Genomic DNA, 72,089 nt, shown 5'->3' with positions numbered 1-72,089 from the left:
ATAAGTACAAACGTCTCTGTACCGATCCAACAGATTCTACTAGACCCGCTCATGACATGTGAGACCTATACAACCTAGAGCTCTGATACCAACTTATCACGACCTTGAAGTGGGATTTTGGGTCGTGATAGCAAGGTCTAATGCTCATGTTCCATGGCCAACAATGAGAATAACAGTTTAATAATAGCATATATAAAGAAAAGCATCTCAAATAACAATAGGATCAGCTTAACACAATAGAAGGCAAACTAGACATACCTTTTAGATATAACTATCAATGCATCAATTTCTATAGAATTCACTTAAACATGTATTTAACAAGATAAAACGGTCATATCAAGTTCTAAACATCAAGTGGAGACATCAAATATCATTTATCAGGAAGAATAATACAACTATATGCCTGCGTGTCAGATATACATGCCAAATCAACAAAAAATCACTGTTTAAATATCAAGTGTATATAATCTCAACGCATTCATAATGTCTAGCACAAAGTACCCCTTAATCATACTCTAAGCATGCTCACTGTGCCTGGCTCAAAGTCCATGGACCCTCTCACACACACATACTCACTCTCAACACTGTACGGTACCTCAAACAAATCCCTTACCAAGCATATATATATGACCCTGTGTCTACGCCCACGGTTATTACCTGACTCTGGAGGGGCGGGTCCTTGCCCAAGCGTTGATCGGATCTAAGTCAACGATCAATATCACTTAGCCCAATATGGGGCATGGTGCACGCGTCATCTCATAATCAATACCACTCAGCCCACCATGGGGCCTGCCGCGCGCGTCACCTCATTATCAATATCAAATCGGCTTTATGGCCCAAGATCAGTCATCCGTCCGCTCAAGTCTCCATAAGCCAACATCTCAGAGAAACATAATTCAATATTCCACAAGAAATATACCAATATAATATAATTCAGCTCAAACTCATGTCACGTACAAGGACACCAACGACATGTAAGATAACATATCAAAAGTATACAGAGACAAAGGTATAACACGCGGATATAATATCAAGAGTGCAAAGTATGACTATGGCTAAGGCAAATAGCTCAACATAGAAAAAATAGCTCTATCATACCTCAACAAGAAGCAAATAGTCTAGACATGATTTCTAACATGAATGATAGCTCACGTAGTTATACAAATGGGGAAAACATGATATCAAAGAAGCATGATAGCAAAACAAAGCATATAATAGCCTAAGATGTACCCGGATCATGAATAACCATGGTACACGCATATACGCTCGGCATCTCGTATATACGTCACTCCCAACATATAACAAATATCATAGCCAATATAGTGACATTTAGAATTCACTTATTTATACCATTCCGCTACTTGAGATTTATTTTTTATTATTATTAAAGTTTATTTTCGTATATTTATTATTGTTTTCCCAGCAAGCAGTGTTAGGCGTCATTACGGCTCCGATGGATATTTTGGTCGTGATACCGATAAAGTCATCTACACACTCTAACTTTATGTATGACCACTTACCTCTCTATTATTGTTTGAAGTGAATTTGATACCTCCTTTAAAACACAGAACCATGTTTTTGGTGGGTTGTGTTTACACGTATGTCACGTGTCAAATGGTGTATTATTTCGTCTATTTTTTATTTTTTATTTTCACACTTTTTTCATTTCATCTTCCCCTGCTTCTTCCCATCATTAGTTTCTCCATCACATACATGAAAGACGTCCACTTTCATATACTTCCTAAACCCATAAACTATTTCTCTGAAAAATCAAAGTTGCCTTCCCCGTATTACTCCACTTTAACACCTCCCGCCTTAGCCATTTTTCCTTTCCAGAAATCTCACCATAGAGTATCCATGATAGCAAATACTTTTTTGTTAACTAAATTTTGTAAGCAGTCAGTCAAACGAATAGTAAATACATAATTTATCTTTATTTTTCACTTCTTTTATCAATTTGTTTACTTTATCACCTAAAAGAACAATGACCTATTATATCGAACACAAAAAATTAAATGGTCCAAGTAATTTGATCTTGGTAATGAACTTCTAATGAGAAGAGGAGAAATCTCAGATACGCAGTGGAGAGAAAACCCGTTTCGTCGAAAAAGAATGGCATCGGCAAACCCCAAGCTTTCCGATCAAATAAAAAAAAATTCTCTCAATCTCAATTCTTGATGCAATTTTTTTGGAAAATTAATGTTTCTATCAAATCCAAGATATTAAAGAGACAAAATTTGAGTTGTAAAATGGAGCTTGTTGAGATGGATGACTCTTGTAGAGGAAATGGATTGGAGGTGGAGTTCGATGAAAAAAAAAGAGAAAAAGAGAGAAAGAAAGAAACAACTTTAGCTGATTTTGACTCACTTGTCTAAACGTGACTAAGTTTCAAACAATGAGGAGGAAAAGGACCGCCGGAGCATGTGGTAATGGCTCACTGGTTTTGTTAAAATGAGGAAAGAGAAACAAAAAATGAAAAGGAAAAGAAAAGTGAATAAGAGAAGAGAAGGCAAATAGAAAAAAATATATTAACTATTACGAGTAATTAGTTATAATGTCTAATAGGAAATTGAGTTAAATTAGTTTTAAGCTACTTTTGGCCTTCACTCGAATCTAAGAATTAATAGCCTGTTTGGCCAAAACTAAAAATATTAACTTATTTCTAAAAGGTGCTTTTCAAAAAGTACTTTTAGAGAAAAGCAAATTGTGTTTGGTTAATCAATTTAAAATATATTTTTGAATAATAATTTGTGTTTGGCCAATTTTTTTAAAAAAGTACTTTTAAATATTAAATTACGAATAAGGACATGAGTTGTTTAATCACAAATATTTATTATTAAAGATAATAATTAAATCTTTTATTTTATTTAAGTAAAATATAAAATAAAATTTAACAGTACTTTATTTTGCTAAGGATATTTTTGGAAGTAAGCAAATTTAAAACTGTTTTTGCTTCTGGTTATGGGAAGAAATTACTTTTTTCTGTTTCTAAAAAATTATTTATACTTCTACCAAAAAGTATTTTTTTCTCAAAAAAATTTAGTCAAATATCTCAAGTTAAGAAAAAGAAGAAGCACTTTTTTGGAAAAAAATACTTTTGGTCTTTGGAAGAAGCTTTGGAGACAGTTAAGAATAAAGGTTGGGAGGTAGCCTTTAAAGTTAGAATATGTAAATAACTTTTTCGGACTTAATGGTGCAAACTTATGTCATTTCCTAATAACATTGATAAATAGATGACATTCTTTCCCTCTAAATTTAACATATTTAACTGGTGCCTATACTGCAACGGATGTAAGGAAGAAAACAAGCAAAAAGTAGCAGCAAATGGTCAGTCTCTCTGTCAGTAAACAATTTACAACAGTGAACAAACCGTCAAACCCACGCTGTCATACAGACTCACTGATCGGCTCTTTTTTTCTTCATTTGTGTTTACCCAAAAAACGGATAGAGTTGAATTTGTACGTAGTTCTAAGGTATGTGGTATAACTTGATACAAATCGTAAGAGTAAATAGAAATATCGAATATTGACTGTAAAGAATGAAAAATAAGCAAAGTTGAAAAGAGGATGATTTATGAATTAAGCAAGATAAATCAATCTATAAAGCTAAAAAAGGACAATTCTTCAGTATGAGAATGTATGATATCTGAGTTACAATGTATGCCAAACTTCCTCCTTTACAGAAATATAGTCATCTTTTTTATAGTGGGGGATCCTACTTTAGATATAATTAAAAATATATAGTGGGGAACCCATGATAAATCAGTTTTTCCCTAATTCCCGTAGAGATTCTCTCTCTTAGTGTGACTGTAACGGCTCTTGTCTATGAACTCGATCTTGATCGAACTCAACATTAGTCGGTATTGGTCGGTTTCCAGTTTTAGAGCTCGATGCGGGTTTGAGGTCGATGCCGACTCGGGGTCCGGTAATGACTTGGACTTGGTATCGGTTGGCCTCTGGCACTTAAGCTCGATTCCATCACATCTCATCATAGTTCGATTCGGACCCGAGCTCAATAATGACTTCGAACTCGGTATTTGACCTGTATTTGAAATTTGAAGCTCATTTGTGCCATCTTCGGATCCCATCTCGATATTATGAAGACTTTCTTCGGTCCATTATGATCCCATCTCGATTAATCGTACGAAGGCCGAAATCAGTTTCGACCATATACAGATAGTCCCCTCATTTCTCGGGAAGTATGTGGCAAGAAACGATATAATTTCCCAGCGGCTCGATTAGATACGCACTGACGTTTGTATCGAGCCCGACCATGACGTACGTGATAGTTGTCCCATCGATTTAGTTTACCAAGGTATTTAATGCATGTCAGACGATGGTCGAACACCGCTGATATTGAACCGCCATTGCTCAATCTATAAATAGCCCCTCCTTTTACCATTTATCAGTTTTACATCTTCAATCTCCAAATTTTTCAATTTCTTCTTTTGAGTTCATCTGTAAATCTGTGATTTCTTACTGCAAAATCTTTCTTCAAAAACACCAAATCTTTGTTACCTCCTTCTATTTTCGATCTTTAAATCCAAAATGGCGAAAACATCAAAAATTATTCCTCAAAAAGAAAATGCTTCTTCTTCACAGTCTGCCGCCGACAAAACACCGGTGGAGCCACGGCCTGAGGAGTGCGTTCTTGGGGCGTGTGTTCTTACCTCTAATTTTAAGGTCAACAAAGGCTCGTCGGTTCCCGGTCGATGTGAGCCAGTATCGAGGTATATGTGTTCGATAGCCGAGGGGTACCTCGAATAGATAAGAAAAGATTGCAATTGGGAGAAAAAAGAAGTAGTAATCCTGACTCCTGAAGAAGATATCACCACCCACGTGAAAGGGTTTTTAAGCGTGTATACTTACCCTTTCACGTTAGGTCCTCTCGACCCTGTTATTATTGATTTCTGCCGTTAATACCAAATAACCCTATGCCAGATCCATCCTTCTTTTGGGCGGATCGTTATTTTGATTTGTTTCTTTGTGAACAAAATCGAGGGGATGCCTTTCACCCTCGACCATCTCATTCGATTGTACTACCCTCGCCTCTTTCGAGGTGGGTTAATAAAACTTCGGCGTCGGGCTACCAAGGTTCTGTTCTCGAGCATAGACGAGGACAAGGATCGAGGCTGGATAGGCAGGTTCGTTCGAATGAAGACTTCGGACCTGATTCCGTCTAAAAAGATGTCATTTCTCGAGGAGTGGAACATAAAGCGTAAGTGTAATCCTGTTGTTATCTCCTACTATTTTGCCCCTTTATTTCTTTCTCACTGATATCCCCATTTTGTGATGCAGCGGTTCTTTGGATGCCCGGTGCAGTTCCTGACCTCAAGAACTGGGTACGGGGTCTAGATTCGACCTCTACATATGCCGAGCGCTCATGGCGTAATTTGTCAAAGGGCCGATGGGAGGCCAAAAATCATGGTAAGCCTCTTTCTCGTATCTTTGGTAATTCGAACGAGATTCTCTCCATATACTTAAATGAATTTTCTTGTATGTAGGCCTGGGCAAAGATGCGGTTTTGAGGCCCCCGTCCGTCAAGGAAGAGGCTTCGGCCACTGTTCCAAAATCGGTGAAGGATAATAAGCGAAAAAGGGCCTCCGCTTCCGAAGATCCAAAATCGAAGACGAGGATGGCTCGTAAGCCGAGGAAGAATACCATCCCTTTGACCATAGAATTAGTTCTGCGTCTAAGGGATGAAGACGAAGAAGAAGAAGAAGAAAACGACGGGTCTGTGCTGGTGGCCTGAGTGAAGAAAACCATCGATGCCCCAAAGGCAGCTGAATCGATGGTGATTTATAAAGCTCCGCCTCAGACTGAGGAGATATCGGAGGAAGGTTCGGGCAGAGTCCCCAAATCATTAGAGATCGAGGATGCTTCCTACCGAAGTCAACAAACGGTGGGTATATCAGAAGGGGTCGGTTCTGAAGCTCTCCGAACTGAGGAGAACGCCCCACGCGAGTCGTTTGGGGCAATAGTAATCAGAGACTCGCCCACTCTCCCCACCTTTTCTGAAGGGGCGATTCGGGAAGCCCAAGCTTTGGGGGCCCTCGAGATAAACCGATTTCATGAAGGGGAAGACCCCTTCTGTGATTTGTTTACTGGAGTCGAGGATGATGCTGGCCCTAGTGATGTGTCGGGTCTTTTCGGTGAAGTGCAGCAAGCTCTGAATCGGGTAAGCTTTAACTCCCTTCGTTGATATTGTTGAGGTTTTATTTTAAGATGTAATATTCTTAAAATGAGGGTGAATGGGAAATGGAGGGAAAATAAAATTTTGAGTAAAATTTTAAGTTTCCCCTCTTAACAATGAGACATTGTCCCATATTGGAAGTGGAAGACATTTTTGGTGGGTATATATATAATTGCTCTTCTTGTAGCTCTTAAAGAGTTAAGAAGAAAGCAAGCCTCGCGCCGTCGTCGTCGCTCGCTCGCTCGGCTCGGCTTCGGCTACGGCTACGGCTTCGGCTTCGGCTTCGGCTTCGGCTTCGGCTTCGGCTTCGGATTCGGATTCGGATTTGGATTTGGATTTGGATTTGGTCAAATGATCGATTGATTGATTAATTTTTTGGACCAAATTTATTTGTTAATAGTAAATATTAACGTAAGATTATCCGTATTTGTAAACGGATATTTTCCAATCCGTGTATTGATAATTTGGCAGCCGGATAATGGTCTTCCCACCATGAAGTGCTTGCTCCACAAATATGAAGTGCTTGCTCCATAAAAATGTAATGCTTGATCCACCATGAAGGGTGGACGTTTGGTCTTGCACTCCTTCTTGGCTGCTATATATATGAGCAGCAAATGTTGAAGAAAGATACCAAAAACTCAACATACAATTCGCTCAACAAATTGGCTATACATTGCATTCCTTCCTCTCAGAACTTCCATACGTTTTTCTGAGTATATACTCCTTCGTTCTGCATTGTTTTTAACTTCAAACAAAGCAACTGTAAGTGTGATTTGCTACCGAACTTTGTGTTCGCCGAAACACTGGGGTTTGAAGTACCGCTACACCAGTGTGTTATTCGTTCTATCCTGGGAGGAAATAATCCATTACCTTGGGTACTAGGAGGGGATTAAATTCCTTAAGGAAACACTGTGAATTCAGTGGGCTCGAATTTATTATTATTGTTTCATTACGTTAACTTATATTTTGCAGAATTAATATTTACAAATACAGCAATATTGACCGGGAATAACAATCTTAAGGAATTTAATATTTATTTCTGTACTTGTGTTATTCTTATTATTCTGCAAACTAAAACCTTTGTGGTTTGTGTACTCCCGTTTTGGAGAGTTAAGCCTTCGTGGCGTTTTGTTGGATATTAAAATCTACGTGATTTTTACTCCAGTTTGAAAACGTGTATTAAACGTTTGTTTGTGTCATTCTTTTCTGAAAAAGATGATGACTGAAAACGAAAACCAAGCTGTTCCGATGGCGACTGCCAACGCAACGACAAGCCGAACACCGGCGTTGGCACCGGCAGAAAAACCCAAAAAATTTTCCGGGATTGATTTCAAACGCTGGCAGCAGAAGATGTTCTTCTACTTAACTACGTTATGTCTACAGAAGTTCATCAAGGAAGATGTTCCTGATCTGCCGGATAAAACTCCAGATAATGAACGCTTTCTCGTGATTGAAGCGTGGAAGCATTCTGATTTTTTATGCAAGAATTATATTCTTAGCGGACTGGATGATAATCTGTATAATGTATACAGTAGCATGGAGACATCCAAAGAATTGTGGAATGCGCTTGAAAAGAAATATAAGACTGAAGATGCCGGGATGAAGAAATTCGTTGCCGCAAAATTTCTGGACTACAAAATGATAGATAGCAAGTCTGTTATTACTCAAGTCCAGGAATTGCAAGTGATTATTCATGATCTACTTGCTGAAGGTCTTGTAATCAACGAAGCATTCCAAGTAGCAGCAATGATTGAGAAGTTGCCTCCGTTGTGGAAGGACTTCAAAAATTATTTGAAACACAAACGAAAGGAAATGTCCCTTGAAGATCTCATTGTTCGGTTGAGAATCGAAGAGGACAATAAAGCTGCTGAAAGGAGAGGCCGTGGAAATTCAACAATAATGGGAGCAAATATTGTTGAAGCTAACAAAAAGAGGAAGAAGGCTTCTGGTCCGAAATACAACCCAAGCAAGAAGCGGTTCAGTGGAAACTGCTACAACTGTGGAAAAACCGGACACAAATCTACGGAGTGTCGTGCTCCGAAGAAAGACAAGAAAAGGGGTCAAGCAAACATGGTAGTAAACCATGATGATGTTGATAACTTGTGTGCCATGCTCTCTGAATGTAACTTGGTGGGAAATCCTAAACTGTGGTGGTTTGATTCAGGAGCCACTCGCCATGTTTGTGCAGTTAGAGAGGCTTTTGCTACCTATGCTCTTGCTGAACCCGGAGAGACAGTTTATATGGGAAATGCTTCAACAGCAAAAGTTGAAGGATATGGGAAGGTATTTCTAAAAATGACTTCTGGCAAGGTCATGACTTTGAACAATGTCCTTCATGTTCCCGAAATGAGAAAGAATTTAGTCTCTACTGGACTTCTTGTTAAGCACGGTTTTAAGTGCGTTTTTGTATCCAACAAGGTTGTAATTAGTAAGAATGAAATATTTGTGGGAAAAGGTTACCTCACCGAGGGCCTTTTCAACCTAAATGTAATGGTTGTTGAAAATAATAATAATATTTCAGCTTCTTCTTACTTACTTGAGTCAAATGATTTATGGCATGTACGTTTGGGTCATGTCAATTATAAAACCTTGCGGAAAATGATTAACTTGGAAGTACTGCCCAAGTTTGAATGCGAAAAATCAAAATGTCAAATATGTGTGGAATCTAAGTATGTTAAACATCCTTATAAGTCAGTTGAAAGGAATTCAAATCCTTTAGACTTAATTCACACAGATATTTGTGACATGAAGTCAATACCATCTCGCGGTGGAAAGAAGTATTTCATAACTTTTATTGACGATGGTACTCGATATTGCTATGTTTACTTACTGAATAGTAAAGATGAAGCAATAGACGCATTCAGGCAATACAAAAATGAAGTTGAAACGCAACTTAACAAGAAAGTAAAAATGATAAGAAGTGATAGGGGTGGTGAATATGAATCTCCTTTTGAAGAAATATGTTTAGAATATGGAATTATTCATCAAACAACAGCCCCTTACACGCCCCAATCTAATGGGATTGCGGAAAGAAAGAATCGCACATTAAAGGAGATGATGAATGCGTTGTTGATAAGTTCTGGTTTGCCACAGAACTTGTGGGGGAAGCCATTCTTACGGCTAATCGAATATTAAATCGAGTGCCCCATAGCAAAACACAATCCATTCCTTATGAACAATGGAAAGGAAGGAAGCCCAACTTGAATTATTTTAAAGTGTGGGGGTGTTTGGCAAAAGTGCAAGTTCCTAAACCCAAAAGGGTAAAGATAGGACCGAAAACCGTTGATTGTGTTTTCATAGGATATGCGACAAATAGTAAAGCATATCGATTTCTGGTTCATAAATCAGAAAATCCCGACATTCATAATAATACGGTTATAGAATCAGATAATGCTGAGTTTTTTGAAAATATATATCCGTATAAAAAGGAATGTGAGTCGTTTGGTGAAGGATCTAAACGACCTCGGGAAGAAACAAAAGAAAGTACATGTAATCAGGAGAATCCAAGACGTAGTAAACGTCAAAGAACGTCTACTTCATTTGGACCAGATTTTGTGACTTTCTTATTGGAGAATGAGCCTCAAACATTTAAAGAAGCTATGACTTCTTCGGAATCATTGTTTTGGAAAGAGGCAGTCAATAGTGAAATAGAATCCATATTGAACAACCATACATGGGAATTGGTTGATCTTCCTCCTGGAAATAAACCTTTGGGTTCTAAATGGATTTTTAAGAGAAAAATCAAAGATGATGGCACTATTGATAAATTCAAGGCAAGGCTCGTAGTCAAAGGGTATAGACAACGAGAAGGTCTAGACTACTTTGATACATACTCTCCAGTTACAAGAATTACGTCCATACGGATGTTAGTAGCATTAGCTGCAGTGTATGGTCTTGAAATTCATCAAATGGATGTTAAGACGGCCTTCTTAAATGGAGAGTTGGAGGAAGAAATTTACATGGAACAACCTGAAGGGTTTGTGGTTCCAGGTAAAGAAAAGAAGGTATGTAGACTTGTTAAGTCTCTTTACGGACTAAAACAAGCACCCAAACAATGGCATGCGAAATTTGACCAAACAATGTTGTCAAATGGTTTTAAGATAAATGAATGTGATAAATGCGTGTACATTAAAAATGTTCCAAATCACATAGTCATTGTTTGCCTATATGTGGATGATATGTTGATAATGAGTAATGACATTGCCAACATAAATGCTACTAAGCGTATGCTCAATAGCAAGTTTGATATGAAAGACTTGGGAGTTGCTGATTTAATTCTGGGAATTAAGATCAATAAGACTCCTCAAGGTCTGGCATTGTCACAATCTCATTATATTAAGACAGTACTTGAAAAATTCAAGCACTTGGGCTTTAAAGTTGCAAAGACTCCAATTGACGTGAATCTTGCATTAGCAAAGAACAAAGGCCAAAGCATATCACAATTGAATTATGCTCGTGTATTGGGATGCTTAATGTATATCATGAATTGTACACGACCAGACATAGCTTGTGCTATAAGTAAACTGAGTCGATATACGAGCAATCCAGGCCAATCTCATTGGATGGCAATGAAACGAGTTTTGGGATATTTAGAACATACCCAGAACTTTGAATTGCACTACAGTAATTTCCCTGCGGTGATTGAGGGATACTGTGATGCAAATTGGATCACCGGTTCAACTGATTCTAAGTCCACGAGTGGATATGTATTCACTATTGGTGGAGGAGCGGTATCTTGGAAGTCGTCCAAACAAACATGTATTGCCCGCTCTACAATGGAGGCTGAATTCATAGCCTTAGATAAAGCCGGTGAAGAAGCTGAATGGCTCCGGAATTTCTTGGAAGACATTCCATTTTGGCCCAAACCGTTGGCACCAATATGCATACATTGTGATAGTCAAGCGGCAATTGTAAGGGCTGGGAGCGTCATGTATAACGGTAAATCTCGTCATATACGACGAAGACATAAAACCGTTAGGCAATTACTCTCTAGAGGAATTATCACAATTGACTATGTAAAGTCAAGTGATAATGTGTCGGATCCACTTACAAAAGGCCTAACTAGAGAGGTAGTTGAGAAATCATCAAGGGGAATGGGGCTATGGCCGAGAACAAGTCATTGTGGCGGTAACTCTACCTAGAAGACTGGAGATCCCAAGATCTAGGGTCAAAGAGATCAAACAAAGTCATTAATGACGGTTCAACATTGTCAAATAAAATTTTAGTCCATTCTCGTGATGAGACAATGTTCAGTACCAAGGATAAAGCATTAAGGCTTTTTAATGATTTCTAAATTTGATACGGGGTATATCAAATAGTGTATCTACAGGATGACACGTTTAGGAATCACCTATTTAAGTGTGAAGTGTGAGCCGCTTCAAGGAGAACTTTGTAAGGCCAGTTCTCTACGCACTTATGAAACCAGGCGGTGTTCATGGCTGAAACGAACACAACAATGAGAACCAAAGACGGTTAAGGGTTGATTGTGTGACTTATGGTTGTCTAGGTATACACCAAAGATCGACGGTTCAAAGATATCAAATCTACCGATTGACCGAGTATATCCGACATAAGTTTACTACGGAAAGTTCAAAGGGAAACCTACTTATCCAGATGCAATTAATCCTTGCTTGTAAATCACACAGTTTTTTCATGCATACTTCCGTGATATAGCCATTCCCCATTCATGTGGGGGATTGTTGAGGTTTTATTTTAAGATGTAATATTCTTAAAATGAGGGTGAATGGGAAATGGAGGGAAAATGAAATTTTGAGTAAAATTTTAAGTTTCCCCCTCTTAACAATGAGACATTGTCCCATATTGGAAGTGGAAGACATTTTTGGTGGGTATATATATAATTGCTCTTCTTGTAGCTCTTAAAGAGTTAAGAAGAAAGCAAGCCTCGCGCCGTCGTCGTCGCTCGCTCGCTCGGCTCGGCTTCGGCTACGGCTACGGCTACGGCTTCGGATTCGGATTCGGATTTGGATTTGGATTTGGATTTGGTCAAATGATCGATTGATTGATTAATTTTTTGGACCAAATTTATTTGTTAATAGTAAATATTAACGTAAGATTATCCGTATTTGTAAACGGATATTTTCCAATCCGTGTATTGATAATTTGGCAGCCGGATAATGGTCTTCCCACCATGAAGTGCTTGCTCCACAAATATGAAGTGCTTGCTCCACAAATATGTAATGCTTGATCCACCATGAAGGGTGGACGTTTGGTCTTGCACTCCTTCTTGGCTGCTATATATATGAGCAGCAAATGTTGAAGAAAGATACCAAAAACTCAACATACAATTCGCTCAACAAATTGGCTATACATTGCATTCCTTCCTCTCAGAACTTCCATACGTTTTTCTGAGTATATACTCCTTCGTTCTGCATTGTTTTTAACTTCAAACAAAGCAACTGTAAGTGTGATTTGCTACCGAACTTTGTGTTCGCTGAAACACTGGGGTTTGAAGTACCGCTACACCAGTGTGTTATTCGTTCTATCCTGGGAGGAAATAATCCATTACCTTGGGTACTAGGAGGGGATTAAATTCCTTAAGGAAACACTGTGAATTCAGTGGGCTCGAATTTATTATTATTGTTTCATTACGTTAACTTATATTTTGCAGAATTAATATTTACAAATATAGCAATATTGACCGGGAATAACAGATATTACTTTTATGTTTGCTATTCTTCTCTAACTTTTTTTCTTCTTTCTTACGTAGGCCGTAACAGTTCATTGAGAAGCATGTTCTCGGTCTCGAGCTGAGCTGCGTCGGTTCGAGGCCGACCTCCGACGGGTCACGGAGGAGAGGAACACCCTTAGACTCCTCTTCGGGCAAAGGGAAGAAGAAATCAAAGACCTCCGAGCTGAGTTGGCCAAGGCTCGTCAAGACCAGACCGACCTGACCGAGCAGGTAATAATAATCTTAAAAACCCATGGGCTCAATCCTGGAATGGTGGTTAATATTTCGATCTCACAGCTGCAGCAGAAGCTTGAGGTGATTGGGAAGCTTCATGAGGAGGTCGATATGATAAGGGCGGAGTCCTTGGGATGGAAAGATGGTATGGACCGTCTTGTCGCAAAAAAAGAAACTACTCAAGCCCAATTATCATCGGCCGAAAACCAACTTCAAGGCATGAAGGAGAAGAGCTTGGTTCAATCAAGAAAAATAGAGGAGCTTGAGGCTCGGTCGGCCTCCGAACTTGCCAAGGCCAAATCTGAAGCTGAAAAAGCAAAGGCTAATGCGGATGGATTCGTGGCCGTCTATCGGGCCGATGCTGAAACTACTCAGGTACAGGCAAGAGAGGCAGCCGAAACCGCTAACACTTGAGCACATTGGGTTGCTGAACTTGCTAAATGCCGATCTCGGAGGGAGACCCTCGGGGAGATCCATGCTCGAGGTTTCGATCTCGCTGAAGAGATAAAAAGGGCTAAAGAGCTCGAAGCCGATGTTGAAGCCTTGGCTTCCGATGATGATGATGATGATGATGGGAGCCAGAGTGGGTCCGAGAGCGGGGAGGAGCCCGATGGAAAAGAGACCGCCCCTGGAGATAACCAAGAAACTTAGCCCTTAGTTTCCATTTTGGTTTTTGTTTAGGGTCCTGTTCGGGCGTTGTAAACATTCTTGTATAAATATATAAATAAAGATCTTTTCTTTTCCTGACTTGCCTCTATTTTATTCTCTGCCTTGTGAAGATTTTGTTTTATTCATGCCTTATAAAGGTTTTCATAAGGCTTTAGGCAATTTGATTGAATTTGGATCTTGTAGCCTTTATAACCGAGTGAGTGCTTGCTCATACTCAAAATAAGGTAGCATGTAGGCTTAGTAGTCGAGTGAGTGATTGCTCGAACTCGAAGTAATATAGCCTGTAGGCTTAATAGTCGAGTGAGTGATTGTTCGAACTCGAAGTAAGGTAGGCCGTAGGCTTTATAGTCAAGTGAGTGATTGTTCGAACTCGAAGTAAGGTAGCCCATAGGCTTTATAATCGAGTGAGTGATTGTTCGAACTCGAAGTAAGGTAGCCCGTAGGCTTTATAGTTGAGTGAGTGCTTTGCTCGAACTCGAAGTAAGGTAGCCCGTAGGCTTTATAGTCAAGCAAGTGCTTTGCTCGAACTCGAAGTAAGGTAGCCCGTAGGCTTTATAGTCGAGTGAGTGCTTGCTCGAACTCGAAATAATGTAGCCCATAGGCTTATTAGTCGAGTGAGTAATTCGAACTCGAAGTAATGTAGCTCGTATGCTTAATGGTTGAGTGAGTGATTGCTCGAACTCAAAATAAGAGTAGCCCATGGGCTTAGTAGTCGAGTGAGTGATTCGAACTCAAAGTAATGTAGCTCATAGGCTTTATAGTCAAGTGAGTGCTTTGCTCGAACTTGAAGTAAGGTAGCATGTAGGCTTTATAGTCGAGCCAGTGCTTTGCTCGAACTTGAAGTAAGGTAGCATGTAGGTTTTATAGTCGAGCGAGTGCTTTGCTCGAACTCGAAGTAAGGTAGCCCGTAGGCTTTATAGTAGAGTGAGTGCTTGCTTGAACTCAAAATGAAGTAGCCCGTAGGTTTTATAGTCGAGTGAGTGCTTTGCTCGAACTCAAAGTAAGGTAGCATGTAGGCTTTATAGTCGAGCGAGTGCTTTGCTCGAACTCGAAGTAAGGTAGCCCGTAGGCTTTATAGTAGAGTAAGTGATTGTTCGAACTCGAAGTAAGGTGGCCCGTAGGCTTTATAGTCGAGTGAGTGCTTTGCTCGAACTCGAAGTAAGGTAGCCCGTAGGCTTAATAGTCGAGCGAGTGCTTTGCTCGAACACGAAGTAAAGTAGCCCGTAGGCTTTATAGTCGAGTGAGTGCTTGCTCGAACTCAAAATGATGTAGCCCGTAGGCTTATTAGTCGAGTGAGTGATTCGAACTCGAAGTAATGTAGCATGTATGCTTAATGGTTGAGTGAGTAATTGCTCGAACTGAAAATAAGAGTAGCCTGTGGGCTTAGTAGTCGAGTGAGTGATTCGAACTCGAAGTAATGTAGCCCATAGGCTTTATAGTCGAGTGAGTGCTTTTCTCGAACTTGAAGTAAGGTAGCATGTAGGCTTTATAGTCGAGCGAGTGCTTTGCTCGAACTCAAAGTAAGGTAGCCCGTAGGCTTTATAGTAGAGTGAGTGCTTGCTCGAACTCGAAATGATGTAGCCCGTAGGTTTTATAGTCGAGTGAGTGCTTTGCTCGAACTCGAAGAAAGGTAGCCCGTAGGCTTAATGGTCGAGCGAATGATTGCTCAAACTCGAAATAAGAGTAGCCCGTAGGCTTAGTAGTCGAGTGAGTGCTTGCTCGAACTCGAAATGATATAGCCCGTAGGCTTATTAGTCGAGTGAGTGATTCGAACTCGAAGTAATGTAGCCCGTATGCTTAATGGTTGAGTGAGTGATTGCTCGAACTCAAAATAAGAGTAGCCCGTGGGCTTTGTAGTCGAGTGAGTGATTCGAACTCGAAGTAATGTAGCCCATAGGCTTTATAGTCGAGTGAGTGCTTTGCTCGAACTCGAAGTAAGGTAGCATGTAGGCTTTATAGTCGAGCGAGTGCTTTGCTCGAACTCGAAGTAAGGTAGCCCGTAGGCTTTATAGTAGAGTGAGTGATTGTTCGAACTCGAAGTAAGGTAGCCCGTAAGCTTTATAGTCGAGTGAGTGCTTTGCTCGAACTCGAAGTAAGGTAGCCCGTAGGCTTTATAGTCGAGCGAGTGCTTTGTTCGAACTCGAAGTAAGGTAGCCCGTAGGATTTATAGTCGAGTGAGTGCTTGCTCGAACTCAAAATGATGTAGCCCTTAGGCTTATTAGTCGAGTGAGTGATTCGAACTCGAAGTAATGTAGCATGTATGCTTAATGGTTGAGTGAGTAATTGCTCGAACTGAAAATAAGAGTAGCCTGTGGGCTTAGTAGTCGAGTGAGTGATTCGAACTCGAAGTAATGTAGCCCATAGGCTTTATAGTCGAGTGAGTGCTTTTCTCGAACTCGAAGAAAGGTAGCCCGTAGGCTTGATGGTCGAGCGAGTGATTGCTCGAACTCGAAATAAGAGTAGCTCGTAGGCTTAGTAGTCGAGTGAGTGCTTGCTCGAACTCGAAATGATGTAGCCCATAGGCTTATTAGTCGAGTGAGTGATTCGAACTCGAAGTAATATAGCCCGTATGCTTAATGGTTGAGTGAGTGATTGCTCGAACTCAAAATAAGAGTAGCCCGTGGGCTTTGTAGTCGAGTGAGTGATTCGAACTCGAAGTAATGTAGCCCATAGGCTTTATAGTCGAGTGAGTGCTTTGCTCGAACTCGAAGTAAGGTAGCATGTAGGCTTTATAGTTGAGCGAGTGCTTTGCTCGAACTCGAAGTAAGGTAGCCCGTAGGCTTTATAGTAGAATGAGTGATTGTTCGAACTCGAAGTAAGGTAGCCCGTAAGCTTTATAGTCGAGTGAGTGCTTTGCTCGAACTCGAAGTAAGGTAGCCCATAGGCTTTATAGTCGAGCGAGTGCTTTGCTCGAATTCGAAGTAAGGTAACCCGTAGGCTTTATAGTCGAGTGAGTGCTTGCTCGAACTCAAAATGATGTAGCCCGTAGGCTTATTAGTCGAGTGAGTGATTCGAACTCGAAGTAATGTAGCATGTATGCTTAATGGTTGAGTGAGTGATTGCTCGAACTGAAAATAAGAGTAGCCCGTGGGCTTAGTAGTCGAGTGAGTGATTCGAACTCGAAGTAATGTAGCCCATATGCTTTATAGTCGAGTGAGTGCTTTGCTCGAACTTGAAGTAAGGTAGCATGTAGGCTTTATAGTCGAGCGATTGCTTTGCTCGAACTCGAAGTAAGGTAGCCCGTAGGCTTTATAGTAGAGTGAGTGCTTGCTTGAACTCGAAATGATGTAGCCCGTAGGTTTTATAGTTGAGTGAGTGCTTTGCTCGAACTCGAAGAAAGGTAGCCCGTAGGCTTAATGGTCGAGCGAGTGATTGCTCGAACTCGAAATAAGAGTAGCCCGTAGGCTTAGTAGTCGAGTGAGTGTTTGCTCGAACTCGAAATGATATAGCCCGTAGGCTTATTAGTCGAGTGAGTGATTCGAACTCGAAGTAATGTAGCCCGTATGCTTAATGGTTAAGTGAGTGATTGCTCGAACTCAAAATAAGAGTAGCCCGTGGGCTTTGTAGTCGAGTGAGTGATTCGAACTCGAAGTAATGTAGCCCATAGGCTTTATAGTCGAGTGAGCGCTTTGCTCGAACTCGAAGTAAGGTAGCATGTTGGCTTTATAGTCGAGCGAGTGCTTTGCTCGAACTCGAAGTAAGGTAGCCCGTAGGCTTTATAGTAGAGTGAGTGATTGTTCGAACTCGAAGTAAGGTAGCCCGTAGGCTTTATATTCTAGTGAGTGCTTTGCTCGAACTCGAAGTAAGGTAGCCCGTAGGCTTTATAGTCGAGCGAGTGCTTTGCTCGAACTCGAAGTAAAGTAGCCCGTAGGCTTTATAGTCGAGTGAGTGCTTGCTCGAACTCAAAATGATGTAGCCCGTAGGCTTATTAGTCGAGTGAGTGATTCGAACTCGAAGTAATGTAGCCCGTAGGCTTAATGGTCGAGTGAGTGCTTGTTCGAACTCGAAGTGATATAGCCCGTAGGCTTATTAGTCTAGTGAGTGATTCACACTCGAAGTAATGTAGCCCGTAGGCTTAATAGTCGAGTGAGTGCTTGCTCGAACTCAAAGTGATATAGCCCGTAGGCTTATTAGTCGAGTGAGTGATTCGAACTCGAAGTAATGTAGCCCGTAGGCTTAGTAGTCGAGGGAGTGCTTGCTCGAACTCGAAGTGATGTAGCCCGTAGGCTTATTAGTCGAGTGAGTGCTTGCTCGAACTCGAAGTGACGTAGCCCGTAGGCTTAGTAGTCGAATGAGTGATTGCTCGAACTCGAAATAAGAGTAGCCCGTAGGCTTAGTGGTCGAGTGAGTGCTTGCTCGAACTCGAAATAGGGTAGCCCTTGGGCTTCGTAGATAGTCCCCGAGTGAGAATGGTTGCTCGAACTCGAGTCGGTGTAGCCCTTGGGCTTTATAGTCGAGTTAGTGTTTCTCGAACTCGTTGATTTTTTGGTTGGCAGTCCCCAATTTATGGGGTAATGGTCGGTCCTTAAGCTTGTTTGCATAATAGATCTCAAAATAGAGGAATTTTTCTTAGATATAAGATATCGGTAAAGAAGAAATTTTTCTTTGTAAGTCATTATACATGTGTTCATGTTTTGTGTCAGGGCTCGGTCCAACTACATGGGCATGACCCGTTTGACCATTTGGCCCTTTTAAAATTTCATGTCGAGACCCTGTTGCCATGAAATAACGAAGTAACTTCCTTTGCACCGTACTTGATAATCATCGTTGATATATTCAATGACAATGGTATGCTCCCCAGTATTCGAGGTTGATTGTAAGGAGGCGTCGGATACTGTTGAATTGTTCCAGGTTAGCACGATCAATGGTTGCTTCATTAAAAAACCTTGCTGAAAAACCCATTTGGGACAAAATCAGTCTAAGGAAAAAAGAGTGTAACGCGTGCTTTCAGACCTAAGGCTTCGTGTTGAATAATCCATCTTTGTTCCTGATCGAATTCATTAATCCTCGTCTTTGGTCGAACACCTGCAAGGGTTAGTTTCGAAATATAATTTAACAGGGAGTCGTACTTTAGCAGTAGTATCATTTTAGCCGTTTATCACACCGAGCTTGTAGGATTTCTACTATACGGCCGGTATCGGTCTCTAATCGACCTCTGTTCTCGGTTGGTAGCCCTTTTAATAACGTACCCAGAGCCCAACTGTCTGTCTTCGACTCTTATTTTGGACTGATATCGATTGTGAACATCAGCCCAAGTAATAGCTAGGTACTCGATCAGGTTATGCTACAGCCGCCGTGAAGCCATCGAGCTTCGTTCATTTATACCTTGGGTGAAAGCTTGAATAGCCCAATCATCTGTGACTGGTGGTAGATCCATTCGTTCCATTTGAAAACGAGATACGAATTCTCTTAGCATCTCGTTATCCTTTTGTCTTATCTTGAATAGGTCCGACTTCCTGGTCTCGACTTTTATGGCCTCAGCGTGTACTTTTACGAAAGAATCTGCAAGCATAGCAAAAGAATTGATAGAGTTAGACGGTAAATTATGATACCATATCATTGCTCCCTTTGTCAGGGTTTCACCGAATTTTTTCAATAATACAGATTCGATCTCATCGTCCTCTAGATCGTTCCCTTTGATGGCACATGTGTAAGAGGTGACATGTTCGTTGGGATCGGTCGTTCCATTATATTTAGGAATATTGGGCATGCGAAACTTCTTTGGAATCGGTTTAGGAGCTGCGCTTGAGGGGAAAGGCTTTTGTGTAAATTTTTTGGAATCTAAGCCCATCAGTATCGGTGGTGCCCCCGGGATCTGATCGATCCTGGAGTTATATGTTTTCACTTTTTTATCGTTTGCTTCAATCCGTTTTGTGAGTTCCTCAAGTATCTTAGCAATTTCGGAATTAGTCCCCGGCTCTTGCTCATTTGACCTTACTATAGCTGGTTCCATTCTGTGGGCAATTTCTCGGGGTGGACTGGGATCCGGCCTACTTGGTATCTGGGTTTGACTCTACAACTGAGCTATTGCTGCCTGTTGAGCTTGCAACATTTCGAAAATCATACGCAAGCTGACACCGTTTTCCTCGACGTTATGGGTATCTCGAGCTACAGATCGAGTGCCACCATGAATGCTATTTTCAGGTTCAGAATGTAGGTTTGCCTCAATGACCACATGCGAATTAATGTCTAATGGCACTTCGACTCGAGCTCCATCAGCGTCGACAAGCGGCCTTTCGGTCCTGGGCGTCAAGTTGTTGATCTCACCTTAAAGACCAGCTTCGTTGTCGATAGGTAAGGCCATTTGATTGATAGCTCGTCGTTGCTAATCCGAAATCAAAGACACTTCCGAAAACAAGTGTTAAATGGTGTATTTTTGCAAATTCGTATCAAATAATCACTATTATCCTTAGCCCCACGGTGGGCGCCAAACTATTTACCCAAAAAATGAATAGAGTTGAATTTGTATGTAGTTCTAAGGGTATGTGGTATAACTTGACACAAATCGTAAGAGTAAATAGAAATATCGAATATTAATTATAAAGAATGAAAAATAAGCAAAGTTGAAAAGAGGATGATTTATGGATTAAGAAAGATGAATCAATCTATGAAGCTAAAAAAGGACAATTCTTCAGTATGGGAGTGTATGATATTTGAGTTACAATGTATGCCAAACTTCCTCCTTTACAGAAATATAGTCATTCCCTTTATAGTGGGGGATCCTACTTTAGATATAATTAAAAATACATAGTGGGAAACCCATGATAAATCAGTTTTTTTCTAATTCCCGCCGAGATTCTCTCTCTTAGTGCGATTGCAACGGCTCTTGTCTATGAGCTCGATCTTGATCAGACTCAACATTGGTCGGTATTGGTCGGTTTTCAGTTTTAGAGCTCGATGCGGGTTTAAGGTCGATGCCGACTCGGGGTCTGGTAATGACTTGGGCTCGGTATCGGTTGGCCTCTGGCCCTTAAGCTCGATTCCATCACATCTCATCATAGTTCGATTCGGACCCGAGCTCGATAATGACTTCGAACTCGGTATTTGACCTGCACCTGAAATTTGAAGCTCGTTTGTGCCATCTTCGGATCACATCTCGATATTATGAAGGCTTTCTTCGGTCCATTATGATCCCATCTCGATCAGTCGTACGAATACCGAAATCAGTTTCGACCATATACAATTTGGTAAAGCTAGAATTCTCCAAAACTTGCTGGTTTAGCAAGTTTTCCCTTCATTTCTTTGTTGAGAAAACTATTCCTATGTTGGCTTAGGTAAGCAAAATTATTTCCTCATCTCTATCTTAGCAAAGTGGGTTTCTTATTCCCAATTGGTTTTGTGACTCATTACAAACTTGTATTTAGTTTTATAACCACATCTCTTTTTTTATACATGAAAGACTTATTTTTACACATAAGAGATCTTTCTTTTATACGTAAGAGATTTAAAAAAGATATTTTTTAAAATTCAACATTGTAAAATGCCACGAAGGCCTAAAACCTCGTTCTTTGTGCTAGTATTAAGGCCTTCCAAAATAAGGGAAAATTTTCTGGGGGATTGGGGCCATTTTTCATATATTTTCTATTCTTGATTTTCTTGCTTTCTCGCTTTCTTTCAGTCGTAAACGATGTCGTTTGATTTCATTTGTAGTAATAGTAGTATTAGCACGGACAAGTTTCTCTTCCACTTTCGGTGTTTGATTCCAATGAAACCCTAGATGGGGGACCATACTAAAGATTAACTAATACTTCCGTTTCAGTTTATGTGAATCTATTTTCTTTTTGGTCAGTTTCAAAAAGAATAATTCCTTTCTAAATTTAGAAATAATTTTACTTAAGCTTACAATTCTACCCTTAATGAGAAGCTTTTATAACCACACAAATTCTCTGGGCCCCTTTTTGAATTATTTAGAATCACAAATTTTAAAAATATTTATTTTTTCTTAAATTCCGTACCCACCCAAATAGGTTCACATAACTAGGAAGGAAGGGAATAGTAACTACCCTTGTGGTCAAAATCTATAATTGCACCAGAAACTTGTACTCTTCCTGTTTGAATCACGTGACGACCATCATTGAATAAACAAAATTAAATCTGCTTTATATCAGCATCAGCATAAATTGTTCATTATTATCCTTTCAGGCGCTGATGGAAACTTAATCATTCAATATTTATTTGTTTTTGAGAAACAGTGACTGAAAACGATGTCGTAGTGTTAATAAATTGTATACAACATAACCACATTGTGTAACCCATATCAGATATTTGTGGTCTCTGACTGAATTTTATACAAGTCTTTTTCGAGCAGTTCTATATCTTTTGTCTCTTAGTCAACCATAGTTTTAAATTCTTGTCTGCTACTGGGAAATCAAGCAGCTTGGTAAAAGTACTTTTATCTGGAGTTGATGATTATTGATTCTTTGTGCGTCATACTGTGTATTTTGATTATATATTGTCTTAATTTGCTTCTGCTTGCTTTGGGTATAGAACTGGAAAGAAGTTCGATTAGAAAGAAGACGGTTTTTGCAATTAGTGAGTTACAGCTATGGAGTACAACATCAAGTTTGTGAACAAGCTTAGTTGCATCATGGGATGATGAGCCTCTGTGTAAGGTTTCTTCTTCTTTGTGTTTAATCCTATTCGATTTTTCTTTTATCGTTTTGCTTCTTCATTCTTGTTCTCCCTATTTTCTGATGAAGCTGGTTATTTGCCCCTTTTTGGTGAAATTATGTACTAGTCCGACTAGGAATATGTTGTGGGGTTATGCAGATCTGTTTCCCGGTTTCTTGTGCATGCTGAAATTTTAGTGGAGCCGTGTTGTTGTTTCTTTTTACAATATGGAGTGGAATGTAAAATGGGAGTGGGGAGACCTGATGATGTTTGGTTCGGAGGCCTGTGGAAGTCCGAAAGAACTGCAATTAACAGATTGGGGAGTTGATGAAGAGGGAGAACTTGATCGCAGATCCTTCAATCTGTCAGGGTTTGGCAGTAGTGTTGGTGGTTATGGCTCTGACATGGGGCGTAGTTCTTCAATCAAGAGCTCAATATCAGCTTCTACCGACTCTTCACCAAACGAGACGCTGAAAGCATCCAGCTTCACTTTTGAAGCTTCTAATGGCTCTCAAGGGAATCTTGGTAAGGATGTGGAACAGTGCAGAGATGAGCTATCTAGATGTTCGCCACCCATGGAGGCTTTGATAGGCTATGATGGACCATTGACTGGTCTGAAACTTGGTAAGCGAACAGTTGAAAGCAACAGTGGTGGAAGCAGTGTTAAGCTCCCGTCCTCCTCCTCAATCCCTGTATCATCTGTTAGTGCAGCAAAGAAAAAAAAATCATCTAGTCAGAATGCACTAATTCCGCGCTGTCTGGTTGAGGGCTGCAATCTTGATCTGTCTTCAGCTAAAGAATATCACCGAAAGCATCGTGTTTGTCACAGTCATTCCAAATGCCCAAAGGTCATCATAGGAGGTGCCGAGCGGCGCTTTTGTCAGCAGTGTAGCAGGTAAAACTTGTAGTTAGATGTTTGGCTTCCAAATTTTTGTTAATAATAACGTGTTCTTCTGGATGTATAGCTCCTACGGTGTTTTGGGGGGGGGGGGAGGGGGTTAATAATCAAGGCGGATGGAACCATAATTAAACATCTTCAGTTTCTTCTTTCCCCACTGAAGGTTCCATAGCTTGTCTGATTTTGATGAAAAGAAGCGAAGCTGTCGCAGGAGGCTTTCTGATCACAATGCACGCCGCCGCAAGCCACAGCAGGAAACTATCCAATTTAACTCGACTAGGCTTTCTTCATGGTTCTATGGTATGGTGCCTATGTTAAGATTGGGCTTCTTCTGAACTATAACATGATCATTCATATGAAACGCTTCAGCAAGAGCTACAAAGAAGAATAATATAACAAGGACAGGAATGTGTGGCTAATTGTCAATATTTCTATTAGAAATTACTTTTCTGGAAAACAACCAATTTTTGTGGCATTGTTTTGCATAATCCATACATTTTAAGACATCAGATATCAGTTTTATTCAATTAAATGATGCATACCTGTAAGAATATTTGCGCTCCGACAATTGTCTTTTGGAAAGTAAGCCCACGAGGTTCTGCATGTGAAATGAGATATGCTGCTTATGTCGATCAATGCTTCTACTGACTTCGGAATATGGCTTTTACTTTAAGTCTTCTATAAGTATCATACCGTCGTGTTTCCTTGCTCATGCTCTGCCAGTGGAGGTTTATCCAACTTTTAGTTCACCTCATCTTACATTTTCCAAGTTCTGTTGTCTTATTATCCCTTTCTTGTTGTGGTGCTGGAGATTGTGGTTGGGATATCAGTAGGGAGCTAACTGAAACCTTTTATTTTCAGGTCTCTACCTTATCATCTAACTGAAAGACACTTCTTACATTGTTTTGTTTTGTGCTTAGCCACTAAGTATCATTGTATGTGCTTCTACATTTACAGATAATAGCAAATCGATGAATTTTGTATTCAACAATGGCCTCCTTCTCCAATCTAAAACTACTGCAGATTCTACCCGGGGAACCTCTGAAGTTCCCAAGTTCACAATAACAAGAGGGTTAACTTCAAAGCCTTACAAAGCTGGCAGTATTAATGTGCAGTCACTTGTGGGGGAAATCAAGCTTCCAGGGGCAACTAAAATGCAGACCGATGCATCCAAGGGCACCACCACCGAGGTCTTCAGCCAAGGTTTGTTTCACGACCAAGGAACCCCGCACTATAATTGTTTCTGTTTGTAGTTCTCCTATATTATGCACGAAATTCCATCATTAATCTTTTCTTTTCTTGACCTAATAGAAAGATCTCTGCTTTTGTGTTGGATATTGCTGCTTTTGTGTTGGATATTACTTCTATTAATGCTTTTGATAAAGGAGCATATTGTGGGGTTCTACAATAATCGTTTTAGTGAATCTGAACATTGAAGGCCAAAGTGGAATGCGGATGATTTAAATAAACTATCAGAGGAGGAAAAAGAATGGATTCAGAGGCCTGTCACAATGGAAGAGGTGGAAAGGGTTATAAAGCTGTTTAAAGGAGATTAGGCACCAGGTCCAGATGGTTTCAATCTACATTTCTTTCAAAAGTGTTGGAGTATAGTCAGGGGTGATGTGTGGAATACTATAGATTTGTTCTTTCAGGAAGCAAATTTTACTAAAAGCTTGAATGCAACTTTCATTGCTTTGATACCAAAAAAGAGGGAGGCAATAGAAATAAAGGATTTCAAACCAATCAGCTTATTGGGGTCTGTATACAAAATCATTGCTAAAGTGCTAGCAGAAAGACTCAAGCTGGTGATAGGGAATTTGATATCAGATAATCAAAATGCATTCATAAGAGGGAGACAGATTGTTGATGAATCAATGGTTGCAAATGAATGTGTGGAATATTTTCTCAAAACTAAAAGACAAGGGGTGTTATGCAAATTAGATCTTGAGAAGGCATATGACCATGTTAACTGGGCATGCCTACTAGATATCATGAGACAAATGAACTTTGGGGAAAAGTGGATAAGTTGGATTGACTATTGCATCTCCACAGTAAGATTCTCAGTTATTATCAATGGGAATCCTCAAGGTTTCTTTAAATCTATTAGGGGGATAAAACAGGGGGTCCTTTATCTCCATATTTTTTGTGTTGGTATTGGAAATTCTCAGTAATATGCTGAAAAGAGCAGAGCTAATGGGCTGGCTCAGAGGTTTGAATATCAGAAGAAGGGGTGATGTTAGCTGTGATATTACACATATCCTCTATGCAGATGATACCTTGATGATTTGTGGAGCAGAGAAAGAACAAATTTTGTACCAAAGGGGAGGGGGTTCTTTTAGCCTTTGAAGCTGTGTCAGGATTAAAGGTGAATCTAGCAAAGAGTCGTTTGTTCAGCATTAACGCAGATCACTACATAGAGGAATTAGCAGATGTAATGGGATGTAAGGTGGAGAATTTACCTACAGTTTATTTGGGACTTCCCCTCGGTGCTAAGAAAAATGAACAATGGACATGTTGCCGAGTTTTACTCCACAAATGGCTGGCAATTAAACTTCAGAAGAGGATTTAATGACTGAGAGATGGAAGAAGTGGGATAGATACTCCAATTGTTGAACACAACAGTGATAGAGCAAAACAAGGAGGATCAATTGGTATGGACAGCAAGTAGTGAAATGCAATACTCTGTTAAAAGCTGATGTAACCTTCTCCAGAAACAATCTGATTCTTATGATTCTAATTGGCCTTGGAAATGTTATGGAGAACCAGAGCGCCTACCAAAGTGGCTTGTCTTGGGTGGGTTGCCATCAGAGAAGCTTGTCTTGCGCAAGATAATCTACAAAAAAGAGGATTTAGTCTAAGTAACAGGTGCTATTTATGTGAAGAAGAGTTGGAAATTGTTAACCACCTGTTTATCCACTGTAAAATTGCTAAACAGTGCTGGGAGCTTTTCTTGAATCTGTGTGGTGTTTCTTAGACTATGCCTTTAGACATAAAATCATTATTATTTAGCTGGCAAGGACAGAAGATAATAAGAAGTAAGAAGCAGCTTTGGAGAACCATTCCTTTATGCATCTTCTGGACCATTTGAGAAGAAAGAAACAGTGCTTGCTTTGAGAATAGGAGGATTCATATCTCTAGAATTAAAAATAATTGTATGCAATTCTTTTTTGGTGTAAACGGTGTTTAGCTGAGAGTGCGGATCAGTATTTAGAGTTTTTGGATTTGCTAGGAAACTTGTAACTGAAGTTCTGCTGTTGCAGGTGTTTGACTGCTCTTGATGTAACCTTTGTACCATCTTGGTACCTTTATTAATAAAATCTTTACCTTATCAAAAAAAATAAAAAATTACTGCTAGCTCTCTCTAAAGATTTCTATCAAGTTATTGGATAATTACTAATGGCTTTTTGTGGCTGCAATAGTATCTACGTATAGCTTCTGATATTTGCATTATAACCACATGGCTTGCAAGAGTACTAAACCTTCCTGGTGAACCTATTGGATAAATTTCATATTCTGAATGTTCCTTTTGTGACACTGACCTATATCTGATGAGTGACAAGAAGCACCTTATTGAAAGCTTTACTTTTATGCCATAGGAAACCCTTGTTTGTGGGGGCTATTGTAAAAAATAAAAAAAAGCCTTGTTTGTTTGGGTACAAAGATTGGTTCTGCAAATGGTAGAAATGATTGGTGTTACCTGATTTGGGATTGTCTATCCTTAGTTTCTTTTAAAGGCCTAATGCTAGGCTCACGAGGGTTCAAGTTCATAAGATATGTTCAATTGCAAATTAGCCAAGTTTTATTTCTGAGACCTAAAATAATGGTTGAAGCTGAATATAGACCGTCTTAACCAGTTTGTTGGTGGGTGATCAACTGGTTCGTAACACCTAACTTGGATGTATCAAAAACTAATAAAAGTTTGTAGTGGTTGTGGATCATTAATTATTTTCTCTCTTCTTGCACACGTAGTATCTAGGAAAATTGAAAGATTTAGGTGAAAACATAAACTTGTTACCGCCTCAAGGTTCACAACTGAAAGAGGGTGAGATAATAAGTTTCAAACTCGGGTGCGGGTATCCAGTATGGGTGCGGATCTAGAGGTGGGATTCTTCATCACATAAATTTTAGGATTTTGGGATATGGTTCGGATTGTGGATACAAGTGCTGGAATATGGCCAATAAATGTAGTACGACACATAATTATATATTTCGATTAATTAAAGTTATTGAGCTAAAATTGAATATCCAATCAATCTTTATTTCTTGATCAAAGCAAAGCACCCAAGGTACGTTGAGTCATGCTCTTTTTTATTTTTACGAAATGCGAGCTGTCTAAGCACAAAGCCAAACAAGTCCAGATTAAGTCAAGTTTTCGCTCCTATTTTTTGATATTTTAGCCTAACTCATTGATTAAGAATTAAGAGACTTAGTGAATTTAGTACCAAAATAGCCCTCTTGGCGAGAAGTCAAGAAATCCACACAAAAAAAGAAGAAGAATCTAATTAGGCTAATTTAGGGGATAGAGAATATGAGATAGGGAATATAGATTCTTTTGCATCTCGATTCAGTTTTGCTCTGGTGTGGATCCCGCACCCATGCCCAAATCATGTCGGATCGACACGGGTGCAGCCGGGATTTTGAAAGGTCTAAGCAACATAGGTGAGAATGGTTAAGTTGGTTCCCTCACGCTTCACATTGTAAGCAATGTTGAAAAGAAGTGAAGTGTTCAGTAGCATGTGTTATATAAGTAATATGCACTAAGCATGCCAAAAATTAGGGGTTGCAAAGGTTTATTTCTTTACTTTATAGCTATGAGTAAACTTGTCAAGTTTATTTGAAAATACTTGGTATCTAGTGCTGGTACACCCCAAGAGGGTAGCCCGACAGTCAAAGAGCTAGTCAGCTAGAGTGACAATTTTGAAACAAAAGCATACTAGGTGAATTTGTCCCATTTGTCTAAACTCTGGTGGACAAAGTTATTGATTGCATGTGTTGGTGGAGAGTTGCAGGTGCTCTGTGGATTAGTCGAGGTGTGGGCAAGTTGTCTGAATACCACTAGCAAAGAAAGGTTATCTAGTGCTGACACTTTTCATTTGGTGGAATGTAAAGACTCCATCAGGTACTCTTAGAATATATATTTTCTTTCATCGGCCGAGGAAACCATGTGCAGGCGGCTAGAAATTTAGTACATTAAGAAGTAGAACATAGTTTTCTTCTTGGATCTGATTGAGAACTCTTGGGCAAGCCAGAGAAATGCTGGGAAAAAATTTGAGTTACGCTTTATGTTGACTAGCTTAATTGTAGGAAACTTAATTTTAGGAGATTTGATTATGTTGACTAGCTTGATTGTAGGAAACTTAATTTTAGGAGATTCTATTCTATTCTAGGAGATTTTATTCTAATTGATTTGTGTAATAACTGTAATTGATTTTCTTTCCTAAATTAGCCATAGGAACCTCTGTATTAATACTAGTGCTTATTGGATGTAAAAGCATACTGAAATACAAGAAGTTTCATTCTTCTTCTTGAAATCTACACTTTATTTGACGGGAGTCTGGAGATGCGTGATGGGAGATGCTTGTGTGTTTGATTTCTTATGCAATTTGCCTCCAGCATTGATAGGTTTCTGATCAGAGTAAAGAAGACGTAACTGAATTGTTGGTTTTCCTCTCGTAGATGGTATAAAAACATTTAGTTTATATAACATGTAAACTAATTACAAGGCTGCTGGTAGCAGAAGAATTTTCTGCCCTTTGTAGGTATAATAGGAATCACTTGTTTGAATCCAATTTAGTTTGTTTTCTTTCATGATTAGCCAAATTGTGTTTGTGGAAGGCTTCTAAGGAGAAATTAAGAGAGAAGAATGTAGAAAATGCTATGCTTGTCACCCTGAATCGTGAAAGATGCTATAAAGTTTGAGGGGAAGCAGTCTTTAATCAGTTTTCTGAGAGTTCTCTTAATTTCACACGTGTTCCCGGAAGTAACTGGAAATGCTAGATAATTAGATTCACCAAATTGTTTAAGAATACACAATATGTCATTACTTTTATTTGAAAAAGTATATTATTATTGTGATTGTTTGATTATTAATCTAAACTCTTTGGTTTCTCTATCAGGTGTGAAGGAGAACATGTTGTCTCTCAATATGGGTGCGGAACCAGAATTACCTCGTGCTCTCTCTCTTCTGTCAAATAAATCTTCATCCGAGCCTGAATCTACTTCAATTGGCCACCCCACACATGTAAATTCAATTGGCCACCCCACACATGTAAACCAGATCAGCATAACGGAGCAGCAGGTGATTCTTGAGAATTCGCCACTTGGGTCCACTGAACACTGGCAGGCCGAGCAATATCTACTCAATCCACGCATCCATGCTTTGGTTGCTAATGGTCATAGTGGTGGTAGCTTTCAGCTTTCCAAAGATCCATTTGACAACTTCTATTTCAATGGATTGAGCTGACACGGGGTATACTATTCAACGAACCCCTCAACGTCAGGATTGGATTTCAGTTTTTGCTGGCTTTGCATCTCCATTTAAGCAGTTGTTAAACTGGGACCAACCAGATGGTTCATAAGTAGGGTATTGGAAGCACTCTGTCATTCTAAAGTGGCAGAACAGATGTACATGGAGTTCCGGACATTGAACATCCCATCTTGGGAAAAAAACTTTTGATTGAAAATGTGCAGTAAAATCTTTGATAAGAAAAACTTAAATCAACAACAGGAGTTTCGAAGAATTGTCATGTTTTCTTGTTTCTGCACTGACATGATGTTACCACACAGATTTGATGTCTGGTATCTAAAATGCCAGACAGTCAGATTTATCTAAAATCGTTCTGAATTGTGGACGTAGGATTCGGTTGAATCTGGTTTTACCTTCACCTTGAATTTCTGGGTGGAAATGACTCATGTGTCAAGACAAATGAACTTGCATAAACGGCGAGAGCCTTAGCAAATTGTGATACTGACGTATCCGTCATTTCTTATTTTAAAAGCTCATTTCTGCTCAGCGGAGATCGTAGTAATTTTCTTTTTGTGTAGATGTATTGGCATTAAGTAATCAGTAGTCTTCATTTCTCTATGCTAGTGGATGTTTGTCCCTAAGCTTATGCTTTTCTTTTCCTAGATTTGTCTAGATCTACATAGGGGATCAAGAAATGAAAAAGAGGAAGGGAATAGTGAGAATTGAACTCATACTTATTGTTCTCTGACTTTCACGAGTACCTAGACTATAAAACTTACCCTTCAAATATTTTGGATCAATTTCAATTTCGTTTGTTGAACTTTATATACAAGTTTTTTTAAAGGATGCAGAGCAAACCAGGGACAATAAAAATAGGAAATTTTACCTCCTATAGCAAACCTTTACACCTTATTTATTATAAATAAATACCTTTTTAAAAATTTATTTTCTATAGCTACCTTTTAGGTTTTATAATAAATTATGTATTTATGGTTACTTCCTACTGTTAAGTCATTAAATACGTTGTGAAATAATTTTCTCTCTCCTACTTTCTTTTCTCTCTCTCAATAACAGAGGTATTGTATACAATTTTGCTAAACCCACATCTCTCTCCACTATCTCTCTCCCAATCCAGTATCTTCCCCACGAATACAACCACCATTATCAACTGATTCATCTCCATTCTCTCTCTCAATTTTCAAAATTGATTGCTCAAAAAAGTTATGGTAAGTGTTAAACTTGTTAGATTTTCGCTGGCACCTCTATTCTTCTGTATCTCTGTACTATTTTTTATAGAAATAATCACCATTGTTATGCTTTTATAGAAAACTTGAAATTTCTTCTCCAATGGCTGATTCAACTCCTTACAAGAGGGTTATCCGAGGTATACCGACCAAAGCACTCAATTTCGAAGGATCATCTTTCGATTTGCAAACCACTCAAGCGGAACATGTATTTGCAGGTTCAGCAGCAAATACAGTTGCGAAAAAGAGAATAAAAATACGCAATGACACATCGAAACAAGCCCAATTTGAGAAATTTTCGAAAGAATCAACACTTCATGATGCGGAAAAGAGAAGAAAACTTATGGATGACGATTCAGGGGTTAAGGGAAAAAAGGTCGATACAGGAATTAGCTCGGAAACACTGAGCGAAAAGGTAACCGTAGATGTATTTATATGTATTTTAGTCCTCATACATTGATTATTACCATATACACTGTTTTTCTATTCTTTGTATTTTGATGTATTTATATGTATTCAATAGTGCCAACACTGATAAATACTTATTACAGTGACTTTCACTGTTGTATTTAAATGTATTTAGATGTATGGTGTTCTAGCTTTAGTGATGTATTCCAACTAAGTGTTCTCATCATCATTCTCAAGCCAACTGTATTCTGCTGTATTTAGAACAATAGTCATTGTCATATCTCTCATTTTTTGTAGTAATTATCAATACATTATGTTTGTAAATCATGAATGTGTTATGTATTCCAAATATATGTATTCATCTGTATTTTCAATCATTTATTTTATCTTTTTAATTTTTGTTGTATGCAGGAAATAAAACTTTTTGTTAAACACCCGCCTGTTGTATCATCACATATCAGTTCCTACACTAACACAAACATAGTCTCCGACCTCAAAGAGAAGCTTACACCAGAGCAGTACAAATTATTTTGTAATACTTGTTTTGGAAGTTTCATCGAAATGAAGCACTGTGAGGTTCAACATCAATTATTCAGGTGCTTCATGGTTCTACAGCTGGAAGAAAGCCATGATGATTCATTTTCAATAAATATGAATGGTACAAAATTATGCTTCTCAATCAGGGAGTTTCCGATAGTCACTTGTCTCAATTATGTTAGTGATGCTGAAGATTTTTGGTTTAACACAAAGAAGCCTAATAGGATTGTGGATACATACTTTGGCGGTGCAAAGAATGTCAAGAAGAAAGATTTGGTGAAGTGCTTTGATGACAAAAATTGGGGTTATGTCTTTCAATCTTATGTCGTGAGGTATGTGACCTATGTTAGGTCCATAAGATACCACAGCTTTTGGTGTTCTATGATTCACCTCCGAATAATGAGATAACGATGGGGATGCTATTAAGATAGCTTTGTTGTATTTCATTCGTACTTTCATATTATCCTCCGAGAAGAAATGCACAATCATCCCAAGACTACATTTTGACTTGGTCGAGAGTGGGAGATATTCTGATTATCCATGGGGTAAGGATGCATTCCAGGCCCTTATCAGATCTATAAGCAAGAAGATGAATTCTCAGAAGAAATACTACAGGATAGCTGGGATTCCTTTTGCTATGCAAGTATGGTTTTATGAGTGCTGTTCAAAGATTGACCCCAAAATTACACTTCGAGTTGATAACCGGATGCCCAGAATACTCAATTGGAAATCTAGAGTCAACCAGCTAACTTATGCTTACTTGGTGAACAACATGTTCAACGACCAAGGAAACGTGGTAAGTTACTATTATTTAATTGTCTGTTATTTTAGTCAACATATATTTCTGTTAGTAAATTTTTTTTTTAAAATTGTTAATCAAATACATTTGCATACATCATTCATCAATGCCCCTGTTTTCATAATTAAATCGAATACAGAAGAATACATAATACAATATTGAAACTAAAAATTAAATACAGTTGCATTCATAATACATTTATGTCCTGTTTTCATAAGCAAGCTGAATACAGTTGAATACATGACACAATATTGAAATTAAAAATTAAATACAGTTGCATACATCATACAACTGTATCACAGTTTTCCTGTTTTACTGGAATACATTAGAATATATAATACAGTTTACAGCTCACATTGAGTGTGTTCCAGTTTTTAGATGAAATACAGCAACATTCAACCTACCGCTACAGAGCTTGCTGTTATTCAGGTTCCTCCGGATGGCGTTGATGTAGAGAAAAGTCCTATTCCTTCAGACAACAATGATGATGATTCTGATGACTTTAGTCCAACACCGCCTCTTCAACCTAAGAAAAAATTTGATGCAAGCGTTGGTCCATCTTCATCACCGCCCCACAAAAAGCACAAACATCAGTTAAGTGATCCCTCAACTACAGATAGTCCAATCCCACATGTGCTTGCAATACCTCAAACCAAGTTTCCTCCTACTGATAAGATTGAATTCAAGAAAACTGTATTGAGTTCTAAGAAGCCGGCATATTCTAAATCTGATAATTTGTATGATTTGAGGCAGGATCTAAATTCATTCAAGGATTATGTAAGTATTGTTAAAACATATTCAACTTTACCGTTCGTGTATTAACTTTCATATATGTTTCTAACCCATCTATAATTATTTTTGTATTCATTAGGTGATGGGTGAGTTCACTTCTCTACGAACATTGATCAACGAAAATTTCAAAAAGCTCTTTGAAAATGCAAAAGCCAATCAGAATACAGAAAGGATTTACCAAAGAAAAAAATATACTGGGAGACATGATGGTGGTATTCAAATGTCAACCGAGGCCAACTTGCATAATAATCCCAAATGCTAAACACAACATGATATACCTGTTGGGGAGAATTCAGAGGTTAACATTTTTTAACCTCTCTAGTATATATGCAAGTCTGTATATGTTTTGTGTAAATATAATCTGAATACACTAATATACATGTGAATACAGTATTATATGTATAACAATACATGTTACATAATACACTTATATACATGTGCATATAGTATCACATGTTTTATGATTTACTAAATACATATTGCAAAACAACATTCATAATTTTTCAGTTTAATCATGTATACAACAACATAAATGAGTCACAATACAAAATACATCAAAATACATTATTCAGAATACATTATTCATAATACATTATCATTCATTTTATTCAAGTGTACATCAAAATACATTAATCAGAATACATTCCAATACATGGAAATACATTAACAGAATCATCATCTATACGCCTACTATGAAATTTTTTTTTTTTTTTTTTTTACTAATATGACAAATACATTCTTGTAAAACATGTGCTATATTAATACATTATATTGGGTATTATAAGGTTATGGAAAAGAAGCTGAAAACCGATATTCTTGCCGATGAATTCCCACAATCTAATGAGGTAAATCCTGTATGTGGTGACATATTAGTTGCATCTACTGATGTTAATCCTGTATGTGGTGAAGTAAGAAAGGAAGGGCCTACTCCACCGGAGGTGCCGTTTGTCATACCACCTGAAACTGACGAGGATGTATCCAGAGAAATACATGTATCACAATTTGAGTTGGCGGATGAGTACCTTCCAAGTCAAATTTCAGACGCTCGAATTGTGATACATCAAGCAGCAAAAGTTGTTGATTCAACTCTTTTACCCTCTCATAGGACTCGACGTCCAAGTCGATGGTATTCTTCGCCTTACGAGTCAAACTTCGACTCGGCCGGTTAGTAAATACATATAAAAAAAACTACGTTTTATAAAGTTTTGATATATTTTCTCATGATAACTATAATTAGATGTAGCTACTAATGATGACGATGAACTATAGGTACCTCAGTAAAGTTGATTGCCACATATGACAAGAAACACCCTTTTGAAAATGATTTAATATCGGGGCCACATCATACGTTAGTCATTCAAGAATTTGAAAAATGGGTTCGTGATGGTCTTTTGGCTAAACATGATTAAAAGTGAGTTAATTTCATCGATCTACAATGTATGTATTTTATCAATTATTATGTGAATGTAATATTTTTCTCCAAATCATTGTAGAAAGGATAAAGAAGACCATTACAAGAAACACAAGTCAACACTGCCTATACGGTTGGATTTTGGAGTTCATGAAGTCACTTCAAAAAATTGGTTTTATCTTCTCTCATTTGACGGTCAACTATGGAATGACGATGTAAGATATAACACTTGTACATTCAGTTTATTTCATATTTTGATACATAGTTTGTCAATACATTGTGTTTCACTGTTTTGTTATTCTAATATAAGGTCTGTATTCATGTTATTCATGTATCTGAACACAATGTATTCATATGTATTCGATATTAACAGAAATACATTGACATACTGTATTCAATGTATGTTAGTGTATTCTATGCTTTCATTGAATTCACTGTATTTTGATGTATGCACTATAATCAATGATAACATTTTATCTCAAACTTCATTGTTTTTCAATGTTATTTCTAGCAATTTGTTATATGTAGTATGCATTCATCAATATGTATATAAGTGTATACACTAATTACTGCAGCACTTTTTAACGGTATGTATTAACTTGTATGCACAGTTAAACAAGTACATGTATTCAACATTTACTGACGATATTTATTCAATTTTATATACAACATATTGATGTTATATTCTACTACCTGAGAAAGAAGGGCAATTATAACCATACTACCAACTTCAAATATACAACTGTTGATTGTATATTCAAGACAAGAGTTGCTGAAATATTCGACAAGTATAATGATACAGATAGTAATGCAAGTGTAGCCACGAAATAAGATGTTGTATGTGAATACATAAGGGGGCTACATATTGCTAGCTAATATACCATGGCATACGGTTGACAATGTCTTGATACCAGTTAACTTGAAGGACAAACTTCATTGGATATTGGCAGTTGTCTCATTTAAGGAGAGATGTATCAACGTATATGACTCCTACCGATCAGCATGCCATGATGCTTATGTGCGTACTGAGATAGATAAGCTTCCTAAGCTTGTACCTATGTACCTATCGATCAGTGGTTTCTACAGAGATAAGCAAGGAATAGATTGGTCTCGTGAACCAGTATACAATGACAAGACACAAACTGATTCCTTTGCAGTTGTTTTTATTTCGAATGTGCCTCAACAAACGGCTGAGAGCATGTATGAATTCATTCCTTTTTGTATTCTTGTATCATTTATAATACTAATAATATGAGTTTTATTTAATTGTGTCAATCTACATTTTCATGGATTGTGGGTTGCATGTCGCGGCATATGCAGAGTATTTGAGCACTTATGGATTGGTTCCACAAACAACATTTGATGCCAATTTACTCCGTCAAAGATATGATGCCCTTCTTTGGGACTATGCTATGCGGAAGATAGATGCCGATGCCATAAGCGACAATGAAGCACGTAAAGATTGTTAGACGAATGACAGATTCAGATACTTCTATGAAGATAGTTTTCGGTGAATATAGTTTTTGAAGATAGTTTTCTGTGAAGATAATTTTTTGAATATTATTTTGGTAAAGATGGTATTCTGTTAAGAACAACTCATGTATTCACTTTATGCACTGTATTCAAAATATTTATTCAGCAGTTTATAATTTCAAAACTTCACTTGGTTTCACTGTTTTGTGCAGCAGTATATATTTAATAGTTTGTATTCATATGTATTCAGCAGATGTATATATGTATTCAACATGATATATGCAGTATGTATTCATATGTATTCAAAGTATATAAGCAATATGTATTCAGCAGTTTACTAAAAATAATCCTTTAGTAAACTATGGAATATAGTCATCAGATGTATATAATATTCAAAGTAGTTATTCATGCAATGGAAGTCACATTGATCTTCGACTGATTTTCAAACAAATACCATCTTTCTTTTTTCTTTCACCAGATTAGAATATGTACACATCATTTTTTATTTTTAAAAGAATATGAAGAAACGAACTGACAAGTTTTTAGTGTTACAAAGAAGCAAAAATCAGAACTAGGAAAGATTGATGCCACTGATGATAGATGAACAAATTCATACCATAGATGATATAAGAGAGTTTTCTTGCATCAACAAGAGTCATTGATAGTTCTCCAGCAAAGTCCTTGTTTCCTTCTTGCATTTCTCCAGCCTTCACTTCATTTTGAGCAAACTTAAAAAATATGGAATATAATATACAGTATGTATTCATATGTATTATACTATATATTAAGCATTATGTATTCATATGTATTCAGCAGATTGTAGTGTATATATAACTGCAGTTTGTATTCATATGTATTCAGCATATTGTTTATATGTATTCAGATATATTTGTAGTATGTATTCATATGTATTCCACTGTATATTAAGCACTATGTATTCATATGTATTCAACAGATTGTATTGTATATGTACATCAGTTTGTATTCGACTGTATTCAAATATATCTACATAATGTATTCATATATATTCCATTATATATTAAGCATTATGTATTCATATGTATTTAGCAGATTGTAATGTACATATAATGCAGTTTGTATTAATATGTATTCAGCAGATTGTATATATGTATTCAGATATAACTGCACCTGTATGTATTCATATTTATTCAAAAAATAAATGCAGTATGTATTTAGCAGTTTACTAAATAATATTTTTACTAACTGTACTAAAAATATTCATCACGCAATAATCCAATACACCAATAAATCAATATGTATTATTCAAATTGTCACAGGAATCTATGACACATCGTTATTGCAGTAATACAAATCAGAATATGAACTAATTCCTACGTGGAGCATTTCTACAAGTACGCTTATTATGTTCTCCCTGCCCACATATACTACACGAATGTTGATTTTTCTTCTGCAACAATTCACTGAACGGCTTATCGTGCTTCTTCTTTGGCCTTCCAGGAGATCTTTTCCATTTGGGTGGTAAGACAACTTTCTCTGATATATGTGCTGGTATATTCATTTCGGTCAGGCAGCGGATACACGGGCACCTCGTATGTCATTACAACAGACTTTGGTTTGTAATAGTCAGAGCAATAATCTTCTGGCATTAGAAACTTGCTCTTCAAGACAGCCCAAGCGTGTGGGCATGGTAATTCGTCAACTTGGAACCGCCCACAACTGTACTTTTTCTCTAGGAGGCAAACGGTATAATGCCTTCCTTCATCGTTCACCATAAGTAAGTATTCAGTCGATGGTACAACCTACATTTAAATATAGAACTATAAGTTTTAAACATTTTTAAAAAGTCATATATATCTCAAAGAATAGACATATTAAATACAGTATAGATATATACAAAAAAATTTTTAAATATCCAGTAGTAAACTTTTATTTAACTTTCAGAAATCTAAATATAATATATATTTGTATGAAATACAAACATATATGTATGTATAAAATACAATGACATACAGTGATATACAATAAAATATATTGAATACAGTGGAATACAGTCTATATTTAGGTTGGTAGACTATTAAAGATGATTACATTTAACTGATGAATACAGTGATATACATTAACATATAGTCTATTTGCTTAGGAAATGCATCTAATTAAAAACAAAACCACTGAATTCAACCAATGAAATGCAAATGTATAAACAAGTAATGTATACATATAATGATCAATTTTTAAAACATTTCATAAAACAGAAAATATGCACAACTGCTATAATACAATGAACATGCCGTATGTGAATAGTAGAAATTGTATCAGAAATAAATACATGTTATACCAGAGCTAAATACATGATACACAGACTTAAAGCAAAAAAAAAAAACCTTACAGTCATACGTGTAGACATTTCCTCATTCAAAGTAAGCATCTCCTGGTATTTTTTTTTCAAGCGTTGTGTACATGTGTGAAGCTTCTTTCCGATTGCTGCAATTCCTATGTCCAAACATCTTCCTAACTTCTTCGAGGAAGTCGTATGTTGGCAATTCTCTTGCTGATACAAGTGCAGCATTGATTGATTCAACAATATTTGACGTCATGGTCCATCCCCGGTTAACAGGTGCATACAACTTAGCCCACTTTTCGTATCCAGCTAATTCTAAGTATTCTTTCACCCGAATATCTACCTTCTTCACCTTCTCCATTAGACTATCAAATTCATCCTATGTGTATTCTTTTGCCATCGAGAAGTATATCTCGCTCAACTTTGAATGACTCTTTTTGAATTTCTTATATACGTTGTTCCATAGATGCCATATACAAGTAAAATATGATACCGTTGGATACACTCTCAATACAGATTTGATGATGCTCTTATTCCTATCTGAAATGATGCACATGTTTTCCCTCTCACCATATGCTTTCTTGAATTGCTCAAAGAACCACGACCAAGCAGCATCGTTCTCTGAATCAACAACACCATATGCTAGTGGCATTATATGACCTGTAAATACAATTGCATACATATTAAAAAAATGTATTCAATCTGTATTAGGCAGTAAACTTAACAAATTTTATTATAATCCATATATATATATATATATATATATATATATATATATATATATATATATATATATTTAACATACTCACCTGCACCATCCAACGTGCTGGCCGAGACGAATGTCCCTGTGTATGCTAATTTTAGGTGGCTGCCATCCACAATCACAATGGCTCTACAATGATCGAACCCCTTTATAAAAGCATACAAAGATATATATACATACATGAACTCATTTTTTGGTGATTTTACCATTCTAATGTGCGAACCGGGATATGTCATATCCATTGTATATAAGTACCCTGGTAATTTATTGTATGAATCAGCCGGTTCACCTCTAAAAAAATTTATTGCTTTTTCTTTAGCCCGCCACGCCAACATGTAACTAACATCTACACCAAAATCTGATTTCACATCATCAATTATATCCTTTGGGGTGTATTTCCTCTTATGATTAGTAAGCTTGGACCTAATCATACCATCGATAAGACTACTACTTGCTTGACGTTGCTCATACACCTTATCCTTCAACGGACATGTATGCTTATCATTGAACTCTCTCACTTTGAACATTTGTGATTTGTTAATGCTAGAAGCCTTAAATCTCCATTCATAATCCTCTAACATACATAATAATGTATAGCTGCAAATACATTTACGTAATACATACGATCAGTATACATGATTACATAATATATTCATATACATGTGAATACAATGTTACATATATAAATATTATTGCAAAATACACATATATACATATGAATATAGTGTTAAATATGTATATATCCTATAATTGTTTCAGAAAACTCAATTACATAAACACTAATAAAAGAGATATAGAACGAAGGAAATAATATATTATGAAATAAATATATTATACATGATGTATTTTTAAAAATTCTGCCATGAATACATTATACAAAAATTCAGAATACATAACCATACAATTGAATATAACATGTTGTTCAACAAGTTGTAACTAAGAACACTCAAATCTGATAGCACTAGACCTATCAGCCCGGAATTGAAACCTTTCAGCTATTGCATAATGCTCCATCACCTCTTTCAATGTAGCCTTATCCTTATATACTTGTCCAGCCATAACCTCTCTTTGATTAGTTTTTGAAATAATCAAATCAGTGTCCAATTCGAACACCCTCAATTGGTTCGCCTGAATTAACAGACTCAAGAGCAAGTGTATTATTTATATCAAATTTACACCTTTGATTTGCTTCGTCTATTTGCACTAGGTCGCCTTGAATTAAACTACCTCCAGCTACAACTTCTTTGTCCATTGTTGTTATACACAAAGGATACATCCCGAATTCTCTGTTCTCTTTTTTCAGCTCTACATACACCATGTAACCCATGTCGTTATGTATTTCCATTGGCGTGCAATTTTCTTCCACTTTGTATTCAATTTTAATTGACTTTGAGCTCAAATCTATGGCGAGTTGCTTCGAAATTAAAGCAACCAAATCATTGTACGACGCATACTCCTTTATCAGTATCCCCTCAATCGAATAATCGACGTAGTTATTCTTACTGTTCCACTTGCCAGAATGACGCAGTAGCACCGTTAAACTTGCCATATGTAAAATCGAATTATACCGATTTCTGTATATAATTGTACGAATTTCGAATTTTATTTAGTAAACAGAACTTCCACGAACAATAGCAACAAAGAAAGGAAGGATTGAATCTCTAGAGATTGCTCTGTTTTGGGGTATTTTTCGGCTGGGATTATTTTCTATAACTGGAAATACAAATTTTGCGTGTTATAATTGAGTTAGTTGAGTTATATTAGGAGTCTATCGCGTTAATTGATTCACTTACCATTTTTAAACAGCTGAAAGGACCTTTTTTTTACGCAAATTTACGTTCCTGTATTCACGAATACAGCTCGCGAATACAGTCGAATACAATCTCTGCTTAGCTGGACTCCCCTGTTTTTCGCCGAGTTTTTCTACCGTATTCATGAATACAGTAGCTTAAATACATCGAATACACTCTATAACAACTGAAAATATAGCTATAGGAAGTAATTTAGTAAATAGTAGCTATAGCAAGCTAATAACCACTAAACAATAGTGGTTTGTGAAATATTCTCATAAAAATAAGGAACCAGGTTTTCAGCAACTCCACCCCCCCCCCCCCCCAGCGACGAATTGACGGAGTACGGAATTGAGTTCAAATGGATGGGGCTTCAGTAGAATCAGCTAGTCAAACTGCAGAGGCGGATTCGGGATTTCAATAGGATGGGTGCACTATTGTGAAGAGGTGGATCTAGAATTTACATTTGACGGGTTTAACTTTAGTCTCTTATCATGAACCCACTAATAATAATTGCACCATAAGAGTTTTTGAGCATAGGTCCACGCACATATATTTAAGTAATTTTGAAGAAATATAACATTGTTATACGTGGCTTAGGGAAGGGAGTATGGGTTCACGTGAACCCATATCCCTCAACTTGGATACGCCTCTGAGTCAAAAGAATTAAAATAATCCTGTTTTCATCGTGATAAATGTACATTAAAGGTTAGAACTGGATCAACTAAAACTCACAATTTTTTAGTTTATTGATTTATTTTTATCATTGAGAAAGATTCTAGACTTTGATAAAAAGTTATTATTAACTGCAAATGTCAAATTTATTCCTTCTACTTTTCAGATATAGTAAAACGTGGTGTACTTGTAAAGACGTAGCATATGTTGGTATTGGTGGTTCAAAAGGCACATGTTGCGCACCTTATTAGTACAAGGTGCACGTCAAAAGCCGAGGTGCATGTCAGAGGTTCAAGCCTGGCGAGGTCGAATGTCTTGTCTATTGAGGTCTCATCCAGTACAGATTAAAGGAAAAAAAATACAAGAATTATTCTCCATACTCGTCCCGAAAAACCAGTTACATACTCTAATTTTACGGGCAATTTCTCCCCCCACCCCCCCCCCCCCCCCCAAAAAAAAATCTTGTTTGCAATGAGACTAATCCCTCTCCAATGCTGACGTGACAAATACTAATTTGGTAAAGATGTATATGAACTTCCAAGTGAATTATTGAAAACTTGGTTTTTATGTGTATCTCAAGTAAAAAGCTGTTTTCTCCTCATAAATCTTTTAACTTTCGCACGAAGTGAGTAACATAGCTGCTATGTAGGAGCAAAATCTTAAGTCAATTAAACGAAGGATACTCCAAGCCAGCCCTGCTGAAGAAGCAGGGATGAGTATTCACTAATGAGTAAAACCACATTATTTCTTGTACTTTTGATGAACTCACTTTGAAAATGAAAGATTCTGCTTCATTTAAGGATAGACGTGTGTTGAATGATTAACTAAAAGAATGTTTAGTTTAATGGATATATAAGAAAAGGAAAGTTAAACTACAGTATGAACGACATACTCTACTAGGTACTTCCATTCTATACAAAGGTAGAGAAAAAAGTAGTTTACAGAAAGTATTTCATCCTGACATCTCTCTTCATGGCCTTATATACAGCTTGAACCTGGATGAGGGCGACAAGTCATACAACGGATTATGGTGCAGTGGAATCACAAATTTAAGGTACAAAGGATAATACCTGCTCACTAGAAACAACTTGAATGGGCCCTATATTTACTGATACATATTTTCCCCCTGAAGATAGCTTCTGCCTCACCTGGCCCTGCATAGAAGCAGAATTACCTTAAGATATGGGTCCAATCCATTTCCCCTTTGTCATACGCATTAAGGTTCAATCCAGTTCACATTCTCACAAACATAAACACACAATGTGTATTGTTAATTACCTTCCCCTACTAGCACGTCTATATTGTTAGAAAAGTTATAGAAAAACAATAAAAAAAGAACCAACATACACAGACTACAGTAAAAAACGGCACTTTGTGCTTCCCCCCTTAAGTCTTTGGAAGTTGATATACGGCTTTCATGATACAAGCTGCTAACCTGCTTACGACTTAAAATTTCTTGCTTTGTCCTTAAATCCTCTCTATGCACTAATAGTTCCCGGGAAGGAAAGAGGCTCAGAGACATAAAGATTGATACATACACAATCTAGAGCAGGTTGTTATACCAACCTATGGTATTCTGGCCAGTAAATTATTTATTGCAGTCCATATAGTTAACTACTTGATTTGTTGTGCTAAGAAAACAGACATTCCCTTTATAAATCATACCTCTGTATGTGAAGCACAGACATTTCTGTTACAGATACAGACATAAGAAGACAACGAGGACTTGGACCAAAAAGTACAAAAAGACAACAAACTGGCTTCTATTTTGCAAAAGTTAGTTATAGAACAGCAAGAAGACACAAATACATCATTTGATGTCTACTGTTTAAGGGACGTTTCATTTTGCCTAAAGGATCATCCAGAATACCAGGGTTGTTGAAGGAGCTTCACTCTTCTCCAATAGGAGGCCATTCGAGGTATCTTAACATATATAAGAGGTTGTCCGAGAATATTTACTAGGAAGGTATGAAGAAGAATGTGCAAAACTTCGTTGCCAAGTGAGAAATTTCACAAAAGAATAAGTCTCAAACTTTGAGTCCAGTCGAATCACTTCAACCTTTACCCATACCTCAGCATGTGTGAGAGGATGCAAGTATGGATTTCATTACTAGCCTTCCTAGATCCCATAAGTTTGATACTATATTGGTTGTGATAGACCGTCTTACTAAGTATGCACACTTTATCCCACTTTCTCACCCTTTTAACGCTAAAAACGTCTGTTATTTTCATTAAGGACGTGATTTAATTGCATGGTTTTCCTAAATCTATTGTGTCTAATCGTGACCGGGAGTTCATTAGCCAGTTTTGGAGGGAATTGTTTAAAATGGCAGGAACTACATTATGCTATAGCTCTGCATACCATCTGGAGACCGAGTTTGGGGGCATATCTTCATTGTATGGCAGGAAAAATCCTAAGCAATGGTTCCATTGGCTAACTTGGTCTGAATATTGGTCCAATACATCCTTAACAGATCTGCGGGCATGACACCCTTTAAAACATTATACGAGAGGGATTCACCATCAATTTTTCAAATGGATGACATTTTGCAGTGGAAGAATTCATACTAGAAATCTAATCTTAACTAAACTCAAAAATCATCTAGTACAAGCACAACAAAGAACGAAGAATCAAGTTGATCGACATCGCAGGGAAGTGAATTTTGAGGTTGGAGAAATGGTGTATCTCAAACTTTGGCTCTACAAACTACGTTCTTTGGCTAAGAAGACTAATGAAAAACTCGATCCTCGCTTTTACGGCCCTTTCTATTCGGGTAAAATATTAGTTGGAGATGGGAGGTAGAAGGGGGAGCGGGAGAGGAGGGGACTGATGATAGTGCTTTTAGTCTTGGTCAATGTTGGAGTTTGACCAAAATTTAGATCAAAAGGCATTTGTGTGTCGTTGCATGATTTGAGACTTCCTATAAATTCATAGGAAGTTTTTGGACTTGTGGATAAGTTTGGATTGGGACCCGAGGGGCTCGGGGATGTTTCGTTGCACTTGGAGCAACATTGCGTGTTACGGATTTTTCTATGGTTTTCTCTTGCACAAACGCAGAGAGAAGGGACACAATCGTGATGCTTTGGAGGGCTAGGTCATCGTGACCGCATGGAGTTGGTCCGCGAATGCAAAGGGTTGGGGTCAGCTTGGTCAACCTCCGCTCAAGTCTTCCACGCGACTGCGGTGGTATGTGACATGATCGCAAAGATTTAACCTTCTATGAATCACAATTGTGTGGCTCAGGGGTCACGATCACGATGTGTATTCCTGTAGCCTATAAAAAGTTGGTATCTTCAGCAGCCATTATTGGCAAGTTTTGGGATTTGAGCTTATACATAGTATTCGAAATGGAGTTTTAAGCTAAGATTTGAGGTATGATTTCCCTACACTAGTCTTGACATCATACGCGATTTGAATCGTTAAATCATGAGATTCAAATGCTAAAATTGGATAATTTAGACCTACACCTATAAATGATAAAATGATGATTTGACCATGCAAATGACATCAAATCTGAATTTTGATAATGGATTTGGATTCCTTAGCTTATGGGTAACTAGGTTATGAACTTTGTTTCGAGATTTGACTAGTTGATCAGAGATCGATCTTGGAGTTGACCAAAAGTTGATATTGACTTCGAAACTTCCTAAAAATATGAGAATAGTTGTTCTAGACTAATTTCGACCCGTTATTCATGATTTTGAATAGATTGAGGTAAACAGAGATCTTTTGAGTGAGTTTTGGAGATTCAAGTAAAAGGGAAGTTCCCATTTTTTAGACAACTAAGACTTAAATTCTTAGTTTGCTTGCTTTTTCTTAAAAGCATGTTATATGTGTTGCTTGTATTAAAACTACCTTGTTCTTGTGCGTGGGTGAGCATGAACTTGCTTAGCTAGTTTTGAAGTTTCTATCTTAGACAGAGAGAGGTCCTAGCATGTGTATATATTTTCATGATACTTTCAGTAGTTGGCATGTTCTTTACTTGACCGATATTTGTTTAGCTGTTTAGTACGCATCATCACATAGTTAGCATTACACACAGCTTGGGCACGATGTATGTCTTTATGAGCTAGCAATTTCACCATGGGTTGAGCTTGAGTGAGCATACTCATGGCCCCATAGATGGGTCGAGCTTGAGTGAGCGTACTCATAGCTCCACAGCAGCCATAGGAGCTTCAACAGTTCTTCAGCATGTAGCAGCATTATGTCTACTTTCATTAGTTGTATTCAGGATCTCTGATTCAGTTTCTTTACTTGTATATCATTTCTATATTTGTATTGCTTTGCATTGATATATTTATGCACTACCAGCGACTTCTACAGACTTGCCACAGGGGTAAGCTGGGAGAGCGAGTTGATGATCTTGCTGGGTCTTTTAGACTCACAGTTACTGCGTGTGCGCAGGTTCCAGCCAGGAGCAGTGATTCCAACTCTGTCATCAGTCATTTAAGTTGAGGTGAGCCACTACTAGCTTTCATCTATTATCAGATTTTTAGCATTTCCTTTGTTTTCGAGTTGCGTCTCACATTAGTTATACTCAGATTCTAGTGCTCCATAACTTAGTTGGATTCAGTGTTTTGGATAGCACTGAGGCGGGAGGCGCGCAGCGAAGCGCTAGCCTTTTTGATGTGAAGCGACAATTATACAAAAACATAAAATATTATATATATCGGATGAAATATTTCACAAAACACACATTTAATTGCGGATCTTGATGAGCCTTGTATAGCATAATTCCAAGCTATATCATTTCGTTTATTACTATCGGATGACGCCATTTCAATGCTGTTTTATAGAAAAAAAATTATCAAGTCAATATGCAATTAATTCTACTCTATAAGACTATAAGTCTATAACTGAAAAAACAGAGCCTAAAAAGAGACTCTGCCTCTGCTCTGCCTGTGCTGCTGGTTGAAAAATAGAGCAAAAAAAAAAATAAGAGAAGAAGAAAGAGGAAGGGAAGAAAGAAAGAAGGAGTCTCTGCTCTGCTCTGCCTCTGCTGCTGGTCGAAAAACAGAGCACAAAAAAAAAAGACAAGAAGAAGAAAAAGGAAGAAAGAAAGAAGGAGCTGATCACTGAAGAAAGAAGAAAGGAGAAAAAGAAAAAAGAAGAAGACAGCAATGGTCGAAGTCGAACTGTCGAAGACAAAAAGAAAAAGACAGTTGAAATAGAAGAAGAAAAAGAAGAAGAAAGTAGAAGAAGAAAGGAGAAGAAGAAAAGAAAAGAAAGTAACATACCTGGGTTACTCTGCTGATGGCTGATGATGGAGAAGATGAATCCCAAGCCCTAATTTTTCTGTTGCTGAGAAACGGTCGCTGAAGGAGGAGAAGTGAAAACCCAAGCCCTAATTTTGTATTTTAATCACTGTCGCTGCCTTTTCTTCCTTTTTTTTCAAATAGCGTCGCCTTGCAGCGCCTCTCGCTACACAGGCGGAGGCTTTTCTGAATCGCTACGCAACAGAGCAAAATAGTGCTACTGCCTCGCGTCGCGTCGCCACACGCTATTAGCGACGTAGCGCTCGCTATTTACAACACTGGTCGGATTTGGGTTGTATGGGTTGTTTTGATACTTGTACTTTGTTTTCTGCTATCTTTATCTATTATGAGACCGTTACTAGTATTTTCCCATTCTCTTTTCTACGTTATGAGCATGCTTTAGCTTAGAGGGTTCACCTAATGGGTAGTTGTTCGTTAGGTGCCCTGTCATAACCTAGATCCAGATTTGGGTTGTGACATGATTCATACCACATAGTTATGAATTTGAAGTCAAGACAAAGATGGTTCATACGCCACTCTGACTTCAAAACATTACAGTAATTCCACTGTCCCCTTGACTCTTCAAAATCACACTCAGATAGGAATGTAGATCATTTTACTTTTTGAGTTTAATGGGAGATGGTGGGTATTTTGAGCTAGTCAACAACAACAACATACCCAATATTATCCTACACTGTGGAGTCTGGGGAGAGTAGTGTGTACGCAGACCTTACCCCTACCTTGTGAGGATAGAGAGGCTGTTTCCAATAGACCCTCAGCTCAGGAAAGTATAAGCACCACATTAATGAAAATATAGACAAGAAGGGACAGTACCAAAAAACCATATGAAAGCAGAATAAAAATAAGATAGTAAGGTAATCAACAATGGAAAAAAAACAACGGTTAGTCATAAAAACCTACTACCAACAGAAAGCGAGACTACGTGCCAATACTACTATTATGAACACTCTAGACTACCTACTCTACTACCCTAATCCTCGATCTCCATACATTCCTATCAAGGGTCATGTCCTCGGTCAGCTGAAGCTGCGCCATGTCTTGCCTAATCACCTCTCCCCACCTCTTCTTTGGCTCTACCTCTCCGTAGGCCCTCCAATATCAACCTCTTACACCTCCTCACTAAGGCGTCTGTGCTCCTCCTCCTCACACGACCAAACCACCTAAGTCGCGCTTCCCGCATCTTGTCCTCAATAGGGGCCACACCCACCTTGTCGCAAATAACCTCATTTCTGATCCTATCTAACCTGGTGTGCCCGCACATCTATCTCAACATCCTCATCTCTGCTACCTTCATCTTCTGTACATGAGTGATCTTGACTGGCCAACACTCAGCCCCATACAACATCGTTGGTCTGACCACCACTCTGTAGAACTTACCCTTAAGTTTCGGTGGCACCTTCTTGTCACACAAAACACCGGAAGCGAGTCTCCATTTCATCCATCCCGTCCCAAAACGATGTGTGACATCTTCATCAATCTCCCCATCCCCCTGAATAATAAACCCAAGGTACTTAAAACTTCCTCTCCTAGGGATGACCTGCGAGTCCAGCCTCACCTCCCCTTCCCCTCCTTGAGTCTCGCCACTGAACTTACACTCCAAGTATTTTGTCTTGGTCCTGCTCAACTTGAAACCTTTAGATTCCAGGGTCTGCCTCCATACCTCTAATTGCGCGTTGATACCGTCTCGCGTCTCGTCAATCAATACAATATCATCTGCAAATAGCATGCACCACGGCACCTCCCCTTGGATGTGGCGCGTCAGTACGTCCATCGTCAGAGCAAACAAAAAAGGGTCGAGTGCTGACCCTTGATGCAACCCCATCATAACCGGAAAATGGTCCGAGTCTCCGCCCACCGTCCTCACTCGGGTCTTTACTCCATCATACATGTCCTTAATCAACCTAACGAAGGTAACAGGTACACCTCTAGCCTCCAAACATCTCCACAAAACCTCCCTCAGAACTTTATCGTACGCCTTTTCTAAGTCGATGAACACCATATGCAAGTCCTTTCTCTCCCTATACTGCTCCATCAATCTCCTAACAAGGTAGATGGCTTATGTTGTCGAACGCCCCGGCATAAACCCAAACTGGTTCTTGAAAATAGACACACTCCTCCTCACCCTTAGCTCTACCACTCTCTCGCAGACTTTCATAGTATGGCTAAGCAGCTTGATATCCCGATAGTTATTGCAATTTTGGATATCACCCTTGTTCTTGTATATCGCAACCATCGTGCTCCACCTCCACTCTTCAGGATCTTCTTCGTTCTAAAAATGACATTAAATAACCTAGTGAGCCACTCCAAGCCTGCCTTGCCTGCATTCTTCCAAAACTCCACCGGAATTTTATCCGGCCCAGTCGTTTTGACCCTGCTCATCTTACGCATAGCCCCCTAAACTTCATCAACTCTAATCCGTCTACAATACCCAAAGTCACAACGACTCCCGGAGAATTCCAAATCACCCAGTACAATGCTCATGTCCCCCTCCTCGTTCAAGAGACTATGGAAGTAGGTCTGCCATCTCCGACGGATAATCCCCTCATCCAACAAAACTCTACCTTCTTCGTCCTTGATGCACTTCACTTGGTCCAAGTCACGCGCCTTCCTTTCTCGCGCCTTAGCTAACCTGAACAACCTCTTATCCCCACCTCGGCCCTCGAGTTCCTCATACAAACGACTAAAAGCTGCAGTCTTGGCCGTCGTAACTACTAACTTTGTCTCTTTCTTAACCAACTTATAATGCTCCCTATTCGCCCTCTTCTCCTCCTCATTTACAGTTTCCACTAGCTTTAGATACGCTACTTTCTTGGTTTCCACTTTTCCTTGCACCTCTCCATTCCACCATCAGTCTCTCGCGGCTTCCCTAATGCACTACACAGTCGTGGTCCACATAGCGCTTGCGTCTCCACTACTCCTCAAGCCCCCATAATCACCAGCTTGACCCCCAACTCCTGCGCTTTAGCTTCCGTCAAGGCTCCCCACTTGATCCTATGTTGGCTATACATCGCCCTCTTCCTCCTCTTCCTCGTGATCTCAAGGTCCATGACCAGGAGCCTATGAAGGGTCGGGATGACCTTGCAATCCGTGCAAAGACTTCTATTGGACTTCCTGCAGAGTAAATAATCAATCTGAGTCTCGGCCACCGAACTCTGGAAGGTGACCAAGTGCTCACTCTTTATCGGGAAACTAGAGTTTGCTATCACCAAATCAAATGCTCTAGCAAAGTCCAGCAGAGATGTTTCTCCTCCGTTTCTATCTCCAAAACCAAAGCCATCATGCACATCATCATACCCCCAGACGTCCCCAATGTGGTCGTTGAAATCTCCTCCTATGAAAAGCTTCTCGGTGAGCGGGATACCACGCACCATCTCATCCAAATCCTCCCAGAAACGCCTCTTGACCACCTTATCCATGCCTGCTTGGGGTGCGTACGCACTGATTATGTTCCAAGTAAAACCTCCAACAACTAGCTTTCAGAAGCTTCTCTACATTTTCATATGATCTAGCTAAGTCTAAGGGAAATATACTTTTCCTATTTATTTTACTGTAGATGTCATGTTTTCAAAATCAAATCTCGATCAACTCATGAACAGCTGAAACAGTTGGGCAATATATAATACTTCATTGTAAGGAGAATTGCAGCTGAGCAGCATAGAACAGCTCAATCTAAAGAACAACCCAAGAATCCTCCTGTTTCCTCATCACAGAAAGTTATACACATTCTGAACATTATCTTTCCCAATAACAAAGAGAAGCTGCTATTCATTCACATAATTGTAGTTGGTTCATAAATCATAAATTGATTCATCTTCAGCCCAATATCATATAGAGGTCAAGCATGGCCAATAGTTTAACATCTCTAGCATAAAAGACAATAATCCTCCCAATACGCAAATTTATACATAGAATGGCCAAAAACAAATAGCATAGATCGAGCTAATCCCAAAAAACCTAGGCATGTAATCCTCCAAAAATTTTGAAACCTCGTACTTAAATTTGAGCTGCCACTATAGTCATTAAATTTTAAATAGAGGCACACTGAGTTGAGTATATTATCTAATTCCCCTTACCTCAGGAACAGGCTGTTGTATCACTGACTCTACAGCAACAACCATAGAATGCACAAAATCATCACCTCCAGTACCAATAGCTGTAAAGCCTCTTTCAGTGGGGTAAGAATTCACCTTTAAGTAAAAGAGCATTTATCAGCTTCGCCTCAAGTATAAAATTCTGAATCTTCTAATGGTTATCAAGTTATTTATCATTTCTACAAATATGAAGCATTTGACATTATCTTCAAAGCTTCAACTTTAAACCATTGTCTAAACTTCTACATTATTTTATGTTATGAAAAATAAAAATTGGTGATGAATCCAGGAATTTGCACCTTCTTATCAAGAGCAAGCCACTCATTAGTTGAATCATTATGCACTGTGCCCCCAATAACAACATTAGTAGTTTGTCCAACTCGCCCTTCTGTCTTGGACACTTCTGGAATACCCTCAACGGTTAGAATTGTGAAAAAGTTGCTCATATAATTAAAAGAAAGAAGAAAGAGAAAAACAACTAGGTTTAAATACTGAAAAGAACTTCAATACCCTGCCAGGCACCTCCAAAGAAACTAGAAAAATATTATCTTAAGCAATTGAGAAACAGACTAGCTCAAGATATAGGTTCATATTCTCTACTAATTTTTAATCCTTCCCACCATTAAGTTACTCTACGGTGTACACATTTTTCTGCACAATCAATCTCCCTAAAAAAACTTTAGGTGGTAAAGTGAAATTCCAACACATAAAAGAAAGAGAAAGGGGGTTTGGGGTTAAGTTAAGAAATTCCAGTAGCTAAATAAGTATAACAACATTATGCCTCAATCCCAAGCACTTGGGGTCAACTATATGAATCTCACTGTTCATGAAGCTCAATTTAAACCCAGTAACTAAATAACTATAGCAAAAAGATATATATTCATACATCATGTTAGCAAGTTTTCGGACGCTGAAATGGATGTGTGGGCATACTAGGAAAGATAAGATTAGGAATGAAGATGTTCGGGACAAGATGGGAGTGACCTCCGTGGAGGACAATATGCGGGAAACGAGGCTGATATGATATGGTCATGTGAAGAGGAGATGCATAGATACCCTAGTAAGGAGGTGAGAGGGGTTGGCCATGGTGGGACTGAGGAGAGGTAGAGATAGGCCTAATAAGTATTAGGGAGAGGTGATTAGGTAGGACATGACGCAGCTTACCGAGGACATGACACTTGATAGGAGGGTGTGGAGGTCGACAATTAGGGTAAAAAGTTAGTAGGTAGTCGTGCGTGTCTCCTTTTCATTAACATAGCTTTAGTATTAGTCTTGTATTTTTGTTTTTCCTTACTCACAGTTTTTCGTTCACTATATGTTGTTACTTTCGCTTCGGGTATTATCATTTTATCTTGTTGTTGTTACTACTTATTGTTTCTGCTTCTTTTAATCTTTACTTGTGCCGGAAATCTATCGAAAACAACATCTATACCTTCTCAAGTAGGGTAAGGTTGTGTATAATCTAGCCTCCCATACCCCACGAGCTTCTTGTTATTGCTGCATGTTAGCAAGTTTTGTTATTTAATATATTTGCAAGTTATAGTACAATCTAAGCAAATAACTACTTCAGGAGACCCCGAGAAATAAATAAATAAATAAATAAAAACTCAGAATCAAGCTCAAACAGATTATGACAAAAAAAAAAAGGAAATTATTTTGTTGAACAAAAATTAAAGGTTATGGACCTGAAATGGCCTTAAGGATAACTTCTTGAGGAGGACCTTGTTCGAGATCATCTTCAGAGGAAGAAGGGTTTTCGTTATTGGAGCAATTGAGAAGCTGACTTCTTCGTGGGAAGTGATAAGTTCGGGCGTAAATGAATTTACAGCCACAGCACAAAACGGGTATGGAGAAGGATTTGTGGCTAGAAAACAATACAACGGGAAAAGAGGTCGGAACACAGGGTTCCTTTAAGAATACTGTTCTGAACACACTCCTGCACGCCATTGTTTGATGATCCTTCAAATATCAGAACTATTATGCACAGAAATGAGTAGCAGTAACTTGTTGAGTGTACGGTTTTGCCCCTGATTTTTAGAGCTTAGCACCTTTTGCTTTGGCTGCCAAGTTCCACCCGAACCAGGGTGATTTGCACAAATACCACACTTCGCTCCCATTCTTGATCTTTTTATCCCCTTTATTTCATTGCACCCTTAATATTAGGGCAGCTCTTTTGACTTTTTACCTTAACGGGTCTGGGATTAGTTTTGATGATAATAGTTATCATAATATTAATTTTTATTGACAGTTTGGTATGTTATATTAATTTTGATATTGTTAATTTTATTATTTTATCCTAAGATAATGTATCTTGAGATTATTATTTTACTCTCTGACAAATATAAATTATTTTGATATTATTATTAATCTCGGGATAACTTATACCAAGAATTATCATCAAATAAGGGATAAGGCGACACCAAATTTTTATTTTAAAACTATTTTTACTTATTATCGTACCAAACAACTCCTAAAAGTTCGCCCATGAAGCAAGCGAGGTAAAAACATTAAGACCCTCCATTTTCAAGGTCGGTAGTTATAACCTCTTGCCCGAACTAAACTTTGCCTCGGGTTGGAACATATGGGCTGGACATTCACTAGTGTAACTTGTGAATTATCTGACATGTCCTATTATTGCTATGGGAAATTTTCGTATATATATGAAATCACAAATTATTTTACTCGGTTGAACTAAAGTTTGCTAAATACCAAAATTAGGTAGTTCTTTTTTATAATTTATATACATTCAATTGAAGATACACACTTTTTCCTTTTTTTCTTTCTCTCTCTTCCAACCAAATGTCAACTACCACTGACGATTAAGTTAGAGCTTGAAAATTTGAAAATAGATTATACAATTTGGTACAATAAGAAAAAATTATTCGAAATCAACATACAAAATTAGTTTGTGATTAGCATACAACTTGAATGTAATTTTTATACAACTCATCATACATTTATAATACAAGTTTCATACATAAACCGAGATCGAGCAAGAAAAACTGATATATTTGCAACTTTCATACAATATTCATATAAATTTAGTATAATTACAACAACATAAAACTTAATATAATCTTCTTGCAACTCATCATAAAATTATAATACAACTTTCATATAATTTATATACAAAATACATATAATATGTATATGTATGTATTTCGTATGTGATTTATATGTTCTGTATTCTTAATTTTTAATCTGAAATTAAACTGAAGGGTTGCCGATTCACCAGTAGCGCCAGCGTCAAAGGCATTGTATTTATGGGCTAGGAGAACATGAAATTCCCGCAAGGGCTTGGTTACACTGAGTGGTGTCGAAATAGAGAGATCTGCTAAGTATTAACTAATGGCATCTTCATCGAAGATTGAGGGATCGTCAGTGAGAGGTTCACGACGAATAATAAAGTCGCCAGCGTTCAAGGCCACATGAGTCTTTTACCGTGATACTGGACAATCTCGGATGTTTTACCAATATGGAATTGCTTATTTTTTATGTGACAGCATCAACGCCGATTGGATCATCAGTAGCAATGGAACAATTGATTACTTGGTCTATTTTCGACTGGACGAATAATTGGCCAATCGGTGTCAAGGAGGAGAAAAGAAGGGGTCGGCTTCTGTTCTAGGGTTTGAAGGCAGAAGGGGTGAGAGAGGAGAAGAGGCAGCTTTCAAATATTTAATGGAAATATTAATGAGAATTTTTTTCTATTTAATTTCCTATTATAAAGGATACTGATTTATCACTATTTATATATAATTGATAAATTACATATGAGAATATAATTAAGTATCACGACTTAAAATCTCACATAGTCGTGAGGGCACCTAACCCCAACATACTAGGTAAGCTAAATAACTAGTAACAAAAACTCAATAAAAAATAAATAAGATGGCAAAAATCCATATAACTATTCCAAGAACTGATAATACTAGAACTGTGTTACACCCCATATTTTCGTACGTGAGAATACGTCGAAAGTCAATTGATGTAAGCTCAGAAATAAGATCATCTTTGGAAGTACATAAAGTAAAGTAAAGTAATCATGTTACCGTGGAGGTTACAAATATTTAAGATCATGAATAACAAGTACCAAGACGGTTGGAAGGCTTAGAAGCTAAACGCATTGAAGAAAATAAGTTTCGTCGAAAGTCAACAAGTTGGGAATGTTATAACATATACTTTTGGGGTAAGGCTATGATACTTAACATTATAATGAGATTATGTTATGAGTTATTTTAGTCGTATGATAGTCGTGTGTTTTGTTTTGAAGTCAAGCGAGTTGTGGAACAAAAGTTGGCAAAGGCCATCGCAAGTTACATTCATAAATGTGTGCTAAAAATTAGGTTAAAATGTAGTTGAGCTTTTCTCCCAATATACTTAGAATTACGGGGTGATCTACCTACCAAATTGAAGATCTACGAGTCTAGTTTCTAACGCATTTAACCATTCGTGATATCGGAATAGAGAGATATTCGCGTTTTCGTGAGACTGCGCAAGCAGCTCCCTTGGGACCCACAAAGTCGGTGTAAAACTCGAGCTCGTATTTAAGTCAATTCTAAGTCGTTTTAACTCATTTGTCTTGACCAAAATAGTTCCTAAACCCTACTAGATGCTCTCTAAGGGTTCCCCCATGATCCTAGAGTGAATCCAAAGATAAACCACGCAAGTTCGACGTAAAGATTTTCGTGGTTACCATTAACTCCCTTTCCTTCTCGTTGTGGCGACTTAGAAAGTGACTTGGTGTCGAAATCAGTTAAAGAACAGAGGTTTCTTGGTATATTTGAGGTAAGTTTCATCTTCCATAACCTAATATTAAGTTTGTACAAGTGTTGGGTTGAATTTTGTTGGACGATTCTTGAAGGAACTAGCAACTATGAAACACGAAGTTGAGCTAAGTTGTGTGGGCTGTTTTTACATGTTTTGAGATACCAAATGAAATTGTAAGGATACGTACATAATGGTGAGGATGAGAGGAAGTGAAGATAAAGATCATTGTGCTAAAACGTATTGAATTCAAACTATAAAAAACCCTATGAAGTTATGCACATAAGTTGTTCGATAAAATGGCTAAATGAACTTCCCTATAGAATATGAAGTCGATATTGATACCAATCCTTTGTATGATATAGATTACCATCCGTAAGAGGTGCGACGACTTGTGCAACAGTTGTAACTTCGTGGATAAGGTATATTAAGGCTATCCCTTCTTTCCTTTGCGCATGATCCCGTAACTACATGAGTTTGATAACGAGACATAAAGAGAAGTTCGTATTCCTGAACTTATGTACATTATCCTACTCTCATAAGTTACAGTATTCTCCCTTATCGAGACTTTACATTCAGTTTAGTTTTGTCTTTATTCAGTCAAGAGAGCAGAGGGTCTATATATATATATATATATATATATATATATATATATATATATATATATATATATTTTCATTACCATCAAGCTGTAATCGATGGGCAGGCCCCTATTGGAAAACCTTTGATCAGATGGTAAGTTATATACCGAGCCTACTGTGGCCGAGCACTTATGAGCGAGCCCAGTTGGTCAAGATACAAATATTAAAAGTATTTTCATTACCATCAAGCTGTAATCGATGGGCAGGCCCCTATTGGAAAACCTTTGATCAGATGGTAAGTTATATACCGAGCCTACTGTGGCCGAGCGCCTATGAGCGAGCCCAAAATGGCCGAGATATAGAGCCTAGTATGGACGAGCGCTTATGAGCGAGGCTACTATGGCAGAGCAGCTACACGTACCGAGCCTTATAGGGCCGGGACAACTATTTTACTTACTATATTGAGAGAGTTGAGTCAGTATCAACAGGTAAGCATATCTTCAGATTATCTTTGACACCCAGCTACTTTCAGTTATTATATTGTCAGTTCAGTTTTAGCTTTCAGTTATTTTGTTGCCTTACATACTCGATACATTATTTCGTACTGACGTCCCTTTTGCCGGGGACGCTGCATTTCATGCATGCGGGTCCTGATAGACAGCTGGATAGACCTTCCCAATAGATAGAATCAAACCTCAGCTAGGTTTGTAAGCTCCACTTTCTCAGAGTTACCAAGTCTATACCTTGGAGGTCATTTTATATATACAGGTTTGATGGGTAGGTCGAGGCCCTGTCCCAACCATGATACAGTTCAGTTATCTCTAGAGGCTTGTAGACGAGTCCTGTATATTTTTATATCAGTATTGTGGCCTTGCCAGTCCTGTGTACATGTTAGTTTGGCATTGCTGGTTGCAGACATTCATGGTGGCCTCGTTAGCCTTGATTGTTATTGTCAGCTTGCAGGTAGGCCTCATCGGCCTAAGTTGAGGGTTACCCCTCCAGCGTTCACAGTTACAGAGTGGTACGCTCGGGCCAAATATAGCACCGGGTACCGGCCACACTCCCCAGGTTTGGGGCGTGAAAAACTTGGTATCAGAGTAGTTCTATCCTAGGGAGTCTACAAGTCGTATCTAGTAGAGCCTTTGTTTATAGATGTGTTTTGCACCACATTATATAAACAGGAGGCTACAAGGCATTTAAGAGTTTGTTACCCTTCTTTCAAATCCAAACCGTGCTATAAAGCTGAGTCATAAGAGTTTGAGCCAGGAGTTATGTTTGCTAATAATATATAGATGCTTGTAATTAGAAAGATTACAGCTAACCAGAGGGCTAATACAGCAACAAGTAAGGGCACTGATAGAGAGAGAGAGAGAGAGAGAGTTCTTGACGATGTGGCCATGTTTAAGGCCCTATCAAATCGTGCATACTAGATGTGCAAATTTTCTTCTTAAGACTCTAAGACGGGAATATCTAACACAACCCGTGAATAGCGGGCCATGGGAGTATCAGAAGGTAAAAGTATAAGTTTCAACAGGTAACAGACGCAAGGTGAATGAGGGTACGAGGTACCTAGTTGTAACACCCCAGAAAATTTTGAAGTACTTGAGCGCTAGTAAGAAAGTTGATGTGCGCTCATTATATTATTTTGTGTGTAGACAAGGACTATTAATATAATGAATATCAATTGGATATGATAATAAGTGTACGAGGCATATTATAAGTGATGTGGGGTCTAAGGAGAGCCCTACCACGACCATTTGGCTATACATGCAAGTGAGAATACTTTCCTTACTTTGACGGAGGCAAATCTCAATTTCCAGACTTATCCAACAGGGATAACAATTAGGTATCTCTAATAAGCCAATTACCCATTAACTTTACCTTCAATAGCTCCCACCAGAACGATAGACAAGGGGCTTCCGACTACCTTCCTTGACGTAGGCACATGAAACACCGGGTGCATGGAGAACAACAATGGAGGACATCATATTCATAGCTTGTCCTATTTTATTTCCTTCAAGATTCCATAAGGCCCAATGTGCGCTACACTTACTTTACCTTTATTGATAATTCACGTAATATCTTCATGGAGAAAATCTTCAGAATAACCTGTTCACTTTCTTCAACTCTAAATCTCTATGTCGGACACCCAAACTAAACCCTTGGCGACCTTCAACCTTTATTTAATGATATGCTAGAATGAATATGACTATAGAGTTCCTACCCAATATGTTCGATCATGGAATGATGCTTCTTCTCTGACATGCTGAACCTACTACTATCGGTAGATCTAATACAAGGAGGAACAACGGGGTTCGAGATTGAGCTGGAGTTGTTAAGGAATTCATCAATATGCTGAGCATGGCATTATAGGAGGTTATGTCCGAAGGGATGGGAATGTTACTACTAATAGCGCTAACATGATTAATCATTGTGATGATATCATAGATCTGACAAATGGGACATGGAGTTAACTAGCACATATTGATAATGTGGGAACCATGTACATGATCCCGAGATGCAAAAGAAGTGAGACATTTTAGACATTTGACATATGGGAGGCATGATCGGGAGGATAAAGACATTATTATCAGTTATTCTGGGAAGACTATGAGTTATGAAGGTGATAGTAACAATTGTTTCACTCCATATGTGCCTTGTTCGGCAATTGTAAGCCTTAAAAAGAAATAGCCAAGTACGTGACACCAGTCGCCTCCTTGAGTGTAGGGAAAAATCAGTTTTAGCTCAGAATAAGAAGATTCTTGCACCATGAATATGATAGAGATTTCAAAAAAATACATGAAGTTGCATTACTCCCTCAACAGTAACTGACTCAAGGAATCTATGCCACAAGCCCACGAGGTTGAAAAAGAGGTTGATCACTTGTGAGATTATTATTATTCTGGTAGCTTACCACTCTCCCGATAGTTGATCCTATACCAGAGGACTAGAGATACGATTGGCTTGACCCTAAAACTAAATATGTTCATGATAGGGGCCTAAAAATCTGAAACATCTAATTTCAACCTTTCACGAGTGCATTCTTCAACCTAAAATATGTCCATAACACGACAAGCAAGCTCGCCGCGAAGAATTTCTACAATCCTCAAACACATAAGTCTACCTCGACACCACAAAACCTCAAATTCCTTGGCAAAATTTTACTGGGCCTTACAATTTTATGATTCGCGTTAACGAGGGTTTGTCCGTGTTCCCATGTGGGCAGCTTGGTCATCACGTTTGTGAAGAGTCGCAGGTAAGGCTAGTCACATTAGTGCTTCGCGATCGCAGGGGCCCTGTCGCGATCGCGAAGGGTACCCTTGGGCACACTTTTTAATTGTTATATTTCGGGATTTTTACCCATTCTTCATATTTTGAGCCCTATACTTGGAGAAGGGCAATTTTGTTTGGAGATTGTCATACAAGGCTAAGGGGTAAGTAATTTCTACTCAGTTTGTGTATTATTTCAAGAATCTACATGAATTATTAACACTCTAACATGAAATTTGAGATGGAATTTGGGGTTTTGACTACACTTTAAGAGAATATATTTTGATGATTTGAGTACCGATTTGGACTCGGTTTTAGAATCTAATCATATATTTGGACTCGGCTGGTTATTATTTATCAAAATTGTTTATTGGTTCTGGATTTCAGGGTTGACTTTTGTTAACTTGTTGGGGATTCTTCAAAGATCGAAGTTTTATTAAGTGAGATTACTTCCTATGGCATAGGTTGACTTCCTTGGTTGATGTTTGGCTAGACTAGAGCCGGTTAGAGTTAATTTCTCAAGAAAATACGATTTTGGAGCTTTGGACTAGCTCAGATGAGGCAAGTGTCTTTCCTAGCTTTAGTTTAGGGAATAGTTTTCCTAATAATTTGTATTGTCGCTACATATGGGGTGATGTATATATGAATTGACGAGCGTATATACATGTTCTATGGGTATTCATGCTCGGGGTGGATTCTAGATTACCTTATGCCTTGTTTCATTGTGTGTTCTACTTGATTCTGTATTTTACTCAATATATTGACTATGTGAGCACGATAAACCATGCTAGAGTTAATGTTGAGGCTAATGGTACCTTATTTTGAGCATGATGAAATATTATTGAGATTATTGCTATAATTGCTTTAGACGTAGTCACACGTATGTTGTGAACACACATCCACACTTGTTATACTTGAGTTATCCCTTTAATGATGTATTACTACTTGAGAATCCTTACCACGTTAAAGACTATGATTTGGCTTTGATGCTTATTTTGACACAATAATTATTTGAATGACCTATTACATGTTGGGTGTGTGGTCATACGTACATATTGGCCTACATCCTACCTAGGTATCATCACTTGTATACATGCATACATCCATGCATGGCTATTTCTCTATCTATGTGCATTCCATATGCTTATATTTTGTTCATATGCATACATCACTACATATGGCTTTCGGATATGGAATGAGGTGATGGCACGAGGTTTCTACTGTGCGGTTATTGCGATATTGTTATTGATTTGGCATGAGGTATTTGTCAGGTGGACTGTAATATGATATTGATTTGGCACGAAGTCTTTGCCGTGTAGATAGTGATGTGACATAGATTTGGCATGAGGTCTTTGTCGTGCAGTTGATATGATTATGGCATGTGAGTTGTCCGTGCAGCATGTGGGTAAAAATCCATCAGTATAGGGTCGTCCTCTCATGTTTCTCTCTTGATGGCATACACACAGTTTGTGAATATTGAATAGACTAATTTTGAAATGGCACGAGGTCTTTGTTGTGCAGATATGATGATATTGTTACTGTTATGGCACAAAGTATTTATCGTGCAGTATGTGGATACAGATCCATCCACCTAGGGTCACCCTCTCATGTTTCTCTCCTGATGGTGTACACGCAGGTTATGAGAAACCGACATGTTTCTGGTCGATTTTGTTGTGGAGATCTTATGTGATGAGTTATTAAGCATAAGGGTGGAAGCTTGTCCATTCATGTGATCCCACCTTAAGGATCGTGGTGGCACCTAGTTCCTAGGACTAGGTAAGCCTATCACATAACAACGTCAGAAGAACCAAAACACCAACTTAAATATTAATGAAAGATGAAAAGTACCATAACATAACCAAAAGCGGAATACAATGGTCAATAAATCCCCAAACCCGGTAATACTGAGTCATAAGCCCTACATAGAGTACACAAGAAATCTCGAAATACAACACTGTTTGGAAATACAATAAACAGAAGCAAAGAAACGATAGAAGGTGACTTCGAGGCCTGCGAATGGAACAACAAGTATACCTTGAAGTCTCTGCAACTCACCTCAAAACTCTAGTGACAAACACAATCTGAGGTACCTTGATCTACACAAAAATGTGCAGAAGTGTAGTATGAGTATACCACAATCGGTACTCAGTAAGTTTCAAGACTAACCTGGTGGTGTAGTGATGAGGTTCAAGTGTTTGACTCACTACACAGATAACCTGTGCAGAATATCAATATAAACTAACAATGGAAAGGATAATCAATAAATAACAACAAAGAATAGGAATGCGATAACCCGACAAATTAACTAAAACACGTAAACCACAAAGTGAAATCAATTAAGGTAAAAAAAACAATGACAGGTTCAAAACATTAACCCGTTCCAACACAAGAATAACAACAAGAATCACCCCAAAGCACCACGTACCATAAGTCACAAATAACTCTTATGACGCTGCATGAGCTTCACATTTAAAACATTTTTCCTGACATAGCTTCACGCGTATAAGCCCCCTTATTTCATAGTGTGTACATCACAGTGAAGTATTTTTCCTTACAACATGCGCATAAACCCCCTTATATCACTGCACGTGCATCAATATACACACCACCACATGCGCATGTCATTCACAACACAACAATCAACCGCACCACACGTGCACATATGCCACCACATCGCCCAAACAACAATACCAAAGTCACAACAATACATAGCCCACGGCTCAACAACTTTATCAACAAGAATCACCACAATAACACAAGGGTACACGGAGTGAACAACAATAAGAGTGCTTCCAATAACACACAATTCCAATCCAAGGCATATCAATAGCCTAAGGTCTAATCCGATCAATTACCACACATACGCCCGTGTACACCATCGTCATCTTGTACACGACGTTTCACATAACACAAATAATGCAATAGACCAAATACTAAGGGGGAGTTCTCCCAACACAAAGTTAAGGAATCTACTTACCTCAATTAGGACAATTCAATACTCTAAAAACGCTATTCCCTTGAAATTCACCTCCGCTCGGCTCAAATTTAGCAAAAATTGACTTAATAATATCAAACAATGCAAGAGAAACCAATTTTGATTAATAAAGTTAAGATCTTTACATAATTCCCCAAAAGTCAACAAAAGTCAACCACGGGCTTGTCTGGTCAAACCCAGTCGAAGGGTAGATCTCGACTACCCCTAACCCCACGAGTCCATATATGTGTTAGGTTTTCAAATCCGAATCCAATTCGACTCTCAAATCTCAAATTTACATTTTTCAAAACATAGTAAAAATTCCCGAAAATCTCTCTTCAAATCTTAAAATTCATAAATAATCATGTAATATAATCAAAATTGAGTCAAAATCACTTACCCAATAGCTTTGTATGAAAATCTCCTCCTAAAATCGCCTCCCACCGAGTCTAGGGCTCCAAAATGTGATAAAATAAAACTAAGTCCGAAATCCCACTATTTTATTCAGTTGCAAAAGTCGTAAATCTCGCAAATGCAAGCCCAAGGATTGCAATTGTGATGCCTGACAAGATAAGGGAAAGTCGCAAATGCGACTCAGACATTGCATATGTGAAGTTTGCCCAGGTCGTAAAAGCGACCAAAATGTCGCAAAAGCGACCAACCCAGAAAATGACGCACCTTTGCAATTGCGATCAAGGCATCACGTTTGCAACACTTGAAGCCCCCTGCCATTTTCTAAATTGCAAACTGGTGCTCGTAATTGCGATAACCGCAGTACCAGCACACCAGCTGTCATGAATCAAGTCCAACCCAATACGAAACACGTCCAAAACTCATCCGAGTCCCCGGTGCTCCACACAAAACATTCACACAAGTATAAAATGATCATACGAACTCGCCTACGAGCTCAAAACACCAAAATAACATCCGAAACTAGGAATCGGACACCAAAACACATAGAATTCACAATGAAACTCAAGAATCGCTAAAATCAAAACCAAGCATCTGATTCATGTCAAAACCAACTTGGAATGACGCCAAACTTGGTAGAGAAATTCCAAATGAAAAAATGAACCTATTTCAAGTCCCAAAAACATAATCCAAGCCAGATAGACATAAAGTCAACCTATCGACAAACTTAGAAAATTTCTAAGCCTTCAAATTGCCAACTATCGGCAAAATGAGCCGATTCAACCTAGGAACCTCCGAATTCAATTCCGGGCATACGCCTAACCCCAAAATCACCATACAAACCTAATGGAAGCATAAAAATACCATTATGGGATCGTTCTCACAAAAGTCAAACCTCGATTAACATTGCCAACTTAAGCTTTCAAACTAAGAATCAATTAATCTATTTCAAACCAAAACTTCCCTGAAATGAAACCAACCATTCCCGCAAGTCATAAAACCTCAAATACACATACGAGAAACTTTAAAAGGGAAAAGGGGGATCAAGTACACAAAACAACCAGTCGAATCGTCACATTCTCCCACTCTTAAATAAATGTTCATCCTCGAACGAGTATAGGGACAAACCTGAATTGCCAAAAATATGAGGATAACAGCTCCGCATATCATGTTCGGTCTCCAAAGTCGCCTCCTTGACTGGTTGACCTCTCCACTGAACCTTCGCTGATGCAATATTCTTCGACCTCAACTTCCGAACCTGCCTATCAAAAATAGCCACCGGCTCCTCAACATAGGTCAAAAGCTTGTTCAATTGCACCGAGCTAAAATCTAACACATGTGACAGATCACCATCATATTTCCGGAGCATGGAAACATGGAACACCGGGTGAACTCCCAATAAGCTAGGTGGCAGTACAAGTTTGTAGGCCACCTCGCCAACTATCTCAAGAATTTTAAAAGGACCAATATTTCTTCCCAAACCTCATCACACCCTTCATGGGTGAAACTCTAGAGTTAAACCCTCTCACCTACCATGAATGGCATATCACGAGCCCTCCGATCAACATAACTCTTCAGCTTAGACTACGCCGTATGAAGTCGATCCTAAATCAACTTCACCTTCTCCAAAGCATCTCAAACCAAATCAGTGCCCAATAACCTAGCCTCCCCAGGGTGAAACCAACCAACCGGAGAAGGACATCTCCTCCCATATAAGGCCTTGTACGGAACCATCTGGATGCTCGATTGATAGCTATTGTTGTAGGAGAACTCTGCTAGTGGTAGAAACTGATCCCATGAAACCCCAAAATCAATAGCACGTGCATGTAACATGTCCTCCAAGATCTGAATACTGTGCTCGAACTTCCCGTCCATCTGTGGATGAAATGTCGTACTTAGCTCGACCTGTGTACCCAACTAATGTTGCACGTCTCTCCAAAAATTCAATGTGAACTGTGTGCCTCAATCCGAGATAATAGACACCGGCACACCATGAATGAGAACAATCTCACGAAGATAAATCCGTGACAATTGCTCTGAAAAGTAGGTAGTCATGACTGGAATGAAGTATTCAGACTTGGTCAGTCTGTCCATAATGACCCACACAAAATACATAGTGATATGCTCCCACTTCCACTCCAGAATATCAAGCCTCTAAAGCAAACCACCCAGTCTTTGATGCTCGTACTTAACCTGCTGATAGTTCAAACACCAAACCACATACTCCACAATATTTGTCTTTATTATTCTCCACCAGTAGTGTTTCCTCAAATCATTGTACATCTTTGAGGTGCCCAAATGAATGAAATACCGCAAACTATGGGCCTCCTCAAGAATTAGCTCCCGTAACCCATCAATATTGGGCACACAAATCCGGCCCTGAAGCCTCAACACCCCATCATCACCAATTGACACCTCCCTGGCATCACTGTGTTGCACAATGTCCTTAAGGACAAGCAAGTAGGGATCATCATACTGACACACCTTGATGCGCTCAAACAAAGAAGGTCGTGAAACCACGCAAGCAAGAACCCAGTTAGGCTCAGAAATATCCAATCTCAAGAACCTATTGGCCAAAGCCTGAACATCCAAAGTTAACGGTCTCTCCCCAACTGGAATAAAAACAATACTACCCATGCTCTCAGCCTTCCTGCTCAAAGCATCGGTCACCACATTGGCCTTTCCGGGATGATAATGAAGGGTGATATCATAGTCCTTTAGTAGCTCTAACTACCTCGGTTGCCTCAAGTTCAGATCCTTTTGTTTGAATAAGTGTGGTGGACTCCTGTATTCCGTGAACACCTTACAAGACACACCGTAGAGATAGTGCCTCCAAATCTAGAGCACGTGAACAATTGTTGTCATCTATAAATCGTGCACCGGGTAGTTCTTCTCATGGGTCTTCAACTAACGCGAAGCATAAGCAATCACTCTACCTTCCTACATCAACACACATCCAATGCCCATCCGCGAAGCATCACAATAGACTGTATAAGAATCTGATGCTGAAGGAAAAACCAGAACTAGAGTTGTAGCCAAGTCAGTCTTGAGCTTCTGAAAGCGCTCCTCGCAGTCGTCCGACCACCTGAGTGAGGCACCCTTCTGAGTAAATCTAGTCAGTGGGGATGCAATTGTCACGACCCAACCTCGGGAGGCACGACCGACTCTCAACCGAGTGAACCCGGTCGAGCAAGCCTGATAGATACTTTCTACCCAACTTACCTATGATCACGAGAAGCCATGATTTCATTAATTATACAGTAGGAAGTTCATACATGCAATACTAAACCGTTTCATTAGCTATTTCACCTTTAAGTCTCAAAATACACATTTTCTTATAGTCTGAGTGGAACAAGTGATCAAACACAACATAACTCGTTTAATATTTCCTACACCCATATACAACCCACATAGTGTCTATGGAGCCTCTAATAGATACAAAAGAGTCTATGATAGTGTCGGCGATAAGGCGCCGGTTATACCTTAGGATGTGATAACAATATGAACAAAAGATATAGTACGTGACCCCGGGATGAAGTGGGGCTCACCAAGTCTGCTAAGAAGAGGATGCGCCACTAACGCTGATCAACACTGTATGCTATGTAACCACCTGCATCCATTTAAAGATGCAGCACCCCCGAAAAAAGGATGTTAGTACCGTCGAATAGCACTAGTATGTAAAGCTAAACACCATCTCAATAGAATGAATAATAATATAAGAGGAACAGTCAACTGTTCAATAAGGACTTCAAATAATATTAAAAAATCAAGTTAGGGATCATATAAGTATTCAAGTCAATTTCCATGTTATTAGGTTGGGTGATCTTTAGTGCTGATACTCCACAATTCCCAATGCCTCCGTATTCTTACACGGAGTCCGATCTCGACCCGATCGGCTAGGTCGTCTCATTTAAGATATCAACCATAATCACAATTTCAATATAATTTCCAGCACAGTACCACCATGTGTGCGGCATGGCGTCCGATCACGGCCCGATCGGCTAGGCCGTCTCACCCGAGACATTACCTTTTTCAGTTTGTAATTTCCAGCACAGTTACCACCATGTGTGCGGCATGGCGTCTGATCACGGCCCGATCGGCTAGGCCGTCTCACCCGAGATATTATCTTTTTCAGTCAATCATCTCACATCATACTTTTTTCATATACTTTCGATTCATTGGCACTAGTGACCACGATTACAAAGTCATTCTTGGCACTTGGCCGTATTTCATAGTTCCAATCCCCTTTTCCACATTGAAATATCATTATCATTATCAACAACAATAAGGTTACCCATTCAAGACATTAAATGCATATATGAGCAATTTGGGAATCTTAGGCACATAGAGGCTTTTCATACAATTTGGCATAACAACCTTTATTTCGATCTTGACATGAAGTCTTAACATTTCTAACAAATATTATACATTTTGAACACATGCTCAAATGGCAAGATGACATGATGAAGTATTTAGAATAAACATTGAACATACATCCTTCAACACACACACATTAGGAATAGCCAATTCAATAATGGTCAAGGACTTACTCCAATTACATGAACACCGTGGGATTCGATTCTAAGAAGGGGGTTTAGCCAACATACCTCAATTGAGCTTCTCAAACTCTAAAATGATCCAGAATTCTTAGAAACTTCAATCTATTTTACAAATATAACAAATTGAACCAAAATTAGGAAGACAATAATGATTTTAGCTCATTTGAGCATATTATCAAACACTAGGTGTGCATCAATGTTTTAAGGCCCTTTTTGTGGAAGATTCCACCATTGCACAACCCATTCTCTACCATTTTTACCTCAAAACCTTCCCACATACTTCAAGGATACATGCATGCAAGATAACGACCCCCACACCCAATATTTGTCTCTCTATTTAACCCAAGTTTATAAATTTTCGAAATTGAGAGCTAGGGCATAGATTCTTACCTTTAGGGTGAAGAATTCCTTTGTTAATCCTCAATGATAGAGTAAGAATTGATGGATAATAGGTTGAAGGTTTCTCCCTCACTCTAATAACTCTCTCTCTCTCTCTCTCTCTCTCTCTCTCTCTCTCTCTCTCTCTCTCTCTCTCTCTCTCTCTCTCTCTCTCTCTCTCTCTCTCTCTCTAGAATATCAGAAATGTGCTCAAAATGAGTTATGGTACATGTTTTAATGAAGAAGGGTCGGGTTTAAAAACTCCCAAAATGAAGCCCCGGAACAAGATATGCGGTCACATATGTGATCGCAGATTGGTTATGCGGTCCGCATATCGGCCGCATAATCTGAGTGCCAAAACTGGAAAGGAGCTGACCGGGTCTGCGGTCACTATGCGGCCCGCAAACCTGTTCTGTGGTCGCATAATGCACCGCAGAACTGTTCTGCGGTCGCATAGTGCACCACAGAACCTCCTTCCGAGAAATTCCAAAGCTGGGTATGCGACAAGAGTGCGGCCCGCAAAGTGATTATGCGGTCACATAATGGCCGTGAAATTGACATCAAAATGACCCAGAAAACTGACTCATTCTGCAACATTCTATGGTCCGCATAGTGGTTCTGCGGTTGCAGAATAGGCCGCAGATATGCCTACTTCTGCCCAACATTTTCTTCATCTCCTTAGCGCACTATTCAATCCAAAAAGTCCGAACCGCGGCTTGCAAGCTTGCCGTGAAGAATTTCTACTATTATTAACCTCTACGCCTGCCTCGGCATCACAGAACCCCGGATTTTAGGAAACTTTTTTACGGGGCCTTACATCCTCCCCCACTTAAGATCATTCGTCCTCGAATGAGGGTCAAGGTTTACTATTAACATCTTATACAACTCAGTTTTCATACCACACACCATCAGCCCCAAATTTGACTAACTCCCTAAATTTCCAAATATTTTGCCAGAGTTTCCCCTATAACTAGGCCTATCCACCTGTCAGAGAGCCCTAGAAACACATTCTTTAAACATATACATAAACCAATGATGTAACATAATACAAAACAACACCACCTGTAACCTCACATACATTATATTACCAGTAAGAAACACCCTTAACGTCAATTTGTTCAAATGATACATAACTCATAGAAGGTAACCCTTAGAATTTTCACAACACATAACTTTATAAATACATGGCTATTCAAACAAATAAGGATACTTTTTCTTCATTTCTTCCTCGGCCTCTCAAGTAGCCTCTTCAACTTGTTGGTTTTGCCATAACACTTTCACGGAGGCAATTTCTTTATTTCTCAACTTCCGGACTTGCCTATCAAGAATGGAAATTGGAAGTTCTTCATATGACTGTTCTTCATTAACCTCAATGGCCTCAACCGGCACAATAACTGACGGATCTCCAACTACCTTCTTCAACATAGACACATGGAATACCGGGTGCACTAATGACATCTCAGGTGGTAACTCAAGCTTGTACGCCACCTCACCGATCCTCTGAATGATTATCTACGGTCTGACATACCTCAGACTCAATTTCCCTTTCCTACCAAATCGCATTACACCTTTCATGGGGGAACTTTTCAAGAATACCCAATCATCTTCTTTGAACTCCAAATCCCTACGACAAACATCCGAATAGGACTTCTGGCGACTCTGAGTAGTCTTCAACTGCTCCTTAATGGTCTTAACTTTTTCCATAGCCTGATGCACGAGGTCTGGCCCTATCAACTCTACTTCCCCAATTTCAAACCACCAAATGGGAGATCTACATCTCCTACCATATAATGCCTCAAATGGTGCCATGTGAATACTAAAATGAAAGCTGTTGTTATAAGCAAACTCTATGAGTGACAAATGATCATCACAGCTACCCTTGAATTCAAGAACACTAGCACACAACATATCCTCAAGTGTCTGAATAGTCCGCTCTGCTTGCCCGTCGGTCTGTGGATGGAAAGTTGTACTAAGATTCACCTAATTACCCAAACCTTGCTGAAATTTCTTCCAAACATTTGTCGTGAATTAAGCCCCTCGATCGAAAATGATAGAAACTGGAGCCTGACTATTTCCTTGATATACAACTGAGCATACTGTTCCACTGTATCGGTAGATTTAACTGGCAAGAAATGAGCTGATTTCGTGAGCCGATCCATAATCACCCAATTTGAGTCAAACTTGCGCGGAGTGCATGGTAATCCTACTACAAAATCCATATTAATCATTTCCCACTTCCACATTGGAATTTCTATGTTTTGTGCCAACCCACCAGGCCGTTGGAAGACTTCCTTGAGATCATGATACATCTTCGTAGAACTTGGGTGCACGGAATATCTAGAAGTGTGAGCCTCGGTCATGATTCTTTCCCTGAGATCATCTACATTTGGATCACATAGCTGCCCTTGGTACCTTAGTGTACCATCATCCATGCTAAGGGTAAAAGCCATAATTTTATGTTTTTGAATCCCCTCCTTCAATTGCACCAAAAAAGGATCGTCGTATTGCTTCTCTTTGACTTCCACAACAAATGATGATTCAACCCGATTTTGTACAATTACCCCTCCGTCATTAGAGTCCGTAAGACGAACTCCTAAACTAGCCAATCGATGAACTTCCTTGGACAATGGCCTTTGATATGCCTCCAAGTGTGCTAAACTACCCATAGATTTCCGGCTAAGAGCATCTGCCACAACATTGGTTTTCCTGGGGTGATACAGAATATCGATGTCGTAATCCTTGAGTAACTCAAGCCATCTTCTCTGCCTCAGAGTCAGCTCCTTTTGTTTGAAAATATATTGAAGGCCCTTGTGGTCCGTGAATACATCCACATGGACCCCATACAAATAATGACGGCAAATTTGCAATGCAAAAACCACCGCCGCAAGTTCTAAGTCATGTGTTGGATAATTCTGTTCATGATTCTTGAGTTGCCTAGAAGCATATGCTATAACCTTGTCGTGTTGCATTAATACACACCCAAGCCCAATTCTTGAAGCATCACAATATACCACAAATCCATTTGTACCCTCTGGCAGGGTCAACACCGGCGCTGTAGTCAATCTTGATTTCAACTCCTGGATGCTCCTTTCACAAGAATCAGACTATTGGAACTTAACCACTTTCTGAGTCAATTTAGTCAACGGAGAGGCAAGAGAAGAGAAACCCTCCACAAACTTCCTGTAATACCCTGCTAAGCCCAAAAAATTATGAATCTCGGTTGGCATTGTATGTCAAGGCCAATTCTTCACCGCGGAAATCTTTTGAGGATCAACCTTAATTCCTTCTCTGGAGACAACATGACCCAAGAATGTGACAGACTCAAGCCAAAATTCACATTTTGAAAACTTCGCATACAATTGGTGCTGATGAAGAGTCTGTAAAACTGCCCTGAGATGATCGGCATGGTCCTCTCGATCTCGTGAATCCACAAGAATATCGTCAATGAATACTATCACAAAGGAATCTAGAAAAGGCTTGAAAACCCGATTCATAAGATCCATGAAAGCCGCTGGGGCATTTGTTAGCCCAAAAGACATTACCAGAAATTCAAAGTGCCCATACCGGGTCTGGAAAGCTGTTTTCGGAATATCTTGCTCCCTGATCTTCAATTGGTGGTACCCGGACCGTAAATCAATTTTGGAGAAGTACCTAGCACCCTGTAACTGATCAAACAAATCATCTATTCTTAGTAATGGGTATTTGTTTTTGATTGTGACTTTGTTGAGCTGCTGGTAGTCAATACACATACGTAGTAATAGATTCATAAGATCCATGAAACCTGCCTGTCCTCCACCACTAGTTGGCTACGT

The 72,089-nt window shown here is 38.6% G+C and overlaps 2 protein-coding genes across 12 annotated transcripts; one reads left to right on the top strand and one right to left on the bottom strand.

Moving 5' to 3' along the window:
- Positions 1-22,006: 22,006 nt before the first annotated feature.
- On the top strand, positions 22,007-30,008 carry LOC107822648 (squamosa promoter-binding-like protein 3). Of its 10 annotated transcripts, none has more exons than XM_016649235.2 (6): positions 22,007-22,163; positions 22,271-22,390; positions 22,521-23,288; positions 23,455-23,591; positions 24,249-24,494; positions 24,730-26,636. In XM_016649235.2, exons 3-6 carry the CDS (start codon positions 22,621-22,623, stop codon positions 24,753-24,755), a joined length of 1,077 nt encoding a protein of 358 aa, XP_016504721.2. In that variant the 5' UTR covers positions 22,007-22,163; positions 22,271-22,390; positions 22,521-22,620; the 3' UTR covers positions 24,756-26,636. The 10 variants fall into 10 exon arrangements, with proteins under 10 accessions (XP_016504721.2, XP_016504711.2, XP_016504684.2 ...); XM_016649225.2 differs by lacking the exon at positions 24,730-26,636 and adding an exon at positions 29,408-30,008 and having other exon boundaries at positions 22,008-22,163; positions 22,553-23,288; XM_016649198.2 differs by lacking the exon at positions 24,730-26,636 and adding an exon at positions 29,408-30,008 and having other exon boundaries at positions 22,008-22,163.
- A 12,730-nt stretch (positions 30,009-42,738) lies between these two features.
- On the bottom strand, positions 42,739-53,461 carry LOC107822494 (uncharacterized). 2 transcript variants are annotated; one of them, XM_016649044.2, is made up of 5 exons: positions 53,023-53,461; positions 51,637-51,740; positions 51,320-51,433; positions 43,040-43,123; positions 42,739-42,964 (listed from the first exon to the last, which is right to left on the bottom strand). In XM_016649044.2, the coding sequence occupies exons 1-5, from the start codon at positions 53,282-53,284 to the stop codon at positions 42,908-42,910; spliced, it is 621 nt and encodes a 206-aa protein (XP_016504530.1). In that variant the 5' UTR covers positions 53,285-53,461; the 3' UTR covers positions 42,739-42,907. The 2 variants fall into 2 exon arrangements, with proteins under 2 accessions (XP_016504530.1, XP_016504531.1); XM_016649045.2 differs by having other exon boundaries at positions 51,637-51,737; positions 53,023-53,446.
- Positions 53,462-72,089: the final 18,628 nt, after the last annotated feature.

Source organism: Nicotiana tabacum, chromosome 12, assembly GCF_000715075.1.
Source record: "Nicotiana tabacum cultivar K326 chromosome 12, ASM71507v2, whole genome shotgun sequence".
In the NCBI taxonomy this organism is placed as follows: domain Eukaryota; kingdom Viridiplantae; phylum Streptophyta; class Magnoliopsida; order Solanales; family Solanaceae; genus Nicotiana; species Nicotiana tabacum.
The sequence above is the reverse complement of the archived record's forward strand: the minus strand, read 5'-3'. Positions and strand labels throughout refer to the sequence as shown.

Bases quoted from the DNA above. Each gene is read 5' to 3' on its own strand.
- LOC107822494 (XM_016649044.2), bottom strand. From the start codon at position 53,284: ATGGCGTGCAGGAGTGTGTTCAGAACAGTATTCTTAAAGGAACCCTGT. The intron at 51,434-51,636 runs GTGCAAATTCCT...TTTTACTTAAAG, and splicing joins GGCTTGCTCTTGATAAGAAG to GTGAATTCTTACCCCACTGA. The intron at 43,124-51,319 runs GTAAGGGGAATT...GCTTCTATGCAG, and splicing joins TACAACAGCCTGTTCCTGAG to GGCCAGGTGAGGCAGAAGCT.
- LOC107822648 (XM_016649225.2), top strand. From the start codon at position 22,621: ATGGAGTGGAATGTAAAATGGGAGTGGGGAGACCTGATGATGTTTGGT. The intron at 23,592-24,248 runs GTATGGTGCCTA...CTACATTTACAG, and splicing joins GCTTTCTTCATGGTTCTATG to ATAATAGCAAATCGATGAAT. The intron at 24,495-29,407 runs GTTTGTTTCACG...TTTCTCTATCAG, and splicing joins CACCGAGGTCTTCAGCCAAG to GTGTGAAGGAGAACATGTTG.